The 72,089-nt window shown below is 50.3% G+C and overlaps 1 protein-coding gene across 1 annotated transcript; it reads right to left on the bottom strand.

The window, feature by feature from the left end:
* Positions 1-6,618: 6,618 nt before the first annotated feature.
* KAT7 (lysine acetyltransferase 7) lies at positions 6,619-38,368 on the bottom strand. Its single transcript, XM_038754660.1, has 15 exons — positions 38,267-38,368; positions 26,976-27,123; positions 25,311-25,487; positions 21,346-21,585; positions 19,672-19,754; positions 18,624-18,713; positions 16,600-16,698; positions 16,279-16,389; positions 15,766-15,957; positions 13,798-13,887; positions 13,569-13,709; positions 11,649-11,742; positions 8,457-8,603; positions 8,237-8,343; positions 6,619-8,002 (listed from the first exon to the last, which is right to left on the bottom strand). The coding sequence occupies exons 1-15, from the start codon at positions 38,279-38,281 to the stop codon at positions 7,901-7,903; spliced, it is 1,836 nt and encodes a 611-aa protein (XP_038610588.1). The 5' UTR covers positions 38,282-38,368; the 3' UTR covers positions 6,619-7,900.
* Between the last annotated feature and the right edge of the window lie 33,721 nt (positions 38,369-72,089).

The following is a 72,089-nucleotide window of genomic DNA, read 5'->3' on the forward strand; positions in this document are numbered from 1 at the left end:
CAAGCGCTGGAGATGGAGCCAGTGGGCTAGTGTACTGTATTCATGTCCTATATCTGTTTATTGTTAAATAATAATAATAATAACGATGGCATTTGTTAAGCACTTACTATGTGCAAAGCACTGTTCGGGATACAGTGGGATCAAGTTGTCCCACGTGGGGCTCACAGTCTTAATCCCCATTTTACAGATGAGGTAATTGAGGCTTAGAGAAGTTAAGTGACTTGCCCAAGGTCATACAGCAGACATGTGGCGGAGCCAGGATTCGAACCCATGACCCCCGACTCCAAAGCCCGTGTTCTTTCCACTGAGCCACGCTGCACTGTTTATTGTTTTATTGTAATAACAGTAATAATAATAATAATGTTGGTATTTATTAAGCACTTACTATGTACAAAGCACTGTTCTAAGCGCTGGGGAGGTTACAAGGTGATCAGATTGTCCCAAGGGGGGCTCACAGTCTTAATCTCCATTTTACAGATGAGGTAACTGAGGCCCAGAGAAGTTAAGTGACTTGCCCAAAGTCACACAGCTGACAATTGGCAGAGCCGGGATTTGAACCCATGACCTCCGACTCCAAAGCCCGGGCTCTTTCCTACTGAGCCACGCTGCTTCCCCCTTGTACTTTTCCAAGCGCTTAGTAAGGTGCTCTGCACACAGTAAGCACTTAATAAATACGATTAAATAAATAATAAATACGATTGAATGAATGGTCACCCCTTCTCACCTTCCTTCCTCTGACTTCATCCTATTTATTATTATTATTAGTCATTATTACTAATAATGATGATGATAATAGTAATTATTATTATGGTATTTGTTAAGCGCTTACTATATGCCGAGCACTGTTCTAAGCACTGGGATAGATACAAGGTAATTGGGCTGGACCCAGTCCCTGTCCCACATGGGGCTCACAGTCTTAATCCCCATTTTACAGATGAGGTCACTGAGGCCCAGAGAAGTGAAGTGATTTGCCCAACATCACAGAGCAGACAAGTGGCAGAGCCGGAATTAGAACCCACATCCTCTGACTCCCAAGCCCGAGCTCTTGCCAATAGACCATGTTGCTTCTCATCCCCGCAAGGGAGGTAGGAATTTTACCAATGGGGCAGTAGTGGCCCAGAGAGGTCAGGCAATTGTCTCCAGTCACACAGCGAACCAGGAGTAAAACTGGAAACTACCGGTCTAGACTGTACACGGTAGATCGCAACCTCGTTGTGGGTGGGGAATGTGTCTGTTATGTTGCTATATTGTACTCTTCCAAGTGTTTAGTACAGTGCTGTGCACACAGTAAGCGCTCCAGAAATATAATCGACTTACTGGGAGAGATCTTTTGCTGGTCTGGGAACCCAATTCGTCGGCGAATCTGGCCCAAACCACGGGAGGGTGTTGAGGAGGGGTACTCGGCCTTGGGGTTGTCGGAGTCGTCATCCTCCTTGCAACAATCAATTCATCAACCAAAGACACCTCCAGGAGTTTGGCTCAGAGCCTGGAAGGAAAGGCAGGAAGTAGAAAGTAGCGGGATCAGGGAGCCCCTCTATACTCAATCAATCAATCAATCAATCAATCGTATTTATTGAGCACTTACTGTGTGCAGAGCACTGTACTAAGCACTTGGGAAGTACAAGTTGGCAACATATAGAGACGGTCCCTACCCAACAGTGGGCTCACAATCTGAAAGAAAACTCCTTGTGGGCAGGGACTGTATCTGCTCTATCATCATCATCATCATCTTTTCGACTGTGAGCCCACTGTTGGGTTGGGACTGTCTCTATATGTTGCCAATTTGTACTTCCCAAGCGCTTAGTACAGTGCTCTGCACATAGTAAGCGCTCAATAAATACGATTGATGATGATCATCATCATCATAAAGAGGGTATTTGGTAAGTGCTTACTATGTGCCAACCACTGTCTCATCCTCTCCCAAGTGCTTAGTACAGCGTTCTGCACACAGTAAGCACTCCGTAAATACGATTCAATGAAGGAGTCAGCACAGCCTGGGAAGTAGGGAGGTGTTGCCTCTCCGGAGCCATGCTGTTCAACCCCGCTAACAATCCTGTCTCCAAAACACTCCTGAAAAGCTTGCAGAAAAGAAAAGAAAGCCACATTTCCTCTCCCCATCCCTCCATGCCCGCCCACTCCCTGCTGGCCCAGGGCCCGCCGGGCAGGGATTCAGGAGAGACTGACCGAGTTCCGTGCAGTTGGGAATGACGCCAGGGTGGGGAATGAGATCCTTTCTGCTTCTCCGGCACCGGCCCCCTAAACACCTCCTCCAGGAAGCCTTCCTGCATTTTGCTTCCCTGCACTCCCTATAATAATAATAATGGTATGTGCTAAGCACTTACTGTGCCAAGCACTGTTCTAAGCACTGGGGAGGATACAAGATAATCAAAGTTGTCCCACGTGGGGCTCACAGTCTTCATCCCCCGTTTACAGCTGAGGGAACTGAGGCACAGAGAAGTTAAGGGACTTGCCCAAGGTCACACAGCAGACGAGTGGCAGAGCCAGGATTCGAACCCATGACCTCTGACTCCGAAGCCCGGGCTCTTTCCACTAAGCCACGCTTTTTCTCTGCTTCTCTAGGGTCTCCGCATTTAATGGAAATTATCAGCGTGTTTCTCTTTGCTGTTAGCATGAGCGACCTCGTTTTTGTTTGTGTCCTGGATTTAGTACAGTGCTCTGCACATAGTAAGCGCTCAATAAATACGATGGATTGATTGATTGATTGATTATTGGTGTGTCTGTCCTGCCTCCCTAGCCAGACGGCTAGCTCAAGGGCAGGGACTATGTCTCCTCCTCTCCTGTCTTTCCCCAGTACACTCTCGTTCCCCCCGCCAACCCCTGTGTGTATGTGTGTGTCCTCCTCCCCTTTGGACTGGCAACTCCTTAAAGCCAGGAATTGTGTCATCGTCATCATCATCAATCGTATTTATTGAGCGCTTACTGTGTGCAGAGCACTGGACTAAGCGCTTGGGAAGTACAAGTTGGCAACATAAAGAGACGGTCCCTACCCAACAGTGGGTTCACAGTCCCTCTGGCAGCAAGAAGGCAGCAGTGTGTGTGTGTGTGTGTCTGTGTGTTTGTGTGTTTCATCCCTCCAACACACTGGCACCCCTTCAAGGGTAGTGACCACATCCCCTCTTCCTTCTGTCTTCCCTGAGGCCAGTAGGGTCCATGCACGCGTGGTGTGTGTTTGTGTGCATGCATTTCCTGCCTTCTAGTCTCCCCTAGAGTCCAGTACAGTGTGTGGGTGTGTCCTCTACTCCCACCAGGCTGGCAGCCCCCCCATCCTCCCCGTCCTTCCCTACAGCCAGGTGAGTGTGTGTGTTTGTATAAGTGTGTGTGTCTTGTTGTGTGTCCTCTACTCCCACCAGGCTGGCAGCCCCTCCATCCCCCCTGTCCTTCCCTACAGCCAGGTGAGTGTGAGTGTGTGTGTTTGTATAAGTGTGTGTGTCTTGTTTCTTCCCACTCCCATGAGCCTGGCAACCGCTCCCGGGCAAAGACCGCATTTCCTCTCCCCATCCCTCCGTGCCCACCCACTCTCTGCTGGCCCAGGGCCCGCCGGGCAGGGGTTCAGGAGAGACTGACGGAGTTGGGAACTGGCGGAGGAGCCAGGATGGGGAATGGGATCATTTCTGCATGTCCGGCCCCAGCCCCCTAAACACTCCCCATTTAATAATAACAATAATAATGGCATTTATTAAGCGCTTACTATGTGCAGAGCACTGCTCTAAGCGCTGGGGAGGTCACAAGGTGATCAGGGTGTCCCACGGGGGGCTCACAGACTTAATCCCCATTTTCCAGATGAGGCAACTGAGGCCCAGAGAAGTGAAGTGACTTGCCCAAGGTCACCCAGCCAATAGGTGGCGGAGCCGGGATTTGAACCCATGACCTCTGACTCCAAAGCCCGGGCTCTTTCCACTGAGCCACGCTGCGTTTCTTCTCCTCCTCCTCCTCCTCCTCTCTCGTCGCCCCCGGCCCGGGGAAGGGGAACGGTGACCCGGTGCGGGGGACGGCCCGACTGAGTGCGACACTCCGGCGGCAAGCGGCGAGCTAAAACCGGCCGCGGTCCGGCCGGGGCCGCAGACCTTCCGGCCTCCAGAGCTGCAGGGTCTGGAGCGGGGCTGGGCCTACCACCCCCGCGGGGCTCTGGCCAGGGCTATTTTCTCCCACAGGGTACAAATAAACAAACCAAACGGACCCCAGGAGGCGGCGGGCCCTGGCTCATGGCAGGGACTGCGGCCTCCCGCCACCCAGGAGCCACAGGCCGGGCTTTTCCCGGGCGGCCCCGGCCCAGGCCGCTGCCACACATACACTTGGGTCAAGGCCTGGCCACGGGCAGGCCGAGGCGGCCGTGGGGCCACCACTCCTCCCGTGGGCCAAAGCTGCGAGGGCCTGGAGACGAGAAGGCCCAGACGGCCGCTTTCCTCCCTGGTTGCAAGACCCCAAGTCCGGGCCGCCCAGAGCCGTCCTTGATCGGGCAGAAGGTGGCTTAGGGAGCGAGCGGGAGTCGAGTTAGACCTAAGGAAAGACAGGCTGCCGCGGTTAGGTGCAAGAGGGATCCCACCCCACCCCCATTACAGCCTGGAACTGGTCTCTCGGACGCAGGCCAAGCAGCTCCGTGTGGACGGTTTGCCAGGGCCTAAGCTCAATCTCTCCACCATCTCGTGCCAGTCACAGACCATGGCACAAAACACACGAGTTGAACCAGTGGGGAGGTAAGGATGAGGGGCAGGGTGGCACGGGTGGGAAGCAGCATGGCCTAGTGGATTGAGCACGGACCTGAAATCAGGTCCTGGGTTCTAATCACGACTGTGACCTTGGGCGAATCGCTTCACTGCTCTGTGCCTCCATTTCCTCATCTGTCAAATGGGAATTAAGACTGCACATAGTAAGCGCTCGATAAATACAATTGATTGATTGTACATATTTGTTACTCTATTTTACTTGTACATATCTATTCCTTTTATTTTGTTAGTATGTTTGGTTTTGTTCTCTGTCTTCCCCTTTTAGACTGTGAGCCCACTGTTGGGTAGGGACTGTCTCTATATGTTGCCAATTTGTACTTCCCAAGAGCTTAGTACAGTGCTCTGCACATAGTAAGCGCTCAATAAATACGATTGATGATGATGATGATGATGATGATGATGACTGAGAGCCCCATGTGGGACATGGACTTTGCCCAACTTTCCAGTCTGTGAGCCCGTTGTTGGGTAGGGACCGTCTCTATATGTTGCCGACTTGTACTTCCCAAGCGCTTAGTACAGTGCTCTGCACATAGTAAGTGCTCAATAAATACGATTGATGATGATGATGATGATGATGATGATGACTGAGAGCCCCATGTGGGACATGGACTTTGCCCAACTTTCCAGTCTGTGAGCCCGTTGTTGGGTAGGGACCGTCTCTATATGTTGCCGACTTGTACTTCCCAAGCGCTTAGTACAGTGCTCTGCACAGTTACGTGCTCAATCAATATGATTGAATGAACCTGCTTAGCTTATAGCTACCCCAGTGCTCAGTAGTGCTGGGCACAGAGTGAGCACTTAATACAGTAAAAAATATCACAAAAAAAAAAGGGTAAGAGTGCTGGATTGTCCGTGCTGGGTCACTGAGGGGAGTCGGGGATGGAGAGGGGAGAGTCAGGGATCATCATCAATCGTATTTATTGAGCGCTTACTATGTGCAGAGCACTGTACTCACTCTTTTCCCCTCTGCTCTGGGCATCATTCATTCATTCATTCATTCATTCATTCATTCATTCAGTTTACTGAGTGCTTACTGTATGCCAAGCACTGTACTAAGCGCTTGGGAGAGTGCAATGGAACAAGAAGCAGCAGTGTGGCTCAGTGGAAAGAGCATGGGCTTTGGAGTCAGAGGTCATGGGTTCGAATCCCAGCTCCGCCACGTCTGCTGTGTGACATTGGGCAAGTCACTTAACTTCTCTAAGCCTCAGTTACCTCATCAGTAAAATGGGGATTAAGACTGTGAGCCCCACGTGGGACAACTTGATCCCACTGTAACCCCCCCCCCAGTGCTTAGAACAGTGCTTTGCACATAGTAAGCGCTTAACAAAAGGGATGTTGGATGGTCCGCACCGGGTCCCTGCAGGGCTTGTCAGGGGCGGGTAGAGGAGTCAGTTGAGGTAGATGGCCCGAGCTAAGTCCCTGAGGGGAGAGTTGGGCACGCTGGAGGCCCACCCATAGCCCCGCGGGTAGGTGTCCAGGAAGGTGCCTGGCCCAAGCCCTCTGGATCCGCCGTTGGAGGGGAGTCCTAGGCTGGACGTGGTCGATGACCCCGGCTGCTGTTTACAGCCTTAGGGGCCCAGTCCAGCTCGCCTCGGCTGCTGCTTCAACGCACACGCTGGGTGGGGTCTCCCGGCGAGCTCTCCACCCAGCTCGGTTGCCATCTTGTACCTCCCAAGCGCTTAGTACAGTGCTCTGCACACAGTAAGCGCTCAATAAATACAATTGATTGATTCTCACGCCGTGTCTCCTCTGGGTCCCGTCCTTCTTGTCTGCCCCCTCGACGGGCTCCCCGCTCCCGAGCGGACAGCGTGGGCCGCAGACCAGCCCCTGGTGCGGCCCCCGCCTTAGGAACAACCCAGGGAGGAGCAGGGGGGAGCAGAGAACATGCTTTATTAGATACAGGACAGCACATTCTACCACATCAGGGAGACCCGCCTCTACCCATCGGGAGACCCCCCCACCACGGGGCTGCTTTCTCAACAGGGAAACAATGCGGAACGTGGTTGGAGGGGAGGGGGCCGAGGGGCTACGGAGCGTGCTCGCAGCCCCCGGCCCTCAGTGACGGCTTAGGGAGAGATGGGCCGGGCAGCCCCCAGACGGGGCCCTAGATTGGGATCCCGAGCCAGGGTTCGGCGGCTCCCGTCCCTGCTACCCAGGACCCCGTGGGAGATGGGGTCCCCGGGACTTCTGCGGAGAGGTGGGGGCCTCAGCTGCGCCCCTGCATCCGGACACGACCCCGGCTCCCTCAATCCGGCTCCCCGGGCTGACCTAGGTCAGCACCGGCAGGGATGGGTAAGGGGCTCCGGGCGTCTCCGCTCCCACGGCTCAGGGGCAGCCTCGGGTGGGGGGGACACACGTTGGCCTCGGCCTGGAAGCGGGGCCGGCCACAGCCAACGCAAGAAAGGGTGGGGGCGGCCAGACACGTCAAAGGCCTGGACTGCAAGGGGGCCCTAGCCCCCAGCCCCCCTCAGGGTGGCCGCTCTAAGCTGGGGCCGAGGACCCCGGGCCCGGTTCTACTCTCTGCCAGCCTCCATCTCCCTCCGGGTGAGGGACGCCGCCAACCGTTCCCCCCGGCTCTAGGGCAAGAGCTCAGTGCGGAGGCCGGATCTAGGCCAGGGGTGAGGAGGGAGGGAACGGGAAAGGGGAAGAGGGAGGAAGAGGAGCAGGGCCGCTCCGAACGGTGCGGCCAAAGACGCTAAGGCCCAGGGGCATGGTGCCCCCACCCGAGGGCAGCTCTGCCCGGCACGCCCGGGGGCGGACCGGGGCGCCGGCCACCGCTCGGAGGGCGCCACGCGACCTCGTGGGGATGGGGCAGACACACGAGGCCAGAACCAGTGATTGGACAGGTACGGTACCGGATTAGAGCTCCCCGGGCCGGCGCCGCGGGGTGTTTCCGGTGGGTCCGATACAGAGCCGATCCCAACAGCCTCACTGAGGCCGAAACGACAGTTCCTCAGAACCAGTGTCTGCGGGTGTCCACCCGCCCGGGGCTGGGCCGGAGCGGAGCCCGCCGGGCTGGGGGGCACCGGACCTGCCCGTCGCGACGGGTAGGACGGACAGACAGACGGGCGGGCGGGCGGACAGACGGACCCCCTAGGTACTTTCTACTGGTGGGGTTTACTGGCTCCGGGAAGGCTGGGGAATGGGGTTCCCCCTTAGGTCCCCTTGGGCGGGCTCCACTTCAAACAGCTGGGATCCATGGTCTTGTTGGTGCTGGACCTCTTTGCCTCTTTGGCTATCCACTCGTCGATCAGGTCCTGGTGCGGGGAGGGAAACGACCCCGGGGTGGGTGTGAAGAAACCCCCAGCCCACCTTGGGGATCCGCTCTCTCAGGGGGGCCTTCTGCCCATCCAGGCCTGGCTACCTGGGTCCGGTCCACGAGCGGCAAAGCCCGGGGCCCGACTCGGGGCCTTGACCGGTCCGGGAGGGAGTCCGGGTAGCCGAGCTGAGCCCTCCCCGCCCCTGCGCCCCTGACGTTGCCCACGTCTCACCTGTCTCTTCAGGACCAGGTGCTTTCCCTTCCAGTACTTGAGCATCTGCAGGGCCTGCAGGGTGCTGACGATGTCCACGGGGTTGACCGCCGTCTCCTGACTGATCTCTGTAAAGCGGCCGGGGCCCAGCGGTGGGTGACCGACGTGGCGGCGATGGCGGCCCTCGCCCCCCCGGTGTCCACCCGTCCGTCCCCCCGTCCTCCCGCCGGCCGGGGCCCACCTTTGATGGAGATCTCTTTCCCCTGGAAGTTGTGCAGGTAGCGCAGGAGCACCTCCTTCCAGTAGCTGCGGTAGCTGATGAGGCCCAGGTCGGACAGCGGGCGCTCGGGGGAGCCCACCTTCTCCTCCACCTTGGACAGCAGGTAGCCTGCCGGGAGATCCGCAGTCACGCGGGCCCCTCTTCAGTGGGCCGGGGCAGAGAGTGGGGGACCCCGAAGGGGTAGAGGAGGGAGGGCCCATCCGTCTGTCCGTCCCACCCTGCAAGGCGGCATGGAATACCGCTCGGCTGGCGGGGATGGTTTGACAGAAGCGGGGCTGCCTGAGGGGCCGCTCATTCATTCATTCATTCATTCATTCAGTCGTATTTATCATCATCATCAATCGTATTTATTGAGCGCTTACTGTGTGCAGAGCACTGTACTAAGCGCTTGGGAAGTCCAAGTTGGCGACATATAGAGACAGTCCCTACCCAACAGTGGGGCTCACAGTCTAAAAGGGGGAGACAGAGAACAAAACCAAACATACTAACAAAATAAAATAAATAGAATAGATATGTACAAGTAAAATTAATAAATAGAGTAACAAATATGTACAACCATATATACAGGTGCTGTGGGGAAGGGAAGGAGGTAAGATGGGGGGTGGAGGGGGGACGAGGGGGAGAGGAAGGAAGGGGCTCAGTCTGGAAAGGCCTCCTGGAGGAGGTGAGCTCTCAGTAGGGCCTTGAAGGGAGGAAGAGAGCTAGCTTGGCGGATGGGCAGATTGGCTAGCTGGCAGATTTACTGAGTGCAAGGCACTGGACTAAGCGCTTGGAAAGTACAGCTTGGCAACAGATAGTGACAGTCCCTACCCAACGTTGGGTTCACAGTCTAGAAGGGGGAGACAGACAACAAAACAAGTAGACAGGTGACAATACCACCAAAATAGATATAGAATTACAGATAATAATAATGATAGCATTTATTAAGCGCTTACTATGTGCAAAGCACTGTTCTAAGCGCTGGGGAGGTTACAAGGTGATCAGGTTGTCCCACGGGGGGGGGCTCACAGTCTTCATCCCCATTTTACAGATGAGGGAACTGAGGCCCAGAGAAGTGAAGCGACTTGTCCAACGTCACCCAGCTGACTATTGGCGGAGCCGGGATTTGAACCCATGACCTCTGACGCCAAAGCCCGGGCTCTTTCCACTGAGCCACGCTGCTTCTCTTATATACGCATCATTAATTAATTAAATAGAATAATAAATATGTACAAATATACACAAGTGCCGTGGGGTGGGGAAGGGGGTAGAGGGAGGGAATCGGGGTGATGGGGAGGGGAGGGGGAGCACAGGAAAGGGGGGGCTCAGTCTGGGAAGGCTTCCTGGAGGTGGTGAGCTCTCAACGGGGGCTGGGGAGGACAGGATGCTGCCACGGGGGCCCTCTGTCCTGCCTGGTCCTGCCAGGTGGGCAGATTCAGCCAATGCCAAGGGATGCCGCTGCCTCCGCCTGGGGACCAACACTGTCATCCACAATCACTCTTTCCCCCCCCTTCAAAGCCCTACTGAAGGCGCACCTCCTCCAGGAGGCCTTCCCAGACTAAGCCTCCTTCTCCTCAGCTCCCCCTCCCCTCCGCATCACCTCGACTCGCTCCCTTTGCCCGTCCCTCACCCCACAGCACTTATGTACATATTTATAGATCTAGAATACTACTAATATTGATGCCTGTTCACTAGTTTTGATGTCTGTGTCCCCGCTTCTAGACTGTAAACCTGTGGTGGACAGGGATTGTCTCCTGCTGAACTGAACTTTCCAAGGGCTGAGTATAGCGCTCTGCACACAGTAAGCGCTCAATAAATACGACTGAATGAATGAAATGCTCGGCACACGGTAAGTGCTCAATAAATAGGATTGAATTGAATTGAACCATCATCTTCCATGAAAGCCAACTCTTCCGGACAGAACTGGAAAACGGAGTCTTTACCAGCCCGGTGGCCCTGGGGTTGGGGTCACCTAGTCCACTGACCCAGCCCTTTCACTGGTCCCGGGTCACCCATCATCATCATCAATCGCATTTATTGAGTGCTTACTGTGAGCAGAGCACTGTACTAAGCGCTTGGGAAGTACAAATTGGCAACATATAGAGACAGTCCCTACCCAACAGTGGGCTCACAGTCTAAAAGGGGGAGACCCACGAGACCAGAAGCGACAGGCTGCTCTTCACGACAAAGGACATGGACACTGTCTCCTCCAACAGGGTTCAGAGCGCCTGCAGGTTGTTTTGTTTTTTTAAAATGGCATATTTGTATGTGCTTACTCTGTGCCAGGCACTGTGCTAAGCACCGGGTGGATACAAGCTCATCAGGTTGGACATAGTCCATGTCCCCCATGGGGTTCACAGTCCTAATCCCCATTTTACAGATGAGGAAATTAAGGCCCAAAGAAGTGAGGTGACTTGCCCAGTGTCACCGAGCAGACAAGTGGAGGAGCCGCGATTAGAACTCGGGTCCTTCTGACTCCCGGGCTTAGGTTCTATCTCCTAGGCCATGCTGTTTCTCCTGATGCTGTTGATGCCCGCCTACTTGTTCTGTTGTCTGTCTCCCCCTTCTAGATGTGAGCCCGCTGTTGGGTAAAGATTGTCCCTATTTGTTGCCAAATTGTACTTTCCAAGTGCTCAGTACAGTGCTCTGCACACAATAAGCACAACAATCCCGACTCTGCCACACGTCTGCTGTGTGACCTTGGGCAAGTCACTTAACTTCTCGGAGCCTCAGTTGCCTCACCTGTAAAATGGGGATGATGACTGTGAGCCCCCCGTGGGACAACTTGATCACCTTGTAACCTCCCCAGCGCTTAGACCACTGCTTTGCACATAGTAAGCGCTTAATAAATGCCATCATTAATAAGCGCTCAAATATGATTGAATGAATGAGTTTCCTTAGGACAGGCCTTGGCAAGGGGCAGAAGGATGGACGGATGGGCACACCCTCCCCTAGATCCCCCTCTCCATGCAGATGGATGGAGACCCCCCCCACCCCCCTACCCTGCCCCTCTACCCCTTCCCCTGGGCAGAACCAACAGCATCTAGGGGCTCCTCGAGAGCGGGGCCCGGGACTAACGGGAGCCCAGATGGGCTCCATTTGCAGCTGTGAAACCTGCCCCCCGGCCTCTCCCCCGGCCCGCCCGAGCCCACCCTCCGCCCCTCAGCCACTCACTGAAGTCGATGAGCATTTTGCCGTAGCCCTGCCTCATGTACTGGGGCATGGTCAGGATGCAGGATACATTGTAGTTAAGGAAGGAGTTCTTCTCCTGAAAGCCACACCGAGGAAGAGGAGGAGTCAGGGCCAGGCTCCCCCCGCCGGGCCTGGATCCCCGCCTGCCCCTCGGCGCTGACGCAGCCCCGGATGACCCGGTCCTCGCGCTCCCCAGAAGCCGTTAGAAGAACATCTGACGTCCTCTTGACGCTTCCACCCCCAGGAACTTACTTCGGCGTCCGTCTTCCCCCTCGGTCTCTTAGCTCACCGAGGACGGGGTCGTGTCCACTAACTCTACTGAACTCTCTGAAGCGTTTAGCACAGAGATCCGCACACGGTAGACTGTCAGCACCTTAAGGACGGGGACTGTGTCCACTAGTGCTTTTGGACTCTCCCAAGTGCTTAGAACGGTGCTCCGCACCCACTGGGCGCCTCAGTCACTACTATAGATTGCCTGGGATGACTCAACCTCCTTGCTGACCTCCCAGCCTCCTGCCTCTCCCCCCTCCAGTCCGTACTTTGCGCTCCTGCCCGGATCATTTTTCTACAGAAATGCTCAGGCCGTGTTTCCCCTTTCCTCAAGAGCCTCCAGGGGTTGCCTACCCACCTCCGCATCAGACACTCCTCAAGACTGGCTTTAAAGCAGTCAGTGCCCTTGCCCCCTCCTATCCCACCTCACTACTCTCCTACTCCAACCCAGCCCCCACACATCACTCTTCTAATGCCCACCATCTCACTGTACCTCAATCTCAACCATCTCGCCACCGACCCCTCGCCCACGTCCCGTCTCCGGCCTGGAATACCCTCCCTCTCCCTATCTGACTGACAATTCCTCTCCCACCCTCTTAAAGCCTGACTGAATGCCCAACTCTTCCTAGAGGCCTTCCCTAAGCCCTCCTCTCCTTTCCTCCCTCTCCCTTCTGTGTCGCCCTGCCTTGCTCTCTTTATTCATCCTCGCCTCAGCCCCACAGCACTGAAGTCCACAGCTGTCATTTATTTATTGATTCAGCCCCACAGCACTGAATCAATCAATCGTATTTATTGAGCGCTTACTGTGTGCAGAGCACTGGACTAAGCGCTTGGGAAGTACAAGTTGGCAACATATAGAGACAGTCCCTACCCAACAGTGGGCTCACAGTCTAAAAGGGGGAAGTCCACAGCTGTCATTTATTTACTGATATTAATGTCTGGCTCTCCCTCTAGACTGTAAGCTCGTTGTGGGCAGAGAATGTGGCTGTTCTACCGTACCGTGGCTCCATGGAAAGAGCCCGGGCTTTGGAGTCAAAGGTCATGGGTTCGAATCCCGGCTCCACCACCTGTCAGCTGTGTGACCTTGGGCAAGTCACTTAACTTCTCTGAGCCCCAGTTCCCTCATCTGTCAAATGGGGATTAAGACTGTGAGCCCCAGGTGGGACAACCTAATCACTTTGTATCCCCCCGGTGCTTGGCACATAGTAAGTGCTTAACAAATGCTGTCATGATTATTATTATTATTACCCTCCTCAGCGTTTAGCACAGTGCTCTGCTCAGGGAAAGCGCTCAATAAACACGATTGGCTGAACCTCAAAGCCACCCCCACTCGGCTAGCTCACCCTCGCTGGCCGGCGGTGGGGCTCGTGGGGTTTCCGGGGCCACAGCCGATGCCGCCGCTCTGTAGCCACCCAAGTCTCTGCCCCCGTCTGGATGCCCGCCCCCGGCCCGGTTCACCCTTCGCCCACACCTCCGAAGCGCGCCTGGCCCCCCGGCTGCTCCATCTCCCTCGCCGGTGCCCTCCCACCCAAGCCCCTGGCCACTCCACCTCCCAGTGGGGCTAGCACCTAGAGGTGGTCCCAGGCTGGGGCTCCCCCTCTGATGCGCCCTCGCGGCCCCGTGGTCGCCGACCTTGGAAAAGTAGCCAATCAGATGGCAGCCAGTGTTGTCCGCTTCCGTCATGACGTAGAAGAGGAAGGGCTCCACGTCGTAATAGAGCGTCTTGTGGTCCAGGAAGAGCTTGGCCAGCAGGCACAGGTTCTGGCAGTAGATCTGGAGAGGCAGGAGCAGGGTTCAGCGGGCCCGCTCCCTTTCCCCCTCCCCGCTCCGCCCCCCGCCTCCGCCACCCCACCCCGGGCACCTTGTTCTTCTTCCCGTCCACCTCGAACACGGAAATGGAGCCCTTGCGGTAGATCTCGTCTCCGGGGGGGTGTTTCCACACGCACTTGGCCTGCGAGGGAGGCACAATGGCTTCAGGACGGGGGGCACCTCCTCTGGGGACCCCTCCCGGCTCTTAGCGTGTTTCCGGGGGGGAAGTCGTCAGGGTCAGCAGAGCGAGGAGGAGAGGAAGAGGGAGAGGGGACGCTTCCTGCCTCGGGAGACTCATTCGACCCAGCAGAGGGGCGCTTGTGCCCTTCGCAGGCTCAGTAGAAAGAGCCCGGGCTTTGGAATCAGAAGTCATGGGTTCAAATCCCGACTCCGCCACTTAGCTGTGTGACTTTGAGCAAGTCCCTTAACTTCTCTGTGCCTCAGTTACCTCATCTGTATAGTGGGGATGAAAACTGTGAGCCCCCCCGTGGGACAACCTCATCACCTTGTCACCTCCCCAGCGCTTAGAACAGTACTTTGCCGTTAATAAATGCCGTTATTCACCGATGGCTGGGCAGCAGGTCACATCGAGGACCAGCCGGGTGGCCCGGTGGTTCTTGCCGGCCCCATGGCCGCTCCTCCCCCGGCGGACTAAACCTGGGGGCAAGCCAGACTTTTCTTCCTCCCCCTGCCCCTCCCGCTGCCTGCCCGTTGGGCCAGGGTGTACCCCAAGACCCCGTTTTAGAGATGGGGGTGGTGGGCAGTGCTGCTGGGGGGCTCCCTGGCCCCGGGAGAGGGTGCTACCACAGCAAGCCCCACCCACATCCCAGTTACCGCCATCCGGAGAGGTGTCCCTGAAAGGAACAGTAATAGTTAATAATGATGGTATTTGTTAAGCACTTACTATGTGCCAGGCACTGTACTAAGCACTGGGGTAGATACAAGCTAATCAGGTTGGACACGCTATTTTACTTGTACATATTTACTCTTCTATTGATTTTGTTAACGATGTGCATCTAGCTCTATTTGTTCTGACGACTTGACACCTGTCCACGTGTTTTGTTTTGTTGTCTGTCTCCCCCTTCTAGACTGTGAGCCCGTTGTTGGGTAGGGACCGTCTCTATATGTTGCCAACTTGGACTTCCCAAGCGCTTAGTACAGTGCTCTGCACACAGTAAGCGCTCAATAAATACAAATGAATGAATGAATGAATGAATGAACGAACATGGGGCTCAGTCTTCATCCCCATTTTATGGAGGAGAGAACTGAGGCCCAGAGAAGTCAAGTGACTTGCCTAAGGTCACACACGGCAGACACGTGGCGGCGCCTGGACTGGAACCCAGGTCTTTTTGGCTCCCAGGACTGTGCTCTTGCCACTGGGCCATGCTGCAAGCCCCACTGCACTTACGAACATGTCCATAATTTATTTATTTATATTCATCGAGGGTAGGGAATGTGACTGCTTGTTGTATTGTCCTCTCCCAAGCACTTACTACACTGCTCTGCACCCAGTAAGCGCTCAATAAATACAACTGAGAAGAAGCGTGGCTCAGTGGAAAGAGCACGGGCTTGGGAGTCGGAGGTCAAGGGTTCGAATCCTGACTCCGCCACGTCTGCTGTGTGACCTTGGGCAAATCACTTAACTTCTCTAAGCCTCAGTTACCTCATCTGTAAAATGGGGATGAAGACTGTGAGCCCCACGTGGGACAACTTGATCACCTTGTATCCCACCCAGAGCTGAGAACAGCGCTCTGCATACAGTAAGCGCTTAACAAATGCCATCATTATTATAACTGAACGAACGAATGAATGAATGGATGGATGCAAACCCCTAGAAGGGGGCAGTAGAAATGAGCCAGGAGCCGGCGGGAAAAAGGTCCGGCCACGTTGGGCCTCGGGCCCGGTTCTGACGGGTTTGCCAAAGAGGAGGCCGGCATCCTGGGCTACCTGGGGGGCTCTCCGGCCCCCTTCGCCCTCGTCCCCTGCCCCCCGCCCGAGGGGCCCCGAGGCGGCGGCTCACCATGTGCCGGCGGAGGATGGTCTGACTTTTCATGTACTTGAGGCAGAACTCGCACATGTAGAGGCGGCCGAGGCGGGCGTACTCCTCGGGGTAGGGCGAGTGGTACCAAGTGTCCAGCTCGTAGCGGCCAAAGGCGATCGTCTTGATCATGTTGCTGCCCTCTGTGATCTGGCCCTGTAGGCGGAGCTTCTCCTGGCGGCGCGAGGGAACGGAGCGTTTGGGGGAGGGTGGCGGGGGCGGGCTGGCCCGGCCCACAACCATCCCCCCGCCCCTGGGGCAGCGGGAACCGTTCTCGCTCCCCAGCCAATGGCGTGGTCCACCCGGCCGCCTCCGTTCCTTAATCCCGGGAGACCTCCCCTCCATCCCCAAGAGGAACGAAAGGAGAAGCCCAGCAGATCGTATTTGGCACCTCTGGGGCCCTGGGGGGGACAAAGCCGAAAACCACCGGGGCGGCCCCCGGCCCGCCCGCCTCCCTAGGCCTCCCCAGACTCGCCCCACAGCCCTGGGCCTCACCAGATCCTCTGAAGCCCGGGCCTGTGCCCTCCGGAAAAGGTCAAGGTCGTATTCGCTGGTCAGGTTCTCCAAGAGGGGCTCGCGGGTGCTCCCAAAGGTCTGCCTGTGCTCCTGGAGTGGACGGCAGCGGGACCGCCACCTGCTCAGCCCATGGTGCCCTCTTTGAAGAGAGGCCGGGACCCTAACCCACTCTCAGTCAGCCCCGGCCCGGCAAGAGCTCGGGACGCCCGGAGCCGCTGGCCAGCCTGTCCAGCGACCTCCCTCTGGCCGGGGGGAAGGGGGTGATGGTCTCTGTAGGGCCCCCCGGCGAGCCCAACCTACCATATACTTCTCCTTCTGCTCCTTGCTCAGCCCCGAGTTCCTTTTCTTCCTGAGCTCGGCCACTTTCTCCTTGTAACGCAGCTGCCTCTCCGTCGGGGCCTCGGAGGAAAGGGAGGAGAAAGCTGACCGGGGGAGGTGGGCGCACCGCGGGGGAAAGGTGATGGCCACAGTCAGGGATGGGATTGTTGTTGGGGGGGGGGGGGCCACCCCTCCTCTCAGGGCAGGGCAGATCAGATTCATTCATTCATTTGATCGTATTTATTGAGCACTTACTGTGTGCAAAGCACTGTACTAAGTGCTTGGGAAAGGAGAATTACAGCAATAAACAGACCCATTCCCTGCCCACAATGAGCTTACAGTCTAGAGGGAGGAAACAGACAATACAAATAATTACTATTATTATTATTATGGTATTTGTTAAGCACTATGTGCCAAGCACTGTTTTAATAGCTTACTATGTGCCAAGCACTGCTCTAAGTGCTGGTTTTAAGCGCTTACTATGTGCCAAGCACCGTTCTAAGCGCTGTTTTAAGCGCTTACTATGTGCCAAGCACTGCTCTAAGTGCTGGTTTTAAGCACTGTTCTAAGCGCTGGTTTTAAGTGCCAAGCACTGTTCCAAGTGCTGGTTTTAAGCACTGGTTTTAAGCACTTACTATGTGCCAGCACTGTTCTAAACGCTGGGGAAGATACAAGGTAATCAGGTTGTCCCACGTGGGGCTCACAGTCTTCATCCCCATTTTACAGATGAGGTCACTGGGGCCCAGAGATGTTAAGTGACTTGCCCTAAGTCTCAGAGCTGATAAGCGGCAGAGGCAGGATTAGAGCCCACGACCTCAGACTCCCAAGCCCGTGTTCTTTCCACTAAACCACGGATATGTACCTAAGTGCTGTGGGGCTGGAAAGGGGGAAGAACCACGGGGGAAAATCAGGGCGATGCAGAACGGAAAGGGAGAAGAGGAAAGGAGGGCGTAGTCAGGGAAGGCCTCTTGGAGGAGATGGGCCTTCGATAAGGCTTTGAAGGAGGCGGGGAGTCAGTGTCTGTTGGATCTGAAGAGGGAGGGTGTTCTAGGCCAGAGGCAGGATGTGGGCAAGGGGTTGGTGTTGCCAATCTGTACTTCCCAAGCGCTTAGTACAGTGCTCTGCACACAGTAAGCGCTCAATAAATACGATTGATGATGATGATGATGACAGGCAAGAGTGAGGCCCAGTGAGAAGGTTAGCGGCACCAGAGGAGCAAAGTGCGTGGGCTGGGTTGTAGAAGGAGAGTAGTGAGGTGAGGTAGGAAGGGACAAGGTGATAGAGGGCTTTAATGCTAATGGTGAGGAGTGTTTGTTTGATGTGGAGGTGGATGGGCAACCACTGGAGTTTTCTGAGGCGCGGGGTGACAGGCCCTGTTATTATTTTGTTAATACGTTTTATTTTGTTGTCTGTCTCCGCCTTCTAGACTGTGAGCCCACTGTTGGGCAACCACTGGAGTTTTCTGAGGCGCGGGGTGACATACCCTGTTATTATTTTGTTAATATGTTTTGTTTTGTTGTCTGTCTCCCCCTTCTAGACTGTTAGCCCACTGCTGGGCAACCACTGGAGTTTTCTGAGGCGCGGGGTGACAGGTCCTGTTATTATTTTGTTAATATGTTTTGTTTTGTTGTCTGTCTCCCCCTTCCCCTTCTAGACTGCTGGGTAGGGACCGTCTCTATATGTTGCCAACTTGTACTTCCCAAGTGCTTAGTACAGTGCTCTGCACACAGTAAGGGCTCAATAAATACGACTGAAGGAATGAATGAAAGTCCTGTACGCTTTTGTTGAAAAATGATCCGGGCAGCGGAGTGCAGTGTGAACTGGAGTGGGGAGAGGCAGGACGCTCGGAAGTTAGCGAGGAGACTGATGAAGTCATCTGGGCAGGAGAGGATGAGCGCTCGTATTAACGCGGTAGCAGTTTGGATGGAGAGGAAAGGGCGGATTTTGGCGACGTTGTGAAGGTGTGAAGACCGAGGGCCTAGGCGCCAGACTGCCTGGCCTCCTACCTGGTGCCTGGTCGCGTGCCGGTTGTTGTCGTCTTGCCGGTGGGACAGCATCCTTTCCTCGATCTGTTTGTCCCGGCTCTGGGCCCTCACCTGCGTGGACGCCCCCAGGACCCACGGCAAGACTGAGCCCCTGGCACCCCACCCCAATGCAAACCTTAAGCCCAGACCCTTCCTGGGGGGAGACCCCAAGGACCACGAGGCCGGCAGCCAGCCCAGTCTCCCGGGAGTTTGGGAAAAATAATAATAATGGAATTTATTAAGCGCTTGCAATGTGCAAAGAACTGTTCTAAGCACTGGGGAGGTTACAAGGTGATCAGGTAGTCTCATGGGGGGCTCACAGTCTTCATCCCCATTTTAGCCCATTTTAGGCCTCTAGACTGTGAGCCCGCTGCTGGGTAGGGACCATCTCTACATGTTGCTAACTTGCACTTCCGAAGCGCTTAGTACAGTGCTCTGCACCCAGTAAGCGCTCCATAAATACGACTGAATGAATGAAAATGAATTTTACAGATGAGGTAACTGAGGCCCCGAGAAATGAAGTGACTTTGGGCAAGTCACAGCTGACAAGCTGACAAGTGGCGGAGCCGGGATTTGAACCCATGACCTCTGTCTCCAAAGCCCGGGCTCTTTCCACTGAGCCACGCTGCTTCTCTAAAAAGGAAAAAAGAAAGCCAGACGTCCGGCCGGGATGCAGGAAATGGCCGGGGAGCCCAGGGAGGGCGGGGGGAAAGGACCGGGAGGAGAGGAGGGGGCGGGAAAGATCTCCAGAGATACGGAGGGCGGAAAGCCCACTGTTGGGTAGGGACTGTCTCTATATGTTGCCAATTTGTACTTCCCAAGCGCTTAGTACAGTGCTCTGCACATAGTAAGCGCTCAATAAATACGATTGATGATGATCAAGGAGGGACCCCTGGGAGCGGCCCGCTGCCATCGGGAGCCTGGAGCCCGGGCTGCCGCAAGGCCTTAAGTGAACTCCGTCCGTTTGGGGGGAGGAGGGCTACCCAACACGGGACGGGGGTGAGAGCTTCCCAGACCCCCGCACACCCACCTTGCACTCGTCGGCAGACAGGTTGTGGTAGAGGGGGCACCCGGAGATGGAGAAGTGCCTCTCATGCTTCCCGGTGAGGTGCCCTGGGGAGAAAAAAAAAACAAAAAACGCCCCCGTCAATAATAATAAGAATAATGATGGCATTTATTAAGCGCTTACTATGTGCAAAGCACTGTACTAAGCGCTGGGGAGATTGCAAGGAGAACAGGTTGTCCCACGGGGAGGGGCTCCCAGTCTTCATCCCCATTTTACAGATGAGGGAACTGAGGCCCAGAGAAGTTAAGTGACTTTTTTTTTTTTAATGGCATTTATTAAGCACTTACTATGGGCAAAGCACTGTTCTAAGTGCTGGGGAGGTTACAAGGTGATCAGGTTGTCCCACGGGGGGCTCACAGTCTTCATCCTCATTTTACGGATGAGGGAACTGAGGCCCAGAGAAGTGAAGTGACTTGCCCCAAGTCCCACAGATGACAACTGGCAGAGCCGGGATCCGAACCCATGACCCCCGACTCCAAAGCCCGGGCTCTTTCCACTGAGCCACGCTGCATCCATCGGTCCATGTTGGCATCGCTGCTATTAGTTGAGCGCGCGAACTGTGTGCGGGGCACTGGACTTGGCGCTTGGCAGAGTACGATACGACAGAGCCAAGCTGTACTTTCCAGGCGCTTAGTACAGTGCTCTGCACTCAACAAATATGACTGACTGAATGAATGATAGAGCCAGGAGACACGTTTGCTGATAATGGTGTTTGTTAGGCGATTACTTTGTGCCAGGCACTGTTCTAAGCTGTACTTTCCAAGCGCTTAGTACAGTGCTCTGCACTCAATAAATGTGACTGAATGAATGAACGATAGAGCCAGGAGACACGTTTGCTGATAATGGTGTTTGTTCGGCGATTATTTTGTGCCAGGCACCGTTCGAAGCGCTGGGGTAGATCCGAGCTAATCAGGTTGGACACGGTCCCTGCCCCAAGTGGAGCTCACAGTCTTAATCCCCATTTCACAGATGAGGGAACTGAGGCCCAGAGAAGTGAAGTGACTTGCCCAAAGTCACACGGCTGGCTATTGGCAGAGCCAGGATCTGAACCCATGACCTCTGACTCCAAAGCCCGTGGTTTTTCCACTGAGCCATGCTGCTTGTTAGGCACTTACTATGTGCAAAGCACTGTTCTAAGCTCTGGGGAGGTTACAAGGTGATGAGGTTGTCCCACGTGGGGGGCTCACAGTCTTCATCCCCATTTGACAGATGAGGGAACTGAGGCCCGGAGAAGTGAAGTGACTTGCCCGAAGTCACACGGCTGGCTATTGGCAGAGCCAGGATTTGAACCCATGACCTCTGACTCCAAAGCCACTGAGCCATGCTGCTTGTTAGGCACTTACTATGTGCCGAGCACTGCTGGGGGAGATGAGAGTTAATCAGTTTGGACACAGTCCCTGTCCCTTGTGGGGCTCACATTCTCAATCCCGATAATAATAATAATAATAATAATAATAATAATAATAATAAATGCCATCATCATTATTATTATTATAGTAAGCGCTGAACGAATGCCATACACGAACACGCCAACCAACTCCCCAAAGCCGCCCGCCCGCCGGTTATTGGCAATCCCCTGGGCGTTGGGGGGTCTTCGGTGACCGTGGAGGTGGGCAGGGGGCCGGGGGGAGTCCTCACCCAGGGAATTGCAGCCGGGCGTCGGGCACTTCATGTTGAAGTTGTAGCTCTCGTGGAAGCGGCGGCGCTTGGGCCGGTGAGAGAGGTCGCTGCCCGAGTCCTTCAGGGAGAGGTCCTTGGCGACGCTCTCGTCGTGCGACACGTTGGGGCTGGAGATGTCGATGTCCGACTCGGACGAGGGCGCGTTGCCGGTGGGCGTGCGCGGCGGGGACTCGTCGTGGTCGGCCGCATTCTTGGTGTCTGCGCGATCGAGCCAGCGGTCAGTCCCCCCCGATCGTATTTACTGGGCGCCGACCCGGCGCGGGGCACCGGACCAAGCGCTCGGGAGAGGCCGGCACCGCGGTACGACGGACCCGGCCCCTGCCCGCGAGGCGCTGACAGTCCAGGCGGCCTCTCCCGAGGGGTCTCGGCGGCCCGTCTCCCCGGGGGCCGTCCGTCTGGGCTGCGGGCCGCCCCCGAGAAAGGCTGAGCCCCCTCCAGCGAGCGGGCGGGCGGCCCAACTGAGAATTCTTGGAGGGCAGGGAACATCAATCAATCAATCAATCGTATTTATTGACCGCTTACTGTGTGCCCACTGTTGGGTAGGGGCTGTCTCTATACGTTGCCAACTTGTCCTTCCCAAGCGCTTAGTACAGTGCTCTGCACACAGTAAGCGCTCAATAAATACGATTGATTGATTGATTGCAGAGCACTGTACGAAGCGCTTGGGAAGTCCAAGTTGGCAACATCTAGAGACAGTCCCTACCCAACCGCGGGCTCACAGTCTAAAACGGGGAGACGGAGAACAAAACCAAACATACTAACAAAATAAAATAAATAGAATAGATATGTACAAGTAAAATAGAGTCATAAATATGTACAAACATATATACAGGTGAAAACTGTCAAAACAGCTGCGTTCAACTCTCACAGATGCTCAGTACAGTGTTCTGCACACAGTGAATGCTTAATACTATTGATCGATTGATTCCTCGTACCACAGGGGATCCCCATCACCCTCCCCAATCGAAGGACAGACAGATACTTGCCCTTCCCACTTCAAAACCTTACTGAAGGCCCATCTCCTCCAGGAAGCCTTCCCTTCCTGCGCCCTCCTCTCCTCTTCGCCCTCTCCCTTCCACGTCACTCCTTCATTCATCCTCCTGCCCATTCCCACAGCACACGTGTATGCACCTGTAATTTATTTATTTATATTACTATCTGTCTCCCCCTCTAGACTGGGAGCTCACTGTGGGCAGGAATGCGCCTGCCCGGTGCTATACTGTCCTCTCCCAAGTGCTCAGCACAGTGCTTTGCACACAGTAAGCGCTCAATAATAATAATAATGATGGTTTTTGCTAAACACTTACTACGTGCCAAGCACGGTTCTTAGCGTTGGGGGAGATACAAGGTTATCAGGTTGTCCCACGTGGGGCTCACGCTTTTAATCCCCATTTTACCGATGAGGCAACTGAGGCACAGAGAAGTAACGTGACCAAAGTCGCACAGCAGACAAGTGGTGGGGCCGGGATTAGAACCCATGGCCTCTGACTCCCAAGCCCGGGCTCTTTCCGCTAAGCCACGCTGCTTCTCGCAGTAAATTTGTTTCTCAATAAATATGAGTGACTGAGTGAATGGATGCCACCCCTCTGCCTCAGGCAGCCCGCAGCTCATCGTGGTCCTTACGGGGCCAGGAATCAATCAATCAATCAATCAATCGTATTTATTGAGCGCTTACTATGTGCAGAGCACTGTACTAAGCGCTTGGGAAGTACAAATTGACTGCGGGCCACGAGGGGCTTTCAATGAGAAGCGGCTCGGCCTGATCATCAATCGTATTTATTGAGCGCTTACTATGTGCAGAGCACTGTACTGGATAAAGCCCGCACCTGAGAGTCAGAAGGTCATGGGTTCTAATCCCGGCTCTGCCCCAGTCGCCTGCTGTGTGACCTCGGGCAAGTCACGTCACTTCTCTGGGCTTCAGTTCCCTCATCCGTAAAATGGGGATGAGGACTGTGAGCCCGACGTGGGGACAGGGACTGGTTCCTACCCAATTATCTTGTATTTACTCCAGAGCTTAGATTAGTGCCTGGTACATAGTAAGTGCTTAACAAATACCATAATTATTCCACCCCTGTGCTTAGGACAGTGCCTGGCACATAGTAAGTGCTTAACAAATACCATAATTATTCCACCCCTGTGCTTAGGACAGTGCCCGGCACATAGCAAGCGCTTAACAAATATCATGTAAAAAATGTTTTTTTAATTCCCCAGTGAACGAGGAGCTGCCTGTACTCCCCACCCACGGGGCCTCATAATAATAATAATAATGATGATATTTGTTAAACGCTTACTATGTACTAAGCACTGTTCTAAGCACTGGGGTAGATACAAGGTCGTCAGGTCGCCCCACTTGGGGCTCACACTTTGAATCCCCATTCTACAGATGAGGGAACTGAGGCACAGAGAAGTGAAGTCACTCGCCCAAGGTCACACGGCAGACAGGTGGCGGAGGCAGGATTAGAACCCACATCCTCCGACTCCCAAGCCCGGGCTCATTCCACTAAGCCACGCTCCCCAGGGAAGTACCCACAGGGTACAAGACGTGGGCATCGGTTCTGCCGGCCCGAGGCGGGGTGCCTCTCCCAACCAACTCCAGTGGGAGGGAGAGGGGGGACAGCTTCCCGATCTTGGCCGGCCCCCGACCTCACTGTGGGCCCGGAATGTGTCTGTTTATTGCTGTACTGTACTCCCCCGAGCGCTTAGTACAGTGCTCTGCACGGAGGAAGTGCTCAATCAATACCATGGAACTGACGTCTGTCTCCCCCGCCAAAACTGTGAGCTCGCTGTGGGCAGGGACTGTCACAGTTTATTGTTGTATTGTACTTTCCCGAGCGCTTACTACAGTGCTCTGCACACAGTAAGTTCTCAATAAATGTGATTGATTGAATGAATAAATGAATGAATGAGGCTGGAGAGCCCCAAGGTAATTCTGGGCCCAGAGCTCGGCCTGGAGATGGGGGTGGAGGGCGGGGGTGGTAGCCCAACATCCCAAGTGTCTTCGTGGGGCCAAACCGACCCCCCCCAGATCTGCTGTTGAGGGGGGGGATGTGAAGCAGCGTGGCTTGGTGGAAAGGGGCCCGGGCTTGGGACTCAGAGGTCATGGGTTCTAATCCTGACTGGTTCAAATCCAGGCTCCGCCACTTGTCAGCTGTGTGACTTTAGGCAAGTCACTTAACTTCTCTGGGTCTCAGTTACCTCCTCTGTAAAATGAGGATTAAGACTGTGAGCCCCCTGTGAGACAACCCGATCACCTTGGACCTCCCCAGTGCTTTGCACATAGTGAGTGCTTAACAAATGCCATTATTATTATTATTATTATTATTATTATTATTATTATGGGGCTGGGAGTCAGAAGACCCAGGTTCTAAACCCAGATCTGCCCTATGCCTGCAGTGTGACCTCGGACAATTATATTGTCCAACTGGATAATAAATATTACTCTATTTACTTAACTTGTACCTATCTATTCTATTTATTTTATTTTGTTAATACGTTTTGCTTTGTTGTCCATCTCCTCCTTCTAGACTGTGATCCCACTGTTGGGTAGGGACCGTCTCTATGTGTTGCCAACTTGTACTTCCAAAGCGCTTAGTACAGTGCTCTGCACACAGTAAGCGCTCAATAAATATGATTGATTGACTGAGTGACTCCGCTACTTGTCTGCTGGGTGACCTTGGGCAAGTCGCTTCACTTCTCTGGGCCTCAGTTCCCTCATCTGAAAACGGGGATGAAGACTGTGAGCCCCACGCGGGACAAGCTGATGACCTTGGATCTACCCCAGCGCTTAGAACAGTGCTTGGAGCATACTAAGCGCTTAACAAATACCGTTACTATCATTATTATTATTTGTCTGCCCTCTGGCCGGCCCCCTCAATGAGCCCAGACCGCCCAGCCCGGGTCCGGCCCCCAGCGTCCCACCTCACCTCTGTCGGAGAAGTCCACCACCTGCTCGGTCTCAGAGCCGGACGAGCGCGTCTGGCGGAGCGGGTACTTTTTGGGGGTGACCGGGGCGGGCTGCTGCTGGCTGCGGGTCACCCGGCGGGTGGAGTAGGCCGGCTCCTCCGAGCCGAAGGCCTGCAGGGTCCGCACGGGGCTGGAATCTGGTTCGGGGCGACAGCGGGTCAGAGACGGCATCGCCACCGGCACGATGCCACCCCACCCCCGATCACTGGGGCCGTCGGGGAAGGTGTGTGGGGGGGGGATGAAGGGGAGAGCCCAGCGGGGCCAGGAAACTGCGGTCTGGCGCCCGGCTCCTGTGGCCCCCCAAGGGGTGGGCACCTGGGGTTTGGCTCCACTTTGGGTCACCCCCACCCGCTGCAGCGGCCCCGTAGGAGCTTCCTAGCCCAGTGGCACGCTCTCCCCTGGCAGGGGAGCGCTACCCATCCCCTGCCCTGGACTCTGGGCGGTGGCGACCGTGGCCACGAACACACCGCCGGATACCGTGACCGGGCCCACCTACGCCCTGGCCCGAGATCCTCCTGTAGGGTGGCTTGTTAGCCTGGTGGCCAGCAGGTTCACTTGCCCGCCGGGCACACGTGCCCACTGCACGGGGCGTTGGCCGCCCCTCAGCCTCTCCTTCTCACCCCCCCACCAGGGTGACTGGCTTTGCCCAGGGCCCGGCCGGGTGCCCGGCTCAGAGGGGCCACCGCCCCGGCTTTCTGCCGCCGGTGCGGAAAGCTTTCTGCCCCGGCCCACGTCATCCCCCAGGCCTGGAATGCCCTCCCTCTGCCCATCCGCCAAGCTAGCTCTCTTCCTCCCTTCAAGGCCCTGCTGAGAGCTCACCTCCTCCAGGAGGCCTTCCCAGACTGAGCCCCTTCTTTCCTCTCCCCCTCGTCCCCCTCTCCATCCCCCCGTCTTACCTCCTTCCCTTCCCCACAGCACCTGTATATATGTATATACGGTTGTACATATTTATTACTCTATTTATTTATTTACTTATTTATTTTGCCTGTACATTTCTATCCTACTTATTTTATTTTGTTGGTATGTTTGGTTCTGTTCTCTGTCTCCCCCTTTTAGACTGTGAGCCCACTGCTGGGTAGGGACTGTCTCTATGTGATGCCAATTTGTACTTCCCAAGCGCTTAGTACAGTGCTCTGCACATAATAAGCGCTCAATAAATACGATTGATTGATTGATGATTGAAAGCCACCAGCCCTGGTTGAAGCCGGCTACTGACTCCCGGCCTCCAGGTCCCCTAAAGACGTCCGCCGGGCAGCTGGCATCCAGGGAGGGCTTCTGCCAGTCCCCGGCAAGCCCCAGGCCTAACCGAGCTGCCGGAGGCCGAGATACGACGTGGCCAGCGGCGACTGTTTTAGACTGTGAGCCCACTGTCGGGTAGGGACCGTCTCTATACGTTGCCAACTTGGACTTCCCAAGCGCTTAGTCCAGTGCTCTGCACACAGTAAGCGCTCGATAAATACGACTGATGATGATGGATGGACTCTAAGCGGCCCCTGGACCAGCTGAGTCCCCTCACGAGGCCCGAGGCTCCTCCCCACCCACCCCCAACCAGCCCCTGACCCCTGAGAGGTGATTTGGGGGGAAAAGAAGGAAGGTAGCGGGGAGGGGGAAAGGGGGCCGGTCACCTTGAGAGCTCTGGCTGAGCCGGGCTGAGGAGCGGGTCACGCGGGCCGACCGCCGGGACGCCCCGTCGCTCTCCGAGCTGTCCGTGTGCTCGAGATCTGTAGAGAAATCGGAATCTTCCGTTCCATCGGAACTACTGCCTGCATTCCTCTGCAACACCACAGAGCCGGACGTTAGCACCGCGAGCGCGACCGCCCGCCCGGCCCCCCCCGCGCTCGCTTCCGATGCCCCGCGGACGGACGGATGCCAAGCCGAGCCCCGCCGAGCCACAGCGAGCGGCCCCTTCCCCGGACTCTCGGAGGAGCCGAGGGGACCCGGCCAACGCCCATCTCCGCCGCTTCATTCATTCAATCATCTTTATAATAATAACAATAATCATGATGATGATAATAATGATGGTACTGGTTAAGCGCTTACTTTGTGCCAAGCGTCGCTCCAAGCGCTGGGGTAGATACCGCGTAATCGGGTTGTCCCACCTGGGGCTCACAGTCTTAATCCCCATTTTACAGATGAGGGAACTGAGGCCCAGAGACATGAAGTGACTTGCCCAAAGTCACACAGCTGACAAGTGGTGGAGGCAGGATTAGAACCTCTGGCTCCCAAGCCCGTGCTTTTCCCACTAAGCCCCGCTGCTTCTTTCCAGAGTGGCTCGGCGGAAAGATCCCGGGCTTTGGAGTCAGAGGTCATGGGTTCAAATCCCGGCTCTGCCAGCTGTCAGCTGTGTGGCTTTGGGCAAGTCACTTCACTTCTCTGAGCCTCAGTTACCTCATCTGGAAAATGGGGACTAAGATTGTGAGCCTCACATGGGACAACCTGATCGTCTTGTATCCTCCCCAGCGCTTAGAACAGTGCTTTGCACATAGTAAGCGCTTAACAAATACCAAAATTATTATTCTTTACTGAACACTTACAGTGCGCAGAACACTGTACTGAGCGCTGGGTGACCCTGGGCAGGCCACTTCACTCCTCGGGGCCTCAGTCCCCTCAGCTGTAAAATGGGGATGACGACCGTGAGCCCCATGGGGGACGGGGACTGTGTCCAATCTGATTAGCTTGGATTCACCCCAGTGCTTAGTACAGTTCCTGGCACATAGTAAGAACAGCGCTTAGTACAGTGCTCTGCACACAGTAAGCGCTCAATAAATACGATTGATGATGATGATAAATACCACGACTATGATTATTGTTTTATATTTAAGCGCAGATTAGCTTCATCTGGATTTACAGATCCCCAGGGAAACCGGAGGCTTGGGGAGGGGAGGTTGAGACCCCAGAGGGTGCAGGATTTGGGGGAGCCGAGCTTCGATAGTCCTACGTCACTCCCCAACCCTCCTTCCGATTTGCTTCTATCCACCCCAGCGCTTAGTACAGGGCCCGGCACATAGTAAGTGCCGAGCAAATGCCATTAAAAATAAATAAATCAATCAGTTTGGGATGCAATGCTCCCGGCAGCGGGGTCGGGGCACCGGGCACGCCGGCTCCTGGGAATGCCAGGCTCAGTTCCATCCCCCCCATCTTACCTCCTTCCCTTCCCCACAGCACCTGTATATATGTATATATGTTTGTACATGTTTGTTACTCTATTTATTTATTTATCTTACTTGTACATATCTATTCTATTTATTTTATTTTGTTAGTATGTTTGGTTCTTGTTCTCTGTCTCCCCCTTTTAGACTGGGAGCCCGCTGTTGGGTAGGGACCGTCTCTATATGTTGCCAACTTGGACTTCCCAAGCGCTTAGTACAGTGCTCTGCACACAGTAAGCGCTCAATAAATACGATTGATGATGATGATCAAGCTCATTCCAGGCAGGGAACGCGGCTGCTGATTCTGTTGCATTGTACTCTCCCCAGCGCTTAGTACAGTAGGGAAGCAGCCAGGCCTAGTGGCAAGAATACAGGCTTGGGAGTCAGAGGGCGTGGGTTCTAATCCCGGCTCCGCCCCTGGTCTGCTGTGTGACCCTGGACAAATCACGTCACTTCTCTGTGCCTTGGTGACCTCATCTGTAAAATGGGGATGAAGGCTGCGAGCCCCATGTGGGACAACCTGATGACCTTGTACCTACCCCAGGGTTTAGGACAGTGCTTGGCAGGTAGTAAGCACTTAAATACTGTAATTATTACTATTATTATTACAGTAAGTGCTTAATACTGTGGATTGACTAGTTGTGCGTGAGCCATCATCATCATCAATCGCATTTATTGAGCGCTTACTGTGTGCAGAGCACTGTACTAAGCGCTTGGGAAGTGCAAGTTGGCAAAAAGTTGAGCAAAGTCCCAGGCGGAGGAGGCCGAGGCTGGACTCTGTTAGCCCCTGCCATCTACCCCATTTGAAAAGAAACAGAACCATCCACCCCCTCTCCATCCCCCGCACCTTACCTCTTTCCCCTCCCCACAGCACCTGTATATATGTATATATGTTTGTATGTATTTATTACTCTATTTATTTTATTTGTACATATTTATTTCTATTTATTTTATGTTGTTAATGTTTTGTTCTCTGTCTCCCCCTTCTAGACTGTGAGCCCACTGTTGGGTAGGGACCGTCTCTAGATGTTGCCAACTTGGACTTCCCAAGTGCTTGGTACAGTGCTCTGCACACAGTAAGCGCTCAGCTGAAAGCTCAATTTATTTTACTTGTACATATTTAGTATTTATTTTATTTTGTTAATATGTTTGGTTTTGTTGTCTGCCTCCCCCTTCTAGACTGTGAGCCCGCTGTCGGGTAGGGACCGTCTCTAGATGTTGCCAACTTGGACTTCCCAAGCGCTTAGTCCAGTGCTCTGCACACAGTAAGCACTCAATAAATACGATTGAATGAATGAACAAATACCATCATTAGTATTATTATAGCTGAAAGCTCTATTTATTTTACTTGTACATATTTACTATTTATTTTATTTTGTTAATATGTTCTGTTTTGCTGTCTGTCTCCCCCTTCTAGACTGTGAGCCCGCTGTCAGGTAGGGACCGTCTCTAGATGTTGCCAACTTGGACTTCCCAAGTGCTTAGTCCAGTGCTCTGCACACAGTAAGCGCTCAATAAATACGATTGAATGAATGAATGAACAAATACCATCATTAGTATTATTATAGCTGAAAGCTCAATTTATTTTACTTGTACATATTTACTATTTATTTTATTTTGTTAATATGTTCTGTTTTGCTGTCTCCCCCTTCTAGACTGTGAGCCCGCTGTCAGGTAGGGACCGTCTCTAGATGTTGCCAACTTGGACTTCCCAAGTGCTTAGTCCAGTGCTCTGCACACAGTAAGCACTCAATAAATACGACTGAATGAATGAATGAATGAATAAATACGATTGAATGAAACAGAACGTGTAGCTCAAAGGTGCTGGGGTCGCTCCTCTGACACCAAGGCCGGGGGAAAAGGCCGAATGTACAAGGGTGACTCCATTTCCCTCTCTGGGATCATCTCTTGCAGTGGCTCCACCTCGGGCTGAGGTTTGGGGGAGGGAGTCGGTCAGTCAGCTGTATTTACTGAGCTCTTTCTTGGTGCAGGGCACTGTACTAAGCCCTTGAAAGAGTAGTAATAATAATAATAATAACAATAACGGTATTTGTTAAGTGCTTCCTATGTGCCAAGCGCTGTTCTTGGATACAAGGTAATCAGGTTGTCCCATGTGGGACTCACGCTTTTAATCCCCATTTTACAGAGGGGGTCACCGAGGCATAGAGAAGTGAAGTGGCTTGCCCAAGGTCACACAGCTGACAAGAAAACCCAGGTCCTCTGACTCTCAAGCCCATGCTCTTCCCACTACATCATGTTGCTTCTCTATACAGTACCCTATGATGATGATATTTGTTAAGCGCTTACTATGTGCCAAGCACTGTTCTAAGTGCTGAGGGGGGATGCAAGATGATCAGGCTGTCCCACATGGGGCTCACAGTCTTAATCCCCATTTTACAGAGGAGGGAACTGAGGCACAGAGAAGTCAAGTGACAGTCTTTTAGACTGTGAGCCCACTGTTGGGTAGGGACCGTCTCTATATGTTGCCAACTTGGACTTCCCAAGCGCTTAGTACAGTGCTTTGCACACAGTAAGCGCTCAATAAATACGACTGATTGCCCAGAGTCACACAGCTGACATGCGTATAGCAGATACATTCCCTGCCCGCAGCGAGCTTCCAGTCTAGAGGGAGGAGCTGGAGGAGGGGAACAGGTAGGGGACGAATAAAGAGAGCCCAAACTCTCGGCTCCTCCGACCGGCAACTAAAATTCCATCCCGGCCTGAAGAAATGCTATAATAATAATTATTATTATTATATTATTATCATCATTATTATTATTATTATTATGGTACTTGTTCTGCGCTTACTATGTGCCAAGCACTGTTTTAAGCACTGGGGTAGATACAAGTTAATTCATTCAATCATATTTATTGAGTGCTTACTGTGTGCAGAGCACTGTACTAAGCATTTGGGAAGTACACGTTGTCAACATATAGAGACCGTCCCTACCCAACAGTGGGCTCACAGTCTAGAAGGGAAAGACAGAGAACAAAACATATTAACAAAATAAAATAATTAGAATAAATATGTACAAATTTGATAAATAAATAGAGTAAATCAGGTGGGACATAGTCCCTGCCTCCTTTGGGGCTCACACTCTTCTGTCAAATGGGGATTAAGGCTGTGAGCCCCACGAGGGACAACCTGATCACCTTGTATCACCCTAGCGCTTAGAACAGTGCTTTGCACATAGTAAGCGCTTAACTAATACCATCGTTATTATTATTATTAATTATTAATCCCCATTTTACAGATGAGGTCATGAGGCCTAGAAGAAGTGGAGTGACTTGCCCAAGATCACACAGCAGACGTACGACAGAGCCGGGATTAGAACCCAGGTCCTTCTGGCTCCCGGGCCTGTGCTTTATCCACTAAGCCACGCTGTTTCTTGATTCTGGGATTCTGATTCCCCTTAGAACAGCGCTTGGCACATAGTAAGCGCTTAACAAATACCATTATTATCATCATCATCTCATTTTCTCCTTGATGATTCCCCAGATTGACCAGGAGACTGGCAGCGTTCCGGGATGACTGTGCCTTGAGGCAGAGGGATGGACGAAATCAATCAATCGTATTTACTGAGCGCTTCCTGTGTGCAGAGCACTGTACTAAGCGCTTGGGAAGTACAAGTTGGCAACCAAATGACCCCCCAGCCAGCTCCGGGCCTGCAACCATTGGAATGGGGGATAACTCACCCTCTTCCCACCCACCCCCGCCCAGGGATGGGGCAGTCACATGCGGGAGCTGGACGGGACTGGCTGCCCGCTGGTCGTGACCGGTGACCGTTCCGGGGGTAATAATGATAATGACGGCATTTGTTAAGCGCTTACTATGTGCTAAGCACTGGTGGCTCAGCATGGAGCCCCCACAGTGGCAGCGCAGGGAGGGATGGAGGTCCAAAGTGGGTATCCCTCAGCCGGGAGTATTTACTGAGGGCCTACTCTGTGCGAAACGCTGCCCTAGCTGCTCTGCACACAGTAAGCGCTCAATAAATACGATTGATGATGATGATGATGATGCAGAGCACTGTACTAAGTGCTTGGGAAATACAAGTTGGCAACACATAGGGACGGTCCCTACCCAACAGCGGGCTCACAGTCTAGAAGGGGGAGACAGAGAACAAAATCAAACATATTAACAAAATAAAATAGAATAGAGATGTACAAGTAAAATAAATAGAGTAATAAATATATACGAACATATATACATCTCATATATATATCTCTTCCTCCCTTCAAGGCCCTGCTGAGAGCTCACCTCCTCCAAGAGGCCTTCCCAGACTGAGCCCCTTCCTTCCTCTCCCCCCATCCCCCTCTCCATCCCCCCTTCTTACCTCCTTCCCTTCCCCACAGCACCTGTATATATGTATATATGTTTGTACAGATTTATTACTCTATTTATTTATTTAACTTGTACATATCTATTCTATTTATTTTATTTTGTTAGTATGTTTGGTTTTGTTCTCTGTCTCCCCCTTCTAGACTGTGAGCCCACTGTTGGGTAGGGACTGTCTCTATATGTTGCCAATTTGTGCTTCCCAAGCGCTTAGTACAGTGCTCTGCACATAGTAAGCGCTCAATAAATACGATTGATTGATTGATTGATTGATACAGGGCCAAGAGGAGTTTTGTGGAGGGAGAACGAGGACGAGCGAGTGGGTTGGCTTGGGAGGAGTTAGAGTGCGAGCAGGGGTGTGGTGGGATTGGAGGGTGGAAAAACAGGAGGGAAACAACGTGGAGCTTAAAGCCAGTAGTCACGGCTTTCCGCTGGATGCCTCCTCCAGACTGTAAGCCCACTGTTGGGTAGGGACCACCTCTATATGTTGCCAACTTGTACTTCCCAAGCGCTTAGTACAGTGCTCTGCACACAGTAAGCGCTCAATAAATAATTGATTGTAAGCTCGTTGGGGGCAGGGATAGTTTAGGGGCTACAGCACGGACCTGGGAATCAGAAGGTCATGGGTTTTAATTCTGCCTCTTCCACTTATCTGCTGGGTGACCTCGGGCAAGTCACTTCACTGTGCCTCAGTTACCTCACCTGTAAAGTGGAGATCGGGACTGTGAGCCCCACATGGGACAGGAAGGGACTGTGTTCAAACCTATTTGCTTGCATCTACCCCATTCATTCATTCAATCGTATTTATTGAGTACAGTACCTGGCACATAGTAAGCGCTTAATCAATCAATCGTATTTATTGAGCGCTTACTGTGTGCAGAGCCCTGTACTAAGTGCTTTGCAAATGCCACAATTACAATTAATGATAGTCACTGTTTATCGTTGCACTGTACTTTCCCAAGCATTTAGTACAGTGCTTTGCATACAGTAAGCACTTAATACACCAATGAAACGCTTAGTACAGTGCTCTGCATGCGGTAAGCATTCAATAAACGTTCTGCTCCCCCAGACTGCGAGCCCATGGTGGGCAGGAATTATCTCTTTATTGCTGTACTGTACTTTCCAAGGGCTTAGTACAGCGCTCTGCACACACTAAGCACTCGATAAATTTAATTGAATGAATGAACAAACATGACTGAATGAATACCAAGGGCAACAACTGGAGGTTTCTGAGGTCTCTAGACTGTGACTTCATTGGGGGCAGGGAATGGGCCTGTTCACTGCAACAGTGTACTGTCCCAAGCGCTTAGCACAGTGTTCTGCACACGGTAAGCGCTCAATAAATACGACTGAATAAATGTGATTGATTGAATGAATGAATAGTACAGTGCCTTGCACATAGTAAGCACTTAAACACCATAATTATTATTATTAGGAGCGGAGGATGGGAAGAACGGCGGAGCCAGACGAAGCCCCTCTTTTCCTCAGCCTCCCTCCCTTCCGCATCACCTCGACTGTCTCTCTTTGCTCTAACCCCCCTCTCCCCGCAGCATTTATACACGTATATATGTATATACCTATAATTCTATTTATTTATCCTGATGCCTCTTTACTTGCTTTGATGTGTATACATTTATAATTCTATTTATTTTAACCCCCCTCTCCCCGCAGCATTTATACACATATATATGTATATATCTATAATTTTATTTATTTATACTGATGCCTCTTTACTTGCTTTGATGTGTATACATTTATAATTCTATTTATTTACACGGATGCCTGGTTTACTTGTTTTGATGTGTACGGTGCCCAGCGCTTAAGAACAGTGTTTGGCACATAGTAAGTACTGAACAAATACCATCGTTTTTATTATAATTCTATGTATTTATATTGATGCCTGTTTAGTTGGTTTGATGTCTGTCTCCCCCTCCTAGACTGTGAGCCTGTTGTGGGCCAGGACTGTCTCTGTTTGGTGCTGTATTGTGCTTTCCAAGGGCTTAGGACAGTGCTCTGCACACAGTCAGTGCTCAATAAGTACAACTGAATGAAGACGATTGAATGATTGAATGACTGAAGAAAGACCATTGAATGACTGAATGACTGAAGACCACTGAATGAATGAATTCATTTATTCTGAGTGAACCCACTTTTTCCTCTCCTCCTCTCCATCCCCCCTGCCCTACCTCCTTCCCCTCCCCACAGCACCTGTATATATGTTTGTACAGGTTTATTACCCTATTTATTTTACTTGCACATATTTACTATTCTATTTATTTTATTAATGATGTGCATCTAGCTTTATTTCTATTTTTTCTGATGACTTGACACCTGTCCACATGCTTTGTTTTGTCATCTGTCTCCCCCTTCTAGACTGTGAGCCCGTTGTTGGGTAGGGACCGTCTCTATATGTTGCCAACTTGTACTTCCCAAGCGCTTAGTACAGTGCTCTGCACACAGTAAGTGCTCAATAAATACGATTGAATGAATGAGTGAATGAAGGCAGACGATTGAGTGAATGAAGGCAGACGACTGAATGAGTGAATGAAGGCAGGCGACTGAATGAGTGAATGAAGGCAGGCGACTGAATGAGTGAATGAAGGCAGGCGACTGAATGAGTGAATGAGGGCAGGCGACTGAATGAGTGAATGAAGGCAGGCGACTGAATGAGTGAATGAAGGCAGGCGACTGAATGAGTGAATGAAGGCAGACGATTGAATGAGTGAATGAAGGCAGACGACTGAATGAGTGAATGAAGGCAGACGATTGAATGAGTGAATGAAGGCAGACGATTGAATGAGTGAATAAAGGTAGACGATTGAATGAGTGAATGAAGGCAGACGATTGAATGAGTGAATGAAGGCAGATGATTGAATGAGTGAATGAAGGCAGACGATTGAATGAGTGAATAAAGGCAGACGATTGAATGAGTGAATAAAGGCAGACGATTGAATGAGTGAATAAAGGCAGACGATTGAATTTCATTCATTCATTCAATCGAATTTATTGAGTGCTTACTGTGTGCAGAGCACTGTACTAAGCGCTTGGGAAGTACAAGGTGGTAACATATAGAGCCAATCCCAATCCAACAGCGGGCTCACACTGAATGAATTGAATGAACTGACGAGAATGGTGATGGAATGAGAAGCAGTGTGGCTCAGTGAGAAGAGTAGGGGCTATGAAGTCAGAGGTCACGGGTTCAAATCCCGCCTCTGCCAATTGTCAGCTGTGTGACTTTGGGCAAGTCACTTCACTTCTCTGGGCCTCAGTTCCCTCATCTGTAAAATGGGGGTGAAGACTGTGAGCCCCACAAGGGACAACCTGATCAGTGCTTTGAACAGTGCTTTGCACATAGTGAGCGCTTAACAAACACCATTATTATTATTATCTAAACAGCTCTGGATCTCCATTCCCTCATCTGTAAAATGAGAATAAATGAGGTTGCCCAGTATCATCCAGCAGGCCAGGGGCAGAGTGGTGATTAGAGCCTGGACCTCTCGCCTCCCAGCCCCATGCTTCTAGACTGTAAGCCCGCTGTTGGGTGGGGACCGTCTCTATATGTTGCCAACTTGGACTTCCCCAGCGCTTAGTACAGTGCTCTACACACAGTAAGCGCTCAGTAGGTACGATTGATTGAATGAATTACCCTGTATTCCCGCAGCACTTAGAACAGTGCTTGGCACATCAATCAATCAATCAATTGTATTTATTGAGCACTTACTGTGTGCAGAGCACTGTACTAAGCGCTTGGGAAGTAAGTTGGCAACATAGTAAGTGCTTAATAATAATGATGGTATTTGTTAAGCGCTTACTATGTGAAAAACACTGTTCTAAGCGCTGAGGGGGATACAAGGTGATCAGGTTGTCCCACGGGGGGCTCACAGTCAATCCCCATTTTACAGATGAGGGAACTGAGGCTCAGAGAAGTTAAGTGACTTGCCCAAGGTCACACAGCAGACGTGTGGCAGAGCTGGGATTCGAACCTATGACCTCTGACTCCAAAGCCCATGCTCTTTCCTCTGAGCCATGCTGCTTAACAAATACCGTGATTATTATTAATAATTATTATTTATTAATATCAATCATATCAATAATTAGTTAATATTAATTAATAATAATCATCGTACTTGTTAAGCTTAACAAATACCATTATTATTAATGAATGAAAATAATGATGATGATGGCATTTGTTAAGCGCTTACTACATGCAAAGCACTGTTCTAAGCGCTGGGGAGGTTACAAGGTGATCAGTTGTGCGCCGGGAAACAATAATAATTATGACGGCATTTGTTAAGCACTTACTACGTGCAAAGCACTGTTCTAAGCGCTGGGGAGATGACAAGGTGATCAGCTGCCCCCCGGGAAACAACAACAACAATAATAATAATGATGGCTTTGTTAAGCGCTTACTATGTGCAAAGCACTGTTCTAAGCGCTGGGGAGGTTACAAGGTGATCAGTTGTCCTGTATATATGTATATCCTGTATATATGGTTGTACATATTTATTACTCTATTTATTTATTTGTGTATTTTACTTGTACATTTCTATCCTATTTATTTTATTTTGTTGGTATGTTTGGTTTTGTTCTCCGTCTCCCCCTTTTAGACTGTGAGCCCACTGTTGGGTAGGGACTGTCTCTAGGTGTTGCCAATTTGTACTTCCCAAGCGCTTAGTACAGTGCTCTGCACATAGTAAGCTTTCAATAAATACGATTGATTGATTGACTGATTGTCCCCTGGGAAACAACAATAATAATAATAATTATTATATATAATAATATATAATTATAATAATAATAATGGAATTTGTTAAGCGCTATGTGCCAAGCACTGTTGTAAGCGCTGAAAGAATGAATAAATACGATTGAAAGAAGGAATAAATACGATTGAAGAAATGAATGGATCCGCAGCCCGCAAATCCCGCCGCTTTGTTGCGGCCCCTCCCAGGGCGGGACGCGGGGCAGGGCCAGCCAATCAGCGTCCCCCACCGGAGGGGAGCCGGCCAATAGGAGCCCGGCGAAGCGCGGGCAGCCGGGAGCCGCGAGTGACTGACGGCGCCGCCCCGCCAATCAGGAGCGGAGGGAGCGCTCTCCCCAGCCAATCGGGGCGCCGCTTTCCCGGGCCCGCCCGCCGCCCCCCGCCCGCAGGGAGGAGACCGTTGGGCGCGGACGGGCGGGGACGGCAGCCAATCAGATCCCCCGGCGGCGCCCGGCCGGCCAATAGGAGCCCAGAGAGCCGAGCAGAGGGCGGGAACAGCGCGAGCGGAGGCCGAGGCCCGGGCCGGGCCCGCATTTTCCCGCCGCGTTGGGGCCGGGGAAGGGGCTCCCGGGCCGGGCTTGGGGGAGCGGGAAGCGGCGGTCACCGAGCAGCAAGCGTTGCTTCCCCCACCTTCCCCCCCTCCGACAACCCGCCGACCTCCCGCTTTCTCACCTTCCTCCTCGGCATCGCCGGCGGCTGCGGCCCGGCGTTTCCGACGCGGGCGGCGGCGGTGGCTCCGGTGGACTCCGTGGCGGCCTCTTTTCAGGGTCCCAACGCTGAGGACGGTCCCAGGTCCCCTCCTGCCTCGCAGCGTCTCGGGCGTGGTGCGCATGCGTCGCGGGCCGAGGCGCCTTCCCCTCACTTCCGGCCGCTCGCCCCGTCACGTGGCGCGGCCCGGCGAATGGCCAGCTCGGACGGGGGCCTGAAGCCGCGGTCGCCATCTTGGGCTCGGGCAAGGCCCGCCCGGCGAGGCCGGAAGGCGGGGGCGGCCATCTTAGGTGAGGGCAGGGAGCCATTAAGGTGCAGGGCACTGAGGCACCGTGCTGCCATTTTGGTTTTGGGCAAGGACCCTTTCCTGCCCATTGCCATCGAAGGAGGAAATTCCCAGAATCCACCGCTCTTCTCGAATTTAACCTTACAGTCGCCTGTGTGGCCTTCAGGGATGTCATCGGCCTGGGCACAGTATATCCAAGTTGGAAATCAATCAATCAATCGTATTTATTGAGCAATTACTGTGTGCAGAGCACTGTACTAAGCGCTTGGGAAGTACAAGTTGGCAACATATAGAGACAGTCCCTACCCAACAGTGGGCTCACAGTCTAAAAAAAATGTCCGGCCCACAGGAGTCAGATTGTGGTTGAAAGGGCCAAACTTGCACCACTGAGGAAAATCAAATTCACAAGCCAGGGTGTTGCTAGATTGGATTGCTAGAGCTTATCAATCAATCAATCGTATTTATTGAGCGCTTACTGTGTGCAGAACACTGTACTAAGCGCTTGGGAAGTACAAGTTGGCAACATATAGAGACAGTCCCTACCCAACAGTGGGCTCACAGTCTAAAAAAAATGTCCGGCCCACAGGAGTCAGATTGTGGTTGAAAGGGCCAAACTTGCACCACTGAGGAAAATCAAATTCACAAGCCAGGGTGTTGCTAGATTGGATTGCTAGAGCTTATCAATCAATCCATCGTATTTATTGAGCGCTTACTGTGTGCAGAACACTGGACTAAGCGCTTGGGAAGTACAAGTTGGCAACATATAGAGGCAGTCCCAACCCAACAGTGGGCTCACAGTCTAAAAAATTGTCCGGCCCACAGAAGTCAGATTGTGGTTGAAACGGCCAAACTTGCACCACTGAGGAAAATCAAATTCACAAGCCAGGGTGCTGCTAGATTGGATTGCTAGAGCTTATCAATCATCAATCAATCAATCATATTTATTGAGCACTTACTGTGTGCAGAGCACTGGACTAAGCGCTTGGGAAGTACAAGTTGGCAACATATAGAGGCAGTCCCTACCCAACAGTGGGCTCACAGTCTAGAAGGCTTAAATTAATTCACTAATGTTGGTATTTGTTGAGCGCTTACTATGTGCCAAGGACTGATCTAAACGCTGGGGGAATACAGGGTAATCAGATCTGTCCTACGTGGGGCTCACAATCTTAATCCCTGTTTTAATAATAATAATAATGGCATTTATTAAGCACTTTCTATGTGCAAAGCACTGTTCTAAGCCCTGGGGAGGTTACAAGGTGATCAGGTTGTCCCCCAGGGGGCTCACGGCCTTAATCCCCATTGTACAGTTGAGGTAACTGAGGCACAGAGAAGTTAAGTGACTTGCCCAAAGTCACACAGCTAAATTGCGGAGCTGGGGTTTGAACCCATGACCTCTGACTCCAAAGCCCGCGCTCTTTCCTCGGAGGCACAGAGAAGTGAAGTGACTTGCCCAAAGTCACAGGTCTTAAAGGGACCTAAAGGGTGGAGAGTCATCTTGAGAAGCAGCGTGGCTTAGTGGAAAGAGCCCGGGCTTGGGAGTCAGAGGTCGTGGGTTCTAATCCCATGGGGATTAGGACTGTGAGCCCCCTCCGTGGGACAACCTCATCACCTTGTAACCTCCCCAGCGCTTAGAACAGTACTTTGCACATAGTAAATGACATGCAAATTCATAAATGAAATGACACGCAAATTTGTGAAACGTTCCATATTTTTCTTTGTGCAGAAACGCCCTGGGAATGTTACTCCACTCTTCAAAAATCTCCGGTGGCTACCAGTCAACCTACACATCAAGCAAAAACTCCTCACCCTGGGCTTCAAGGCTGTCCATCCATCCATCCCCTGGCCCCCTCCTCCCTCCCCTCCCTTCTGTCCTTGTCCATCGCAGCCCGCACCCTCCGCTCCTCCGCCGCGAATCTCCTCACCGTTAGGCCTCGTTCTCGCCTGTTCCGCCATCGACCCCCGGCCCATGTCCTCCCCTGGCCTGGAATGCCCTCCCTCCGCTCATCCGCCAAGCTAGCTCTCTTCTTCCCTTCAAGGCCCTACTGAGAGCTCACCTCCTCCAGGAGGCCTTCCCAGACTGAGCCCCCTTTTTCCTCTCCTCCTCCCCATCCCCCCCGCCCTACCTCCTTCCCCTCCCCGCAGCACCTGTATATATGTTTGTACAGATTTATTACTCTATTTTACTTGTACATATTTACTATTCTATTTATTTTGTTAATGATGTTCTTCTAGCTTTACTTCTATTTATTCTGAAGACTTGACACCTGTCCACATGTTTTGTTGTCTGTCTCCCCCTTCTAGACTGTGAGACCACTGTTGGGTAGGGATCGTCTCTATATGTTGCCAACTAGTACTTCCCAAGCGCTTAGTCCAGTGCTCTGCACACAGTAAGCACTCAATAAATGCAATTGAATGAATAAATGAATGAATATTAAGCGCTTAATAAATGCCATCATTATTATTATTATTATTATTATTATTATTATCCCGGCTCTGCCACCGATTAGCTGTGTGACTTTGGCCAAGTCGCTTAATTTCTCGGTGTGAGCCCCACGTGGGACAACCTGATCACCTTGTATCTACCCCAGTGTGTAGAACAGTGCTTGGCACATTGTAAGCTCTTAACAAGTGCCATCATTATTATTATTATTAATCCCGGTCCTGCCACTTGTCAGCTGTGTGACTTTGGGCAAGTCACTTCATTTCTCTGGGCCTCAGTTGCCTCATCTGGAAAATGGGGTTTAACATTGTGAGCCCCCCGTGGGACAACCTGATTACCTTGTATTTCCGCCCCCCCCGCCCCCCTCGCACTTAGAACAGTGCCTGGCACATAGTAAGCGCTTAGCAAATACAATCATTATTATTATTATTATTATTATCTAGATTAGTCCCTTGCCTTGAGAAGCAGCACAGTGTAGTGGATAGAGAACGGGCCTGGGAATCGGAAGGTCATGGGTTCTAATCCCTCTTCCTCCACTTGTCTGCTGTGTGTGACCTTGGGCAAGCCACTTCGCTTTTCTGGGCCTCGGCTACCTCATCTGTAGTGTGGGTGTGAAGACTGTGAGCTCCATCCCCTCCCCACAGCACTTGTATATATTTGTACAGATTTATTACTCTATTTACTTTACTTGTACATATTTACTACTCTATTTATTTTATTAATGATGTGTATATGGCTATAATTCTATTTATTCTAACGATTTTGACACCTGTCTACATGTTTTGTTTTGTTGCCTGTCTCCCCCTTCTAGACTGTGAGCCTGTTGTTGGGTAGGGACCGTCTCTATATGCTGCCGACTTGTACTTCCCAAGCGCTTAGTCCAGTGCTCTGCACACAGTAAGTGCTCAATAAATACAATTGAATGGATGAAATAGGGGACAGGGAACGTGTCCAATCTGATTACCTTGTATTCATTCAATTGTATTTATATTTGTATCTACCCCAGTGCTTTAAACAGTACTTGGGACATATTAAGTGCTTAGCAAATGCCATAGTTATTATTAAGTCACTTCACTGGGCCTCGGTTACCTCATCTGTAAAATGGGGATTGAGACTGTGAGTCCCACCTGGGGACAGGGACTGTGTTCAACTCCATTTGCTTGTATGTATTTATTTATTTTGCCTGTACATATTTTACCTGTACATATCCTATTTATTTTATTTTGTTGGTATGTTTGGTTTTGTTCTCTGTCTCCCCCTTTTAGACTGTGAGCCCACTGTTGGGTAGGGACTGTCTCTATATGTTGCCAACTTGTACTTCCCAAGTGCTTAGTACAGTGCTCTGCACACAGTAAGTGCTCAATAAGTACGATTGATTGATTGATTGATTGATTGATTGTATCCACCCCACTACTTAGTACAGGGCCTGGTACATAGTAAGCACTAAATGAATACCATTATTATTATTATTGTAATTATTCAAAGAGGGGACTAATCAGAGGGCTAATTCTTCGTTAATTAATACAAGCATATCACTAAGTGCTTGGGAGAGACCAATACAGCATAGTTGGTAGGCAGGTTCCCTACCCAGAGTGAACTGACTGTCTACAGGGACCTCGTCCCCCTCTCCATCCCCCCATCTTACCTCCTTCCCTTCCCCACAGCACCTGTATATATGTATATATGCTTGTACATATCTATTACTCTATTTATTTATTTTATTTTACTTGTACATATCTATTCTATTTATTTTATTTGTTAGTATGTTTGGTTTTGTCCTCTGTCTTCCCCTTTTAGACTGTGAGCCCACTGTCGGGTAGGGACCGTCTCTATATGTTGCCAACTTGTACTTCCCAAGCACTTAGTACAGTGCTCTGCACACAGTAAGCGCTCAATAAATACGATTGATGATGATGACGATGATGATGATGAAGCCCTGGGCTAATACCTCTTGTTCTGCGTTTCCTTCCACTGAAAGTAAGGTAGTTCCTCCTTGTGTCCACCCCCAATCCTCCCCTTATCTATTTAAATCACTTTCAAAATGATAATCATGGTATTTATTAATCACTCCCGATGATCATGGTATTTATTAATCACTTCTTTCATTCATTCAATCCTATTTATTGAGCTTACTGCACCCAGAGCACTGTACTAAATGCTTGGGAAAGTACAATATAGCAATAAAGAGAGGCAGTCCCTGCCCACAGTGGGCTAACAGTCTAGGGGGATGCACTTGCTAGATGGCAAGCACTGTACTAAGCGATGAAGTCGAGTCAAGATAATCAGGTCAGTCAAAGTACCTGTCCCACACAGGTACTCACAGACTAAGCAGGAGGAAGAAGAGATTTAACAGATAAGGGAACCTCACCTCGATTCCCTCCTACAACACAGCCCGCACACTTCGCTTCTGCACATAGTAAGCGCACAGTGCTCTGCACATAGTAAGCTCTCAATAAATACGATTGATTGATTCTGTAATGCCAGCCTACTCACTGTACCTCCATCTCCTCTATCTCGCCACTGACCCCCCTCCCACATCCTGGCTCTAGCCTGAAACGCCCTCCCTCTTCCTTTCTAACAGAATAATTCCTCTCCCCATCTTCAAAACCTTATTGAAGGCACAAATAATAATAATAATAATAATGATGATGGCATTTATTAAGCGCTTACTATGTGCAAACTTACTATGTACTATGTGAGCCCCTTCTTTCCTCTCCCCCTCGTCCCCCTCTCCATCCCCCCGTCTTACCTCCTTCCCTTCCCCACAGCACCTGTATATATGTATATATGGTTGTACATATTTATTACTTTATTTATTTATTTTACTTGTATATTTCTATCCTATTTATTTTATTTTGTTGGTATGTTTGGTTCTGTTCTCTGTCTCCCCCTTTTAGACTGTGAGCCCACTGTTGGGTAGGGACTGTCTCTATGTGTTGCCAATTTGTACTTCCCAAGCGCTTAGTGCAGTGCTCTGCACATAGTAAGCGCTCAATAAATATGATTGATTGATTGATTGATTGCAAAGCACTGTTCTAAGCGCTGGGGTAGATACAAGGTAATCAAGTTGTCCCACGGGGGGCTCACAGACTTAATCCCCTTTTTTCCAGATGAGGGAACTGAGGCCCAGAGAAGTGAAGTGACTTGCCCAGAGTCACCCAGCTGACAAGTGGCGGAGCCGGGATTTGAGCCCATGACCTCTGACTCCAAAGCCCGGGCTCTTTCCACTGAGCCACGCTGCTTCTCCAAATCTTCCAAGATGCCTTCCTGGACTAAACCCCCTTGTCCTTTTCTCTCACTCCCTTCTGCGTTACCCTGATTGGCTCCCTTTATAATAATAATAATAATAATGATGGTTTTTATTAAGCACTTACTATGTGCAAAGCACTGTTCTAAGCACTGGGGAGGTTACAAGGTGATCAGGTTGTCCCATGGTGGGCTCACAGTCTTAATCCCCATTTTACAGATGGTGTAACTGAGGCACGGAAAAGTTAAGTGACTTGCCCAAAGTCACACAGCTGACAATTGGCGGAGCCGGGATTTGAACCCATGACCTCTGACTCCAAAGCCCGGGCTCTTTCCACTGAGCCACGCTGCTTCTTTATTCGCCCTCCCCTCAGTCCCACAGCACTTCTGTACAGATCCATAACTTATTTATTTATACTAATGTCTGTCTCCCCCTCTAGAATGTAAGCTCATTGTGGGCAGGGAATGCGTCTGTCATATTGTACTCTCTCAAGCGCTTAGTACAGCGTTCAGCACGCTTCACATCATCTCGTTACTCTCCTAATACAACCCAGCCCACGCACTTGGCTCTTTTAATTTTAGCTCGATCCCATCTATCTCACCGCTGACCCCTGGCCCACGTCCCGCCTCTGGCCTGGAACGCTCTTCCTCTTCATATCCGACAGACAATGACTCTCCCCGCCATTCAAAGCCTTATTGAATAATAATAATGATAATGGCATTTATTAAGCGCTTACTATGTGCAAAGCACTGTTCTAAGCGCTGAAGGTGGGCTTATTGAAGGCCCACCTCCTCCAAGAGGCCTTCCCTGACTAAGCCCTCCTTTCCTCTTCTCCCACTCCCTTCTGCGTCGCCGTGACTCGCTCCCTTTGTTCATCCCCACTCCCGGCCCCACAGCACTTTTGTACGTATCTGTAATTTCATTTATACTAATGTCTTTCTCCCTCTCTAGACTGTAAGTTTGTTTGGGGGCAGAGAATGTGTCTGTTTTGTTTTTGTATTGTACTCTCCCCAACACTTAGTGCACAGTACTCTGTACACAGTAAGCGCTCAATAAATACAATTAACTGACCATACCTCCTGACCAAGGCCCTACTGAGAGCTCACCTCCTCCAGGAGGCCTTCCCAGACAGAGCCCCTTCCTTCCTCTCCCCCTCGTCCCCCTCTCCATTCCCCCCATCTTGCCTCCTTCCCTTCCCCACAGCACCTGTATATATGTATATATGGTTGTACATACTTCTCACTCTATTTTACTTGTACATATCTATCCTATTCATTTTATTTTGTTAGTAAGTTTGGTTTTGTTCTCTGTCTTCCCCTTTTAGACTGTGAGCCCACTGTTGGGTAGGGACTGTCTCTATATGTTGCCAACTTGTACTTCCCAAACGCTTAGTACAGTGCTCTGCACACAGTAAGCACTCAATAAATGCGATTGATTGATTGATTGATTGCAGAGTAGGGCAGAGTGGTGATTTGTCAGATGTGACTTCCTCTCTAGAATGTAAGCTCACTGTGAGGTACTGTCTCTATATGTTGCCAACTTGTACTTCCCAAGCGCTTAGTACAGTGCTCTGCACACAGTAAGCGCTCAATAAATACGATTGATTGATTGATTGATTGCAGAGTAGGGCAGAGTGGTGATTTGTCAGACGTGACTTCCTCTCTAGAATGTAAGCTCACTGTGGGAAGGGAACGACTGTTGGATTGTACTCTCCCAAGCGCTTGGCATAGTGCTCTGCACCCAGTAAGCGGGGTTCAGTGACAAGAGCCCGGGCTTGGGAGTCAGAGGTCATGGGTTCTAATCCCAGCTCTGCCACTTGTCAGCTGTGTGACTTCGGGCAAGTCACTTCACTTCTCTGGGCCTCAGTTCCCTCATCGGTAAAATGGGGATGAAGACTGTGAGCCCCACGTGGGACACATGGCTCCCCAGACTGAGCCCCTTCCTTCCTCTCCCCCTCGTCCCCCTCTCCATCCCCCCACCTTACCTCCTTCCCTTCCCCACAGCACCTGTATATATGTATATATGTTTGTACAGATTTATTACTCTATTTATTTATTTATTTATTTATTTATCTTACTTGTACATGGCTATTCTATTTATTTTATTTTGTTAGTATGTTTGGTTTTGTTCTCTGTCTCCTCCTTTTCGACTGTGAGCCCACTGTTGGGTAGGGACTGTCTCTAGATGTTGCCAATTTGTACTTCCCAAGCGCTTAGTCCAGTGCTCTGCACCTAGTAAGCGCTCAATAAATACGATTGATGATGATGACAACCTTGATTACCTTGTATCCCCCCCCCCCAGCGCTTAGAAGAGTGCTTGGCACATAGTAAGCGCTTAACAAATACTAGCATTATTAGTATTATTAAGTGCTCAATAAATATGATTGATTGATTGATACTTTGGAGAGTTCCAGGCCAGAGGGAGGGTGTGGGCAAAATGTTGGCGGTGAGATAGACGAGATCGAAGTATAGTGAGTAAATTGGCATAGAGGAGTGAAATGTGTGGGCTGGGTTGTAGTAAGATATCAGTGAAGTGAGCTAGGAAGGGTTTATTTATTTACTTGTTTGTTTATATTAATATCTGTGTCCCCCTCTAGGCTGTAAGCTCATTATGGGCAGAGAATGTGTCTGTTTTTTGTTATATAATAATAATAATAATAATAATAATAATAATAATAGCATTTATTAAGTGCTTACTATGTGCAAAGCACTGTTCTAAGCGCTGGGGAGGGTACAAGGTGATGAGGTTGTCCCATGGAGGGCTCACAGTCTTAATCCCCATTTTCCAGATGAGGGAACTAGGGCCCAGAGAAGTGAAGTGACTTGCCCAAAGTCACACAGCTGACAAGCGGCGGAGCCGGGACCTGAACCCATGACCTCTGACTCCAAAGCCCGGGCTCTTTCCACTGAGCCACGCTGCTTCTCAAGCTAATATCGTCTTCAAATTTTGGCTTCAAAGCTGTCCATCCCCTCACCCGCTTCTTGCCTCTCCTCCCTTCTCTCCTTCTCATTCATTCATTGATTCATTCACTCAATCGTATTTATTGAGCGCTTACTATGTGTAAAGCACTGTTCTAAGCGCTGGGGAGGGTACAAGGTGATGAGGTTGTCCCATGGAGTGCTCACAGTCTTAATCCCCATTTTCCAGATGAGGGAACTGGGGCCCAGAGAAGTGAAGTGACTTGCCCAAAGTCACATAGCTGACGGGTGGCGGAGCCAGGATTTGAACCCATGACCTCTGACTCCAAAGCCCGGGCTCTTTCCACTGAGCCACACTGCTTCTCAAGCTAATATCGTCTTCAAATTTTGGCTTCAAAGCTGTCCATCCCCTCACCCGCTTCTTACCTCTCCTCCCTTCTCTCCTTCTCATTCATTCATTGATTCATTCACTCAATCGTATTTATTGAGCGCTTACTATGTGTAAAGCACTGTACTAAGCACTGGGGAGGTTACAAGGTGATGAGGTTGTCCCACGGAGGGCTCACAGTCTTAATCCCCATTTTACAGATGAGGGAACTGAGGCCTAGAGAAGTGAAGTGACTTGCCCAAAGTCACATAGCTGACGGGTGGCGGAGCTGGGATTTGAACCCATGACCTCTGACTCCAAAGCCCGGGCTCTTTCCACTGAGCCACGCTGCTTCTCAAGCTAATATTGGCTTCAAATATTGGCTTCAAAGCTGTCCATCCCCTCACCCGCTTCTTACCTCCCCTCCCTTCTCTCCTTCTCATTCATTCATTCACTCAATCATATTTATTGAGTGCTTACTGTGCGCAGAGCACTGTACTCTCCTAAGTGCTTAGTACAGTGCTCTGCACAAGGTAGGGACTCAATAAATATCACTGATTGACTGATCAAGTTTGTTGTGGGCATCGATTGATGGAGAGATGGATGGTCGGATCAACTTTCCCCTTGTCCCAGAGCGAGCCCTTAGCTCTGCACACAGTAAGCGCTCAGTAAATACGATTGATGGATTGATTGAATCATTCATTCAATCATATTTATTGAGCACTTAATGTGTGCAAAGCATCGTACTAAGCACTTTGGAGAGTGCAATGCAACAATAAACGGACACAGTCACTGCCCACAACATGCTCAGTAGATAGAGCCCAGGCTTGGGAGTCGGGGGTCATGGGTTCTAATCCCGGCTCCGCCACATGTCTGCTGTGTGACCTAGCGTGGCTCAGTGGAAAGAGCCCGGGCTTTGGAGTCCGAGGTCGTGGGTTCAAATCCCAGCTCTGCCAATTGTCAGCTGTGTGACTTTGGGCAAGTCACTTAACTTCTCTGGGCCTCAGTTCCCTCACCTGTTTTAGAGAAACAGCATGGCTCAGTGGAAAGAGCCCGGGCTTGGGTGTCAGAGGTCATGGGTTCGAATCCTGACTCTGCCTCTTATCAGCTGTGTGACCTTGGGTAAGTCACTTAACTTCTCTGTGCCTCAATTCCCTCGTCTGTAAAATGGGGATTAAGACTGTGAGCCCCACGTGGGACAACCTGATCACCTTGTAAACCCCCCCTCCAATACTTAGATCAGTGCTTTGCACATAGTAAGCACTTAACAAATACCATTATTATTTATTATTATTCTCTGAGCCTCGGTTACCAAATCTGTAAAATGGGGATTAAGACTGGGAGCCCCACGTGGGACAACCTGTCACCTTGTAACCCCTCCCCCCCAGTACTTAGAACAGTGCTTTGCACATAGTAAGCACTTAACAAATACCATTATTATTTATTATTACTCTCTGAGCCTCAGTTACCAAATCTGTAAAATGGGGATTAAGGCTGGGAGCCCCACGTGGGACAACGTGATCACCTTGTAACCCCCCCCCAGTACTTAGAACAGTGCTTTGCACGTAGTAAGCACTTAACAAATACCATTATTATTTATTATTATTCTCTGAGCCTCGGTTACCAAATCTGTAAAATGGGGATTAAGACTGGGAGCCCCACGTGGGACAACCTGATCACTTTGTATCCCCCCCCGCAGCGCTTAGAAAAGTGCTTTACACATAGTAAGCGCTTAACAAATGCCATCATTATTATTATTATTATTATTATTAAAGATTGATCAATTGATAAATAGAGGCTCCATTGCCATCTTCTGAGCGGGGAGAGATCTGTTTTTTGTTATATTATACTCTCCCAAGCGCTTAGTACAGTGCTCTGCACAAGGTAGGGACTCGATAGATATCACTGATTGACTGATCAAGTTTGTTGTGGGCATTGATTGATGGAGAGATGGATGGTCGGATCAACTTTCCCCTTGTCCCAGAGCGAGCCCTTAGCTCTGCACACAGTAAGCGCTCAGTAAATACGACTGATGGATTGATTGAATCATTCATTCAATCATATTTATTGAGCACTTAATGTGTGCAAAGCATCGTACTAAGCACTTTGGAGAGTGCAATGCAACAATAAACGGACACAGTCACTGCCCACACCGTGCTCAGTGGATAGAGCCCAGGCTTGGGAGTCGGGGGTCGTGGGTTCTAATCCCGGCTCCGCCACATGTCTGCTGTGTGACCTAGCGTGGCTCAGTGGAAAGAGCCCGGGCTTTGGAGTCCGAGGTCGTGGGTTCAAATCCCGGCTCTGCCAATTGTCAGCTGTGTGACTTTGGGCAAGTCACTTCACTTCTCTGCGCCTCAGTTCCCTCACCTGTTTTAGAGAAGCAGCATGGCTCAGTGGAAAGAGCCCGGGCTTGGGTGTCAGAGGTCATGGGTTCGAATCCCGACTCTGCCACTTATCAGCTGTGTGACCTTGGGTAAGTCACTTAACTTCCCTGTGCCTCAGTTCCCTCATCTGTAAAATGGGGATTAAGACTGTGAGCCCCACGTGGGACAACCTGATCACCTTGTAACCCCCCCCCCCAGTACTTAGAACAGTGCTTTGCACATAGTAAGCACTTAACAAATACCATTATTATTTATTATTATTCTCTGAGCCTCGGTTACCAAATCTGTAAAATGGGGATTAAGACTGGGAGCCCCACATGGGACAACCTGATCACTTTGTATCCCCCCCCCCGCAGCGCTTAGAAAAGTGCTTTACACATAGTAAGCGCTTAACAAATGCCATCATTATTATTAATATTATTGTTAAAGGTTGATCAATTGATAAATAGAGGCTCCATTGCCATCTTCTGAGCGGGGAGGGATCTGTTTTTTGTTATATTATACTCTCCCAAGCGCTTTGACAAGGTAGGGACTCGATAAATATCACTGATTGACCGATCAAGTTTGTTGCGGGCATCGATTGATGGAGAGATGGATGGTCGGATCAACTTTCCCCTCGTCCCAGAGCGGTTGAGGTGCCCTTTAACTTCCACCCGATTTAGGCCTGAAATCGAAAAGGGAGCTTTCCGGAGCCGGCCGTCTCCCGGGGAATCTCTCCAGATGGCCGGAGCGCCGAGCCACCCGCCCCCGTCGTGTCGCTGCGGTGAGCCTGGGCCCTTTCATCTCCCTGCCCAGCTGCTCCTTGGCTCTCCGTCCCCGGAGCCCTGCCCAAGAGGAGTTTACCAAGAGGAGTTTACCAATGTGATGCCAATTTGTACTTCCCAAGCGCTTAGTACAGTGCTCTGCACATAGTAAGCGCTCAATAAATACGATTGATTGATTGATTTACCGGGCGGCCTGCCGCGTGATTAAGGCCGGCTCCCGCTCCTGGAGCTGGGCCTTTCAGCCCTTGCCAGAGCCAAACGGCAAAAAACAACCGCGTTTCGCCAATCGCTCGGAAAATCCCCGGGCGATCCGGCTCGGAGAACCCCAGGAGAACGGTAAACTCGAGAACGGAGGCCGGCTGGCAGTAACGCAGAGATTTCTCTTCCATTCCTCGTGCGGCCAGGGTGTCCTAGTAGTTCCGGCTACGGCACGTTGTTATGGCGGCAGAGGCCTCCGGGAAACAGATGTTCACCTGCGGGAATTGCGTTTGTCCGACAGACGGTTTTTTCCACCCCACCCTTCCACTCCCGGATCTCGAGTCTCTAAATCGGGCCTCCGGTCTCTGTTCAGAGCAATTCGTGGGAAGCAGCGTGGCTCAGTGGAAAGACCCCGGGCTTTGGAGTCGGAGGTCATGGGTTCAAATCCCGGCTCCCCCAACTGTCAGCTGTGTGACTTTGGGCAAGTCACTTAACCTCTCCGGGCCTCAGTTCCCTCATCTGTCAAATGGGGATTAAAACTGTGAGCCCCCTGTGGGACAACCTGATCACCTTGTAACCTCCCCAGTGCTTAGAACAGTGCTTTGCACATCGTAAGCGCTTAACAAATACCATCATCATCATCATCATGTCTGCTGTGTGACCTTGGGCAAGTCACTTAGCTTCTCGGAGCCTCAGTTCCCTCATCTGTAAAATGGGGATGAGGACTGTGAGCCCCACGTGGGACAACCTGATCACTTTGTATCCCCCCAAGCGCTTAGAACAGTGCTTTGCACATAGTAAGTGCTTAACAAATGCCAACATTATTATTATTATTATGTCTGCTGTGTGACCTTGGACAAGTCACTTAACTTCTCGGAACCTCAGTTACCTCATCTGTAAAATGGGGATGAAGACGGTGAGCCCCACGTGGGACAACCTCATCACCTTGTATCCCCCCCCAGCGCTTAGAACAGTGCTTTGCACATAGTAAGCGCTTAACAAATACCATTATTATTATTATTATTATTATTATCATTTGAAGAAACAGAAGGCCTGATTACTGTCGCTTCCCTGAATGGCCCAAGATGGGGGCGGGTGGAGGGGCCGGGGCTGTAGCGAGAAGGCTAGTATCGCCTGGCAAGTCCGATCAATCAATCAATCGTATTTATTGAGCGCTTACTATGTGCAGAGCACTGTACTAAGCGCTTGAGCACTGTACTAAGCGCTTGATCATCTGCCACCTGGCTCAGAAACTCACGTGGTTTCAGCCCCCACCTCTACCCGGATGACTCCAAAATCTAGCCCCTAAGCCCTGGCCTCCTCCAGGAGGCCTTCCCAGACTGAGCCCCTTCCTTCCTCTCCCCCTCGTCCCCCTCTCCATCCCCCCCTTCTTACCTCCTTCCCTTCCCCACAGCACCTGTATATATGGATATATGTTTGTACATATTTATTACTCTATTTTACTTGTACATATCTATTCTATTTATTTTATTTTGCTAGTATGTTTGGTTTTGTTCCCTGTCTCCCCCTTCTAGACTGTGAGCCCACTGTTGAGTAGGGACCGTCTCTATATGTTGCCAATTTGTACTTCCCAAGCGCTTAGTCCAGTGCTCTGCACATAGTAAGCGCTCAATAAATACGATTGATGATGATGATGATGATGATGATGTTCTCTGCTTTTTTTTTTCCCACAAGGCTCCTTAAACTGAACACATCTTAAACCCATCTCCTCTATCTCCTGACTTCCTCATTTCAGTCAAAAGCAGAGGGCTAAGCGGAAAGAGCCAGGGCCTAGGATTCGGAGCCCGTTGTTGGGCAGGGACTGTCTCTATATGTTGCCGACTTGTACTTCCCAAGCGCTTAGTAAGTAATTAATTAATGTTGGCGTTTGTTAAGCGCTTACTATGTGCAGAGCACTGTTCTAAGCGCTGGGGGGGGATACAAGCTGATCAAGTTGTCCCCTGTGGGGCTCACAGTCTTAATTCCCATTTTACGATGAGGGAACTGAGGCGCAGAGAAGTGAAGTGACTTGCCCAAGGTCACACAGCAGACAGGTGGTGGAGCCGGGATTCGAACCCATGACATTCTGACTCCAAAGCCCGGGCTCTTTCCACTGAGCCACGCTGCTTCTCAGCGTACAGTACAGTGCTCTGCACACAGTAAGCGCTCAGTAAATACGATCGAATGAATGAATGAAGCAGCGTGGTTCAGTGGAAAGAGCCCGGGCTTGGGAGTCAGAGGTCATGGGTTCAAATCCCAGCTCTGCTGCTTGTCAGCTGTGTGACTTTGGGTAAGTCACTTAACTTCTCTGGGCCTCAGTGACCTCATCTGTAAAATGGGGATGAAGACTGCGAGCCCCACGTGGGACAACCTGATCACCTTGTATCCTCCCCAGGGCTTAGAACAGTGCTTTGCACATAGTAAGCGCTTAATAAATGCCATTATTATTACTATTATCCCCATTTTACGGATGAGGTCACTGAGGCCCAGAGAAGTTAAGTGACTTGCCCAAAGTCACACAGCTGACAAGTGGCGGATCCAGGATTTGAACCCATAGCCTCCGACTCCAAAGACTGTGAGCCCCACATGGGACAACCTAATCACCTTGTATCCTCCCCAGTGCTTAGAACAGTGCTTTGCACATAGTAAGCGCTTAACAAATGCCATAAAAAAAAATCCCGGCTCCTCCACCCGCCTGCCATGGGAGCTTTACTTCTCTGGGCCTCAGTCTCCTCATCTGTAAAATGGGGATTTAAAACCTGTCGTCCTTCCTATTTAAACGGTGAGCTCCATATCGGATAGTTGTTGTGGGTAAGGAAGTTAATCAGGTTGGACACGGTCTCTGTTTTCCAAAGAGAGCTCTCCAGTCTCAGCAGGGGGGAGAACAGGTATTGAATCCCCATTTTACAGATGAAGAAACTGAGGCACAGAGAAGTTGAGAGACTTGACCAAGGTCACACAGCAGACACGTTCAGAACCAACACAAGAACTCAGGCCCAAGATCTTTCCACAAGGCCATGCTGCTTCTCCACATTTATTATCATCATCATCAACATCAATCGTATTTATTGAGCGCTTACTATGTGCAGAGCACTGTACTAAGCGCTTGGGAAGTACAAATTGGCAACATATAGAGACAGTCCCTACCCAACAGTGGGCTCACAGTCTAATAGTAAAATTATTACTATTTATTAAATACCACAATCATTAGCTCTCTTTGGGCTGGGACTATGTTTATCAACTCTGTTGTATTGTATTGTACTGTCCCAAGTGCTTAGCACAGTGCTCTGCCCACATACGCACTCAAGAATTCATCCTCCTGTTACTGGTGATGCTATTTATTAAGCACTCTGTAAACTGGAGAAGCAGCATGGAGAAGTGGAAAAAGCGCAGGCCTGGGAATCGGAAGGTCATGGGTTCCAATTCTAGTTCTGCCACTTGTCTGCTTTGGGACCTTGAGCAGGTCACTTGACTTCTCTGTGCCTCAGTTACCTCATCTGTAAAATGGGGATCAAGACTGTGAGCCCCACATGGGACAGGAACTGTGTCCAGCCCAATTTGCTTGTAATAATAATAATTGCGGTATTTAAGTGCTTACTGTGTGTCAGGCCCTATACTAAGCGCTGGGGTGGAGACAAGCAAATTGGGTGGGACACAGTCCTTGTCCCACTTGGGGCTCACATTCTCAGTCCCCATTTTACAGTTGAGGTGACAGGAACAGAGAAGCCAAGTGACTTGCCCAAGGTCACACAGCATATGCGTGGCAGAGCTGGAATTAGAACCCATGACCTTCTGACTCCTAGGCTCGTGCTCTATCCACTATGCCATGCTGCTTCTCATATCCACTTCAGTGCTTAGTACAGTGCCTGGCACATAGTAAGCACTTAACAAATACCAGAATGATAAGAACAATAATAATAATAATGATTTATATTAAATATCTGGTCTCCCCCTCTAGACTGTAAGCTCCTTTTGGGCAGGGAAGGTGTCTACCAACTCTGCTATATTGTACTCTCCCAAGCATTTAGTGCAGTGCTCTGCACACACTAAATGGTCAGTAAATACAATTGATTGATTGATTACCCAGTTAGGCCGAGTCATCGTCACCATAATAATATTAATTTCCTCTAGACTTTATAGACTTTATAGCTTATGCACATATAAGCTCGTTGTGGGCAGGGAATGCGTTTATTGTTGTAGTGTACTCTCCCAAGTGCTTAGTACAGCGTTCTGCACACAGTAAGGGCTCAATAAATACGACTGACTGACTGAATGATTATTATTGGTGATGAAAATGCAGGTGGCAGGTCACAGGGCAAGGTCAGGGCTCTCCATGCCTAGCAAGATCCCCTCCCCACCCCACCCAGGCCTAATCTTTCCATCCTCAAAGAAAGCTGAGTTAAGTCCTGCGGGCCTCCACAAGGAACCGACCCCGGAAAAAATTCCTTGGAGACTACCCAAGGATCAATCAATCAATCAATCAATCGTATTTATTGAGCGCTTACTATGTGCAGAGCACTGTACTAAGCGCTTGGGAAGTACAAATTGGCAACACATAGAGACAGTCCCTACCCAACACTGGGCTCACAGTCGAAAAGGGGGAGACAGAGAACAGACCCAAACATACCAACAAAATAAAATAAATAGGATAGAAATGTACAAGCAAAATAAATAAATAAATAAATAAATAGAGTAATAAATATGTACAACCATATCTACATATATACAGGTGCTGTGGGGAAGGGAAGGAGGTAAGATGGGGGGATGGAGAGGGGGACGAGGGGGAGAGGAGAGAAGGGGCTCAGTCTGGGAAGGCCTCCTGGAGGAGGTGAGCTCTCAGCAGGGCCTTGAAGGGAGGAAGAGAGCTAGCTTGGCGGATGGGCAGAGGGATTGGGGGCATTCCAGGCCCGGGGGATGACGTGGGCCCGGGGTCGATGGCGGGACAGGCGAGAGCGAGGTACAGTGAGGAGATTAGCGGTGGAGGAGCGGAGGTTGCGGGCTGGGCAGTAGAAGGAGAGAAGGGAGGTGAGGTAGGAGGGGGCGAGGGGATGGATGGACAGCCTGGAAGCCCAGGGTGAGGAGTTTCTGCTTCATGCGCAGATTGATCGGTAGCCACTGGAGATTTTTGAGGAGGGGAGTAATATGCCCAGAGCGTTTCTGGACAAAGATAATCCGGATCTGCCCTGTGCCCGCAAACCTCTGCCAGTCCGGGGCTCTGAGGGCCCACGGGGGCACGGTAGTCTGGCGGTTATGCCCCAGACCTTTCTCTGCACTCAGTAATCATTTTCTGTAAAAACATCCAGGCCATGTTTCTCCACTCCACAAGAAACTCCGGTGGTGGCCCATTCACCTCCGCGTCAAACGAAAACTCACACTGGCTTCAGAGCAGTCAATCCCCTTGCCCCTCCAACCTCATCTTGCTACTTTAACCGTGCCCGCGCGCCTCACTCGTCTAATGCCAACATTCTCACTGTGCCTTGATCTTACCTATCATCATCATCAATCGTATTTATTGAGCGCTTACTATGTGCAGAGCACTGGACTAAGCGCTTGGGAAGTACAAATCGGCAACATATAGAGACGATCCCTACCCAACAGTGGACTCACAGTCTAGAAGGGGGAGACAGAGAGCAAAACCAAACATACTAACAAAATAAAAATAAATAGAATAGATATGGACAAGTAAAATAAATAAATAAAAAGAGTAATAAATCTGTACAAACATATATATATATATGTACATATACACAGGTATACAAACATATATATAAGGCATATACAGGTATATAAACATATACATATACACAGGTATATAAGATATACAGGTATATATACAGGTATATAACATATATCATCATCATCAATCGTATTTATTGAGCGCTTACTATGTGCAGAGCACTGTACTAAGCGCTTGGGAAGTACAAATTGGCAACATATAGAGACGGTCCCTACCCAACAGTGGGCTCACAGTCTAAACAGTATATATATATATATATATATATATACATACATACATATATATATACATATATATATGTATGTATGTATGTATGTGTATATATGTATATATATGTATATGTATGCATGTATATATATGTATATATATATGTGATCTCCCATCCTCGTGTCTCTCTCCACTTCAATCCATACTTCATGCTGCTGCCCGGATTATCTTTGTCCAGAAACGCTCTGGACATATCACTCCCCTCCTCAAAAACCTCCAATGGCTACCGATCAATCTGCGCATCAGGCAGAAACTCCTCACCCTGGGCTTCAAGGCTCTCCATCACCTCGCCCCCTCCTACCTCACCTCCCTTCTCTCCTTCTACTGCCCAGCCCGCACCCTCCGCTCCTCCACCACTAATCTCCTCACTGTACCTCGCTCTCGCCTGTCCCGCCATCGACCCCCGGCCCACGTCATCCCCCGGGCCTGGAATGCCCTCCCTCTGCCCATCCGCCAAGCTAGCTCTCTTCCTCCCTTCAAGGCCCTCCTGAGAGCTCACCTCCTCCAGGAGGCCTTCCCAGATTGAGCCCCTTCTTTCCTCTCCCCCTCGTCCCCCTCTCCATCCCCCCGCCTTACCGCCTTCCCCTCCCCACAGCACCTGTATATATGTATATATGGTTGTACATATTTATTACTCTGTTTATTTATTTATTTATTTATTTTACTTGTACATTTCTATCCTACTTATTTTATTTTGTTGGTATGTTTGGTTCTGTTCTCTGTCTCCCCCTTTTAGACTGTGAGCCCACTATCGGGTAGGGACTGTCTCTATGTGATGCCAATTTGTACTTCCCAAGCGCTTAGTACAGTGCTCTGCACATAGTAAGCGCTCAATAAATACGATTGATTGATTGATTGATTATATATACCTATCTTGCCACCAACCCCTTGCCCACAACCTGCCTCTGGCCTGGAACACCCCCCCCTCCTCAAATCTTCCAGACAGTGACTCTCCCCGCTTTCAAAGCCTTACTGAAGGCCCATCTCCTCCAAGAGGCCTTCCCTGACTGAACCCTCCTTTGCTCTTCTCCCACTCCCTTCTGCGTCACCCTGACTTGCTCCCTTTATTCATCCCCTTGCCCAGCCCCACACCATTTATGTCCATAGCTGTAATTTATTTATTTCTATTAATGTCTGCCTCTAGGGAAGCTAACGGGGGGTGGGGAGGAGTGTTTGGCGCTCAGAGTCTTGCAAGGACACTCCAGCACGCCCGTTCTCCCCTGTAGGAAAAGCGCTAGAGAAATGATTTTCCCAAGGCTCTCCAGAGCAGTCCAAGATCCAGGAATCCTGGGAGTAGATGGGAAGTGATTGGGGGAGGGAAGCGGGGGAGAGACAAAGGCTGGGACAGGAGTGGGGGGTAGTACAGTAAATGGCATATAGTAAGCAATTTACAAATATGATAAAAAGCGGGTCTGGGGCTGGAGCCAGTTCTGTGGGAGGTTTTCAGGAGGCCAAAGGCCAGGAGAGTGGGGCTGGGAGTAATGGTGTGGGCCCAGGATCTGATTTTTTTTTGTTTTAATACTATTTGTTCAGCACTAATATGTGCCAGACGCTATACCAAGCACTGGAGTAGAATTATATTCATTCAATCATATTTATTGAGGGCTTACTGTGTGCAGAACACTGTACTAAGCTCTTGGAAAGTACAATTCAGCAACGGATAGAGACGATCCCTACCCAACAACAGGCTTAGTACAGTGCTCTGCACACAGTAAGCGCTCAATAAATAGGATTGAGTGAATGAATGAGTGAATACAAGATCATCAGGTTGGACACAGTCCATGTCCCAGACGGGGCTCACAGCTTTAATCCCCCCTAACTGTGGGAGTCCCTTAAGGTTCAGTTCTGGGTCCTTTTCTGTTCTCCATCTACACTCACTCCCTTGGAGAACTATTTGGCTCCCGCGGCTTCAACTACCATCTCTTTAATAATAATAATAATAATGATGGCATTTATTAAACGCTTACTATGTGCAAAGCACTGTTCTAAGCACTGGGGAGGTTACAAGGTGATCAGTTTGTCACACGGGGGACTCACAGTCTTAATCCCCATTTTACAGATGAGGGAACTGAGGCACAGAGAAGTGAAGTGACTTGCCCAAAGTCACACAGCTGACAATTGACAGAGCCGGGACTTGAACCCATGACATCTGACTCCAAAGCCCGGGCTCTTTCCACTGAGCCACGCTGCTTCTATGCGGATGACACCCAGGTTTACACCTCTTCCCCTGATCTCTTTCGCTCTCTCCAGGCTCACATCTCCTCCTGCCTTCAGAGCATCTCCTCCTGGATGTCCTCCCACCACCTAAAACTCAACATGGCCAAAACTGAGCTCCTTATCTTCCCTCCCAAACCTACCCACTACTTCCCAAGCGCTTAGTACAGTGTTCTGCACACAGTAAGCGCTCAATAAATATGAATGAATGAATGCTCAGTAAATACGATTTAATAACAATAATAATAATGTAATAATAATTATGGTATTTGTTAAGTGCTTACTATGAGCCAAGTACTGTTCTAAGAGTTGGGGTAGATACAGGGTCATCAGGTTGTCCCACGTGGGGCTCACAGTCTCAATCCCCATTTTTCAGACGAGGTCACTGAGGCCCAGAGAAGTGAAGCGACTTGCCCAAGGTCACACAGCCGACAAGTGGGTGGGGGGATTAGAACCCACAACCTCCGACTCCCAAGCCCAGGCTCTTGCCACTAGGTCATACTGCTTTGCTGCATGCCTACTTGTTTTGTTGACTGCCTCCTCTCTTCTGGACTGTGAGCCCATTGTTGCCGAATTGGACTTTCCAAGCGCTTAGTCTGGGACTCTGCACACACAAAGCAGCGTGGCTCAGTGGAAAGAGCCCGGGTTTGGGAGTCAGAGGTCATGGGTTCTAATCCCAGCTCTGCCACATATCTGCCGTGTGACCTTGGGCAAGTCACTTAACTTCAGCATGGCTCAGTGGAAAGAGCCCGGGCTTGGGAGTCAGAAGTCATGGGTTCTAATCCCAGCTCCGCCACATGTCTGTTGTGTGACCTTGGGCAAGTCACTTAACTTCTCTGAGCCTGTTACCTCATATGTAAAATGGGTTTTAATAATAATAATAATAATGGTATTTGTTAAGCGCTTACTATGTGCAAAGCACTGTTCTAAGCGTTGGGGGGATACAAGGTGATCAGATTGTCCCACGTGGGGCTCACAGTCTTAATCCTGTGATTAGAGAAGCATAATGACTCAGTGGAAAGAGCCCGGATTTTGGAGTCAGAGGTCATGGGTTCAAATCCGTGCTCCATCACTTGTCAGCTGTGTGACTTTGGGCAAATCACTTAACTTCTCTGTGCCTCAGTTACCTCAACTGGAAAATGGGGATTACGTCTGTGAGCCCCACATGGGACAACTTAATTACCTTGTATCCACCCCAGCACTTAGAGCAGTGCTTTGCACGTAGTAAGCGCTTAATAAATGCCATCATCATTATTATTATTAAGACTGTGAGAGACTGTAAGCCCCACGTGGGACAACCTGATCACCTTGTATCCCCCCAGTGCTTAGAACAGTGCTTCGCACATAGTAAGCGCTTAACAAATGCCATCATTATTAATAAATACGATTGATTGAATGAGTGAATGAGTGAATGAGTGAATGAGTGAATGAATGAATGGATGGATGGATGAATGGATGGATGAATGAATGAATGAATGAATGAATGAATGACGGTGACGCCGCCGGGTCCGGCCGCGCCGAGCGCGAGACACGTGTGTCCCGGGCCTGAGGCGCATGCCCAGACGGAGGGGAGGGCGGGGCCGGCGCTGTTACCCCGGGCAACGCAGTCTAGGGGCGGGGCTTAGGCGGGGAAGGCGTGGCCGGCACCGTAACCCCGGGCAACGCAGGATAGGGGCGTGGCTACGTCCGGGGAGGGGCGGGGCCGACGCCGTTACCCCGGGCAACGCCGGCTAGAGGGCGGGGCTCCTGCGGGGCGGGGCCGGTGCCGTAACCCCGGGCAACGTAGATAAGGGATGGGGCTTCGGTGGGGAGGGGCGTGGCCTCGCGCCTGCGCTCTGCGGGCCCTGCCCCACACAATAATAATAACAGAAATAATAATAATAATAAGAAATAAGAACTGTGAGCCCACTGTTGGGTAGGAACCGTCTCTATATGTTGCCAACTTGTACTTCCCAAGCGCTTAGTACAGTGCTCTGCACACAGTAATAATAATAATAATAATAATAGGCATTTGTTAAGCGCTTACTATGTGCAAAGCACTGTTCTAAGCTCTGGGGAGGATACAGGGTGATCAGGTTGTCCCACGTGGGGCTCACAGTCTTAATCCCCATTTTACAGAGGAGGTAACTGAGGCCCAGAGAAGTTAAGTGACTTACCCAAAGTCACACAGCAGACATGTGGCTGAGTCGGCATTCGAACCCATGACGTCTGACTCCAAAGCCCGGGCTCTTAATAATAATAATAATAATAATAATAATAATGGCATTTATTAAGCATTTATTTACTACGTGCAAAACACTGTTCTAAGCGCTGGGGAGGTTATAAAGTGAGCAGGTTGTCCCATGGGGGCTCACACTTTTAATCCCCATTTTTACAGATGAGGGAACTGAGGCGCAGAGAAGTTAAGTGACTTGCCCAAAGTCACATCCACTGAGCCACGCGGCTTCTCTGCAGCGCTCAACAGTAAGCGCTCAATAAATACGATTGAATGAATGAATGAATGAACTGGCCAGTTTCTTAAGCACTTACTATGTGCCAGACACTCTACTAAGCGCTGGGGGATAGGGGAAAATGCAAGCAAATCGAGTTGGACACAGTCCCTGTCACACCGGGGGCTCACAGTCCAAATCCCCATTTTACAGGTGAGGTCACTGAGACCCAGAGAAGTGAAGTGACTTGCTCAAAGTCACCCAGGAGACACGTGATGGGTTGGGATTATTAATAATAATAATAATGATGGTATTTGTTAAGCGCTTACTACGTGCAAAGCACTGTTCTAAGCGCTAGAGGGATACAAGGTGATCAGGTTTTCCCACGCGGGGCTCTCGGTCAATCCCCATTTTACAGATGAAGGAACTGAAGCACAGAGAAGTAAAGTGACTTGCCCAAAGTCAGACAGCCGATAAGTGGTGGAGCTATGATTAGAACCCATGACCTTCGGACTCCCAGTCCTGTGTTCTATCCACTACTCTAGAGAAGCAGTGTGGCTTGGGAGTCAGAGGACATGGGTTCTAATTCTGACTCCTCCACTTGTCTGCTGTGTGACCTTGGGTAAGCCACTTAACTTCTCTGTGCCTCAGCCCCCTCATCTGTAAAATGGGGATTAAGACTATGAGCCCCACGTGGGACAACCTGATTACCTTGTATCTACCCCAGTGCTTGGCACATAGTAAGCACTTCACAAATACAGTAATAATTATTATTATCTGTAAAAACGGGGACTACGTGGGACAACCTGATTATCTGGTACCTACCCCAGTGCTTTCTTGAATCCCGGCTCCGCCACTTGTCTGCTGTGTAACCTTGGGCAAGCCACTTAACTTCTCTGTGCCTCAGTGACCTCATCTGTAAAATGGGGATTAAGACTGTGAGCCCCAAGTGGGACAACCTGATCACCTTGTACCCCCCCAGCGCTTAGAACAGTGCTGTGCGCATAGTAAGTGCTTAACAAATGCCACCTTTATTATTATTATTGAGCACTTGTGTGCAGAGCACTGTACTAAGCACTTGGGAAGTACAATTCAACAACAAACAGGGACAATCCCTGCCCACAACAGGCTCACAGTCTAGAACGGGGTGGGGAGGCACACATCAAAACAAGTAAACAGGCATCGGTAGCATCCTTATAAATCAATAGAATTATAGATATATGCACATTATTAATAAAATAAATAGAATTATTAAAATAAATATTATTAAAATAATATTATTATTGGTGATTTAATTTAATAATAATTATTAAAATAATATAATTAGAATTATAAATATGTACACCAGGCTGCTTCTCCATGACCCAAAGGTCACCCCTCCCTTCCCCTTCATCTTCCAGAAAGCCTTCTGGGAGTCACCCCCTCTGCCCCTCAGGGGCTGCCTCCCTTTTCTCTTCTCCCCTTAATCAAACAATCAGCAGTATTGAGCACCTCCTGTGTGTGCAGAGCACTGTACTTAGCGCCCCGGAGAGTACAATCCATTCATTCCCTCATTATTCAATCATACTTACTGGGCGCTTTCAGGGAGCAGAACACTGCTTACTGCTTGGAAGAATAAATATAATAAAATAGAGTTGATAGACTTGTTGCCTGCCCTCAAGGAGTTTACAATCTAGTGGAATAATAATAATAATAATGATGGGATTTATTAAGCGCTTACTATGTGCAAAGCACTGTTCTAAGCGCTGGGGGGTTACAAGGTGATCAGGTTGTCCCACGGGGGGCTCACAGTCAACCCCCATTTTACAGGTGAGGGAACTGAGGCCCAGAGAAGTTAAGTGACTTGCCCAAGGTCACACAGCTGACAAATGGCAGAGCCGGGATTTGAACCCGGCTCTGTGGAAGAGAGAAGCAGCATGGTGTAACACAGGCCTGAGAGTCAGAAGGTCATGCTTTTTAATCCCAGCTCCGCCCATGTCAGCTGTGTGACCTTGGGTAAATCACTTCACTTCTCTGTGCTTCAGTAACCTCATCTGTGAAATGCGGATTGAGACCGTGAGCCCTATAATAATAATAATGGCATTTATTAAGCGCCTACTACATGCAAACACTGTTCTAAGCACTGGAGAGGTTACAAGGTGATCAGGTTGTCCCACTTGAGGCTCACAGTCTTCATCCCCATTTTACAGATGAGGGGACTGAGGCACGGAGAAGTGAAGTCACTTGCCCAAAGTCACACAGCAGACAATTGGCGGAGTCAGGATTTGAACCCTTGATCCTCTCCCCCTCATCCCCTTCCTTCCTCTCCCCATCGTCCCCCTCTCCATCCCCCCATCTTACCTCCTTCCCTTCCCCTCAGCACCTGTATATATCACTATTATTATTCATCCATTGAAGCATATTTAGGGAGCACTTACAGCATGCAGGGCACTGTACTAAGCGCTTGGAAAGTACAACAGACAACAGACAATCCCTATCCACAACAGGCTCACAGTCTAGAAGGGGGGGAGACAGGCAACAAAACAAAATAAGTAGACAGGCGTTATTATTAGTGTCTGTCTTTCCCTTTAGACTGTAAGCTTGTTGTGGGCAGGGAATACATCTGTTATACTGCTATATTTTACTCTCGCAAGCACACAATAGGTGCTCAATAAATATAATTGAATGAACCTCTCCGAAGCACTTAGTACAGTGCTCTGCACGCATTGAGCTCCATAAATACAATCGAACCATTCAATCACATTTATTGTTAAGGGAGAAGCAACGTGGCTCAGTGGAAAGAGCCCGGGCTTGGGAGTCAGAGGTCATGGGTTCAAATCCCGGCTCCGGCAACTGTCAGCTGTGTGACTTTGGGCAAGTCGCTTCACTTCTCTGGGCCTCAGTTCCCTCATCTGTAAAATGGGGATGAAGACTGGGAGCCCCATGTGGGTCAACCTTGATGACCTTGTATCTCAGGCCCTACTGAGAGCTCACCTCCTCCAGGAGGCCTTCCCAGACTGAGCCCCTTCCTTCTCTCCCCCTCGTCCCCCTCTCCATCTCCCCCCATCTTACCTCCTTCCCTTCCCCACAGCACCTGTATATATGTATATACGTTTGTACATATTTGTTACTCTATTTATTTATTTTACTTGTACGTATCTATTCCATTTATTTCATTTTGTTAGTATGTTTGGTTTTGTTCTCTGTCTCCCCCTTTTAGACTGTGAGCCCACTGTTGGGTAGGGACTGTCTCTATATGTTGCCAACTTGTTCTTCCCAAGTGCTTAGTACATTCTCTGCACACAGTAAGCGCTCAATAAATACGATTGATGATGACCTTGTATCCCCCCCAGCGCTTAGAACAGTGCTTGGCACATAGTAAGCGCTTAACAAATACCAACATTATTATTATGAAGTGCTTACTGTGTGCAGGAGTCGCCCACCAGCTTCCCCGCGGGGCTCTGCAGCGACGCTCTGCTCTGGTCACCGCCGCCCCTCTCCTCGGCTGAAAGGTTGCTCTCTCCCGATTAACCGGCGGCGGAGCCCATAAAGGTGTCACAGAAGGTGAAGAAGCTGACCGAGTGACCGAGGCGACCGAGCCACCGGGCCCCGCGTCCCCAGGAATCCAGCAGAATTGCCTCCTCACAACCTCATCTTCCGATCCAGCGTGCGGAGAGGCTTCAGCTGCGTTCTCAGGGTCTCCCCACACCCGGGGGCCTCCTTGGGCCGGGGTGTCCCGCCCCCACGGAGGGACCTCCTAGTGGGCTGGTGACCGGACAAGTGGCATCCGTCCTGAACCCAGCGCTCCCGGTTTGGCGTCCACGGTCTTCTCTGGAAAGGTGCTTAGTACAGAGCTCTACATGCAGTCATCATGATGCCCAGCCGCACCCTCCGCTCCTCTGCCGCTAATCTCCTCACCGTTAGGCCTCGTTCTCGCCAGTCCCGCCGTCGACCCCCGGCCCCCGTCCTCCCCCGGGCCTGGAATGCCCCCAATCCCTCTGCCCATCCGCCAAGCTAGCTCTCTTCCTCCCTTCAAGGCCCTACTGAGAGCTCACCTCCTCCAGGAGGCCTTCCCAGACTGAGCCCCCTCCTTCCTCTCCCCCTCCTCGCCCTCTCCATCCTCCCGCCTTGCCTCCTTCCCTTCCCCACAGCACCTGTATATATGTTTGTACATATTTATTACTCTATTTATTTTACTTGTACGTATTTATTCTACTTATTTTATTTTGTTAATACGTTTTGTTTTGTTCTCTGTCTCCCCCTTCTAAACTGTGAGCCCACTGTTGGGTAGGGACCGTCTCTATATGTTGCCACCTTGTTCTTCCCAAGTGCTTAGTACAGTGCTCTGCACAAAGTAAGCACTCAATAAATACGATTGAATGAATGTGGTGGAGCCGGGATTCGAACCCATGACCTCTGACTCCAAAGCCCGGGCTCTTTCCACTGAGCCACGCTGCTTCATGCACTATGCACTATGTACTAAACCAGCCTCCCGCTCCAGGCCGCTCCGAGCGGGAGAAGGAGACAGATGGATTTTGATATTCTGAAAGCCCACGCTTTGAGCAAATATTGGCTCTGTTTTCGGCTGGGGGCCAGTGGGTAGACAGTGGGCTCCGGGCCAGAGGCCAGAGAAGGAGCAATCCCTCCATCCATGTGGCTCACTCCTCTGCGTTTTGGGCCTTTGCTCCGCTTCTCCTTACTCGTGGGAGTTCAATCACGAAAACAAATCCCGGCCCACCCGCCCAAACCCCAAAGCAGGTCAAGCCCCAAAGCGATCACTGACATTGGTTTTAAAATTTGCCATTTGTTGAGGCTACGTCGGCGCATTCCGCCGTTTTCATCTGATGTTTGTCTCCCCTTAGGCCTTGCTACCGACCCAATGCACTATGGAAAAGCCTGAGTAGTTCCTTAGCTGGGTTATTTTTTAATAGTATTTGTTAAGTGCTTACTGTGTGTCATCATCATCATCAATCGTATTTATTGGGCGCTGACTATGTGCAGAGCACTGTACTATGCGCTTGGGAAGTACAAATTGGCAACATCTAGAGACAGTCCCTACCCAACAGTGGGCTCACAGTCTAAAAGTATACATATGTATATGTATGTACATGCACATGTATGGCTCGGTGGAAAGAGCCCGGGCAGATGTCAGGCACTGTTCTAAGCACTGGGATACCGACTCCGCCACTTGTCAGCTGTGTGACTTCGGGCAAGTCACTTCGCTTCTCTGTGCCTCAGTTACCTCAACTGTAAAATGGGGATTAAGACTGTGAGCCCCCTGTGGGACAACCTGATCACCTTGTATATATATGTATATATATGTATATATGGTTGTACATATTTATTACTCTATTTATTTATTTATTTATTTATTTATTTTACTTGTACATTTCTATCCTACTTATTTTATTTTGTTGGTATGTTTGGTTCTGTTCTCTGTCTCCCCCTTTTAGACTGTGAGCCCACTGTTGGGTAGGGACTGTCTCTATGTGATGCCAATTTGTACTTCCCAAGCGCTTAGTACAGTGCTCTGCACATAGTAAGCGCTCAATAAATACGATTGATTGATTGATTGATTGATTGTAACTTCCCCAGCGCTTAGAACAGTGCTTTGCACATAGTAAGCACTTAATAAATGCCATTATTATTATTATTATTATTATTATACATGCAGAGTAATCAGTGGTCTGTCAGATAATAATAATAATAATAATGATGATGATGGCATTTGTTGAGCACTTACTAGGTTCATTCAATTATATTTATTGAGCGCCTACTGTGTGCAGAGCACTGTACTAAGCACTTACAGTTCCAGACACTGTTCAAAGTGTTGGGGTAGATGCAAAATAAGTGGGTTGGACATTCATTCATTCATTCATTCATTCAATTGTATTTATTGAGCGCTTACTGTGTGCACAGCACTGTACTAAGCGCTTGGGAAGTACAAATCGGCAACATAGAGAGATGGTCCCTACCAAACAATGGGTTCACAGTCTAGATGGGGGAGACACACACACACACACACACAAAATCATTCATTCAATCGTATTTATTGAGCGCTTCCTGTGTGCACAGCACTGTACTAAGTGCTTGGGAAGTACAAATCAGCAACATACGGAGACGGTCCCTACCCAACAATGGGCTCACAGTCTAGATGGGGGAGACACAACAAAACAAAACATCATTAATTCATTCAATCGTATTTACTGAGCGCTTACTGTGTGCACACCACTGCACTAAGCACTTGGGAAGTACAAATCAGCAACATACGGAGACGGTCCCTACCCAACAATGGGCTCACAGTCTAGATGGGGGAGACACAACAAAACAAAACATCATTAATTCATTCAATCGTATTTACTGAGCGCTTACTGTGTGCACACCACTGCACTAAGCACTTGGGAAGTACAAGTCATGCTTCACATCGGGCTTCACAGTCTTAAACCCCATTTTACCAATGAGGTACAGAGAAGTCAGTCAGTCAATACTATTTATTGAGCACCTCCCGAGGGCAGAGGACTGTCCTAAGGGCTCGGGAGAGGACAATGCAACAATGAACAGGTACATTCCCTGACCACGAGGAGCTTTCAGTCTAGAAGGGGAGACAGACATGAATGTGAAGAAATAAATTACAGATATAAATTACACAAGTGAAGTGACTTGCCTAAAGTCACACGTTGCTTCCCAGCTTGTACTTCCCAAGCGCTTAGTACAGTGCTCTGCACACAGTAAGCGCTCAATAAATACAATTGACTGATTGATTGATTGATGGCCATGGAAGGGCACGAGCCTGGAAGTTGTCAGTTCATGGGTTCTAATCCCGGCTCTGCCCCTCGACTGCTGTGTATCCTTGGGAAGAAGTCACTTCACTTCATCATCATCATCAATCGTATTTATTGAGCGCCTACTATGTGCAGAGCACTGTACTAAGCGCTTGGGAAGTACAAGTTGGCAACATATAGAGACAGTCCCTACCCAACAGCGGGCTCACAGTCTAAAAGGGGGAGACAGAGAACAAAACCAAACATACTAACAAAATAAAATAAATAGAATAGATCTGTACAAGCAAAATAAATAAATAAATAAATAGAGCAAACATATATACATATATACAGGTGCTGTGGGGAAGGGAAGGAGGTAAGATGCGGGGGATGGAGAGGGGGACTTCTTTGGCTTCAGTTACCTCATCTGTAAAATGACGGGTGAGACTGTGAGCCCCACATGGGAAAGGGACTGCGTCCAACCCCATTTGCTTGTATCCACCCCAGCGCTTAGTACTGGGCCTGGCACATAGTAAGCGCTTAACAGAGACCATAGTTATTATTATTATTGTGTCACCAAGGTTTGGGGCTGGGGGAGCTCAGAAGCGAGGATTCAGGCGAGGCAGAGGGCTATCGGAGGCAGGAGGAGAGGCCTTGAGGGTGGAGAGAAAGCAAGGACCCCTCGTCCCCCTCTCCATCCCCCCCATCTTACCTCCTTCCCTTCCCCACAGCACCTGGATATATGTATATATGTTTGTACAGATTTATTACTCTATTTATTTATTTATTTTACTTGTACATATCTATTCTATTTTATTTTGTTAGTATGTTTGGTTTTTTTTCTCTGTCTCCCCCTTTTAGACTGTGAGCCCAATGTTGGGTAGGGACTGTCTCTATATGTTGCCAATTTGTACTTCCCAAGTGCTTAGTCCAGTGCTCTGCACATAGTAAGCGCTCAATAAATACGATTGATGATGATGATGATGATGATGACTGTCTCTATATGTTGCCAATTTGTACTTCCCAAGCGCTTAGTCCAGTGCTCTGCACATAGTAAGCGCTCAATAAATAAGATTGATTGATTGATTGATTGACCCCCATCTGAGCAGGGCCCACCTCAGCAGGAGCTGGCCCTAGGCCGGAGCGACTGTCTGGCCCGATAGAGCCCAAAAAGGCCTCGTCCTCCCCCTTGACCTCCAGCGGACAGGAAACTCAACCTCCCAGCCCTTATCAATCAATCAATCAATCAATCGTATTTATTGAGCGCTTACTGTGTGCAGAGCACTGTACTAAGCGCTTGGGAAGTCCAAGTTGGCAACATATAGAGACAGTCCCTACCCAACAGTGGGCTCACAGTCTAAAAGGGGGAGACAGAGAACCAAACCAAACCCGTGCCACTGCCCCCACACTGTGGCTTTCCCCTCCTGGGAGTCACAAGGTCGTGGGTTCTAATTCTGGCTCCGCCACTTGCCCGCTGTGTGACTCTGGGCAAGTCACTTCACCGCTCTACGGCTCGGTTCCCTCATCTGGAAAAGGGAGAACGAGATTGTGTGCCCCGTCTGGAACGGGGACTGTGTCCAACCTGATTTGCTTGTATCCACCCCGGCGCTTAGTACGGTGCCTGGCATAAAGTAAGCGCTTAGCAAACATATGAGAAGCAGCGAGGCTTAGTGGAAAGAGCACGGGGTTGGGAGTCAGAGGAAGTGGGTTCTAATCCCGCTCTGCCACTTGTGAGCCCACTGTTGAGTAGCGACTGTCTCTATATGTTGCCAACTTGTACTTCCCAAGCGCTTAGTACAGTGCTCTGCACACAGTAAGCGCTCAATAAATACGATTGATTGATTGATTGATTGATTTGGGCAAATGACTTCACTTCTCGTTGCCTCAGTTACCTCATCTTGCCAAATAGGGACTAAGACTGTGAGCTGCACGTGGGACAACCTGGTTATCTTGTATCTACCCCAGTGTTTAGAACAGTGCTTGGCACATAGTAAGCGCTTAACAAATACCATTATTATTATTGTTGTTGTTGTTATTATTATTATGGGTTCTAATCCCAGCTCTGCCACTTGTCTGCTGTGTGACCTTGGGCAAGTCACTTCACTTCTCCCTCATCTGTAACATGGGGATTAAGATTATGAGCCCCGTGTGGGGCAACCTGATGACCTTGTATCTACCTCAGCACTTAGAACAGGTCTTTGCACATAGTAAGCGCTTAACAAATACCATCGTTATTATTATTATAATTAACTACCACAATTATTATTATTATTAGTCCCCCACCTGACTCCCTGGGCAATCTGTCTCCCCCTTTTAGACTGTGAGCCCACTATTGGGTAGGGACTGTCTATATATATTGCCAACTTGTACTTCCCAAGCGCTTAGTACAGTGCTCTGCACGCAGTAAGCGCTCAATAAATATGATTGATGATGATGATGATGATCTCCAGCAGGGAGCCTGGGGGGCTACAGACTGGGGGTCCAATACCAGCGATAAACTGCCCCTCTGCCCTCCCCACCTCTAGACTGTCATAGGCCCAGCAGGAGAAAAATGAAACTCCGTCTTTCTTTTTCTCTTTTTAACTGTGTGTGTTAAAGCGCTTACTATGTGCCAGGCATTGTTCTACGCGCTGGGATAGACCCAAGGTACTCAGGTTGGACACAGTCCCTGTCCCACATGAGGCTCCCACTCTCAATCCCCATTTTACAGATGAGGTCACCGAGGCCCCAAGAAGTGAAGCAACTTGCCCGAGGTCACCCAGCAGATGAGAGGCGGGATTAGAACCTGGGTCCGTCTGACTCCCAGCTCTATCCAGGAGGCCTTGCCCAGGGTCACACAGCAGGAGATAAGCAGTGGAGCATCATCATCATCATCAATCGTATTTATTGAGTGCTTACTATGTGCAGAGCACTGTATTGAGCGCTTGGGAAGTAGAAATCGGAGCAGATAAGGTCTTTCTGATTCACGGGCCATGCAGCCACGTTGCTTCTCACCACTTCCTTGCGTACTGCTTCCTCTCTCGGGCCTGGAACTTCCTCCCCCTTCACATCCGACAGCCCACGTCGCTCGCTCTCCACCACCACGGCCTCGTTCAAATCACATCTCTTCTAACGGGCCCTCATTTTCCCTCTCCTCTCATCATTCATTCATTCAGTCGTATTTATCGAGCGCTTACCCAGTGCAGGGCACTGTACTAAGCACTTGGGAGACTGTGAGCCTTTTAGACTGTGAGCCCACTGTTGGGTAGGGACTGTCTCTAAATGTTGCCAATTTGTACTTCCCAAGCGCTTAGTACAGTGCTCTGCACATAGTAAGCGCTCAATAAATACGATTGGTGATGATGATGATGACAACACAACGAGAAATGGACGCGTTCCCTACCCACGACAGGCTTACAGTTGGCGGGGGGGAGACGGGCGTTAATAGAAATAAGGAAAATTAGAGATGCGGACACAGACTTCTAGACTGTTAGCCCGTTGTTGGGTAGGGACTGTCTCTAAATGTTGCCAATTTGTACTTCCCAAGCGCTTAGTACAGTGCTCTGCACATAGTAAGCGCTCAATAAATACGATTGATGATGATGATGATGACAACACAACGAGAAACGGACGCGTTCCCTACCCACGACGGGCTTACAGTTGGCGGGGGGGGAGACGGGCGTTAATAGAAATAAGGAAAATTAGAGATGTGGACACAGACTTCTAGACTGTGAGCCCATTGTTGGGTAGGGACTGTCTCTATATGTTGCCAATTTGTACTTCCCAAGCGCTTAGTACAGTGCTCTGCACATAGTAA

The sequence above is a fragment of the Tachyglossus aculeatus genome, chromosome 11, assembly GCF_015852505.1.
Source record: "Tachyglossus aculeatus isolate mTacAcu1 chromosome 11, mTacAcu1.pri, whole genome shotgun sequence".
NCBI lineage: Eukaryota > Metazoa > Chordata > Mammalia > Monotremata > Tachyglossidae > Tachyglossus > Tachyglossus aculeatus.

Excerpts from the sequence above, each read along its gene's own strand:
- KAT7 (XM_038754660.1), bottom strand. Across the intron at positions 19,755-21,345 it reads GCCCGGCTGCAATTCCCTGG|GGCACCTCACCGGGAAGCAT; the intron begins GTGAGGACTCCC and ends TTTTCTCCCCAG. Across the intron at positions 8,003-8,236 it reads ACCTGGTCCTGAAGAGACAG|GACCTGATCGACGAGTGGAT; the intron begins GTGAGACGTGGG and ends TCCCCGCACCAG.